We start from the raw sequence: 72089 nt of genomic DNA, 5'->3' as shown, positions 1-72089 counted from the left end.
AATGGACAAATTGGACAGAAGGGTCTATGTCTCTGCTGTACAACTCCTTCATCTCTCCTCATCATTGAACTCTGGAGGTTACATAGAACATAGAATAGTACATCACAGAACAGGCCCTTCAGCCCACAGTGTTGTGCCGACCATTGATCCTCATGTATGCACCCTCAAATTTCTGTGACCATATGCATGTCCAGCAGTCTCTTAAATGTCCCCAATGACCTTGCTTCCACAACTGCTGCTGGCAACGCATTCCATGCTCTCACAACTCTCTGTGTAAAGAACCCGCCTCCAACATCCCCTCTATACTTTCCTCCAACCAGCTTAAAACTACGACCCCTTGTGTTAGCCATTTCTGCCCTGGGAAATAGTCTCTGGCTATCAACTCTATCTATGCCTCTCATTATCTTGTATACCTCAATTAGGTCCCCTTTCCTCCTCCTTTTCTCCAATGAAAAAAGTCCGAGCTCAGTCAACCTCTCTTCATAAGATAAGCCCTCCAGTCCAGGCAGCATCCTGGTAAACCTCCTCTGAACCCTCTCCAAAGCATCCACATCTTTCCTATAATAGGGTGACCAGAACTGGACGCAGTATTCCAAGTGCGGCCAAACAAAAGTTTTATAGAGCTTCACCAAGATCTCACGACTCTTAAACTCAATCCCCCTGCTAATGAAAGCCAAAACACCATATGCTTTCTTAACAACCCTGTCCACTTGAGTGGCCATTTTAAGGGATCTATGTATCTGCAAACCAAGATCCTTCTGTTCCTCCAGACTGCCAAGAATCCTATCCTTAATCCTGTACTCAGCTTTCAAATTCGACCTTCCAAAATGCATCAACTCGCATTTATCCAGGTTGAACTCCATCTGTCACCTCTCAGTCCATCTCTGCATCCTGTCAATGTCCTGCTGCAGCCTACAACAGCCCTCTACACTGTCAACGACACCTCCGACCTTTGTGTCATCTGCAAACTTGCTGACCCATCCTTCAATCCCCTCATCCAAGTCATTAATTAAAATTACAAACAGTAGAGGTTGTGGTCACATTCTGGTTTACCTGTGCTAAACTCCTTCTACAGCTAATGGTGCAGCGCGCAGAATGGGTGCAGTTACTCTCACTGTACTAGCTCTAACTGGCTGTTGCGAGACTCACCCCGTTTACTCACCCAAGTACCTAAGCCTAGTGTGTGGATGTTGACATTATCAACAATTTGACTGTGGAAGGGGCATTATCAAGTTCAATTCAAACCTCATCCCAGAACAAAGGGTTTCGGTGAGTTCCTACACGTGACCCACCCCTACTCCTACTCCTCCTCTCCCAACACTCCAGGCTCCCTCACTCTCCCCTGGCAGCATTGTAACTATGTGGGCCCCCTGGAGTCTTGCCCACATCATGCCAGGATCCCTGAGACACATCACAAAAATTTCCTCAGTGATATTTCTGCACAAATCCGTTTGCACATCACCAGCGACACAGCATATTCCTGGCCATGCAGTAAGGATAGACTATCCAGCTTTGAGCTTCAGGAAATTATTTCAAGGAGATGTCAAGGATAAACTGAGGAAGATGGAAAGAGAGAAAGGAGGGTGAAGGGGTCGGGTAATGTGGCAAAGGTAGGTCAAGAGAGGAGATGGGCAGAACAGAGAGGGAGGGAATGGGGATTGGGCGTGGGGCCGAGTGAGAGACGGTATAGCGATAGGAATGATGAGGAAGTTGAAGAGAAGGGAGGGTCAAAGGAGAGAAGGAGAAGAGGAAGGGCGAAGGGAGGATGGGAAAAGGAAAAGGAGGAGTTGGACAGGAAGGAAGAAAAGGGTGATGGTGAAGAAGGGACAGGGAAAGGAGGAAGGGCCAGTGTGAGGAAGGAACATTTCTGACTTTCAGTTGAACACAAAATATCCTCTAAATCCAAATCAGTGATGTCACTCTGGGTAATGGGATCAGGCTGAGACAAATTTAACAAGCCCACAGGCTGTTTTCCATTGGGGGCACAGTAGCAGTGGGGTTATAGTGTTTCAGAGAGCTGAGTGTGAGCAACAAGTTAGGACACAACAGCAGCTGTTCTAGTATTTGTACTCGGAACAAAAAGAATGCTTCACATTTGGCATCACAGCTTCCTGTGTGTAGGAATGTGGCTGTGCATTTACACTGATGTACACACGTGTGTGTGTGCGTGTGTGTGTGTGGGGGGGCGGTGTGTGCATGTGTATGTGTGTGTGTGGAGGTGAGTGTGCTTGTGTGTGTGTCTATGTGTGTGTGTGGGGGGGTGTGTGCGTGTGCACGTGTGTGTGTGTGTGTGCATGCGTGTGCGTGCGTGTGTGTGTGTGCATGTGTGGGTGTGTGCGTGTGTGTGCGTGTGTACATGTGTGTGTGTGCGCGTGTGTGTGTGTGCGCGTGTGTGTGCCTGTGTGTGCATGTGTGTGCGTGTGTGTGCGTATATGTGTGTGTGTGTGGGGGGGTGTATGTGCGTGTGTGTATGTGTATGTGTGCGTGTGTGTGCGTGTGTGCATGTATGTGTGGGTGTGTGTGTGCGTATGTGTGTGTGTGCGTATGTGTGTGCGCGTGTGTGTGCGTGCGTGTGTGTGTGCGCGTGTGTGTGTGCATGTATGTGTGTGTGGGTGAGTGTGTGTGCGTGTGTGTGTATGTGTGCGTGTGTGCGTGTGTGTGTGTGCATGCGTGTGTGTGTGTGCATGTGTGTGTGTGTGTGCTTGTGTGTGTGTGCACACATTTGTGTGCATGTGTGTGTGCTTGTGTGTGCGTGTGCGTGTGTGCGTATGTGTGTGCGCGTGTGTGTGCGTGCGTGTGTGTGTGCGCGTGTGTGTGCGTGTATGTGTGTGTGGGTGAGTGTGTGTGCGTGTGTGCGTATGTGTGCGTGTGTGCGTGTGTGTGTGTGTGCGTGCGTGTGTGCATGCGTGCGTGTGTGTGCGCGTGTGCGTGTGTGTGTGCGTGTGTGTGCATGTGTGCGTATGTGTGCGTGTGAATGTGTGTGTGTGCTTGTGTGTGTGTGCACGTGTGTGTGCGTGTGTGTGCATGTGTGCACGCGTGTGTGCATGTATGTGTGTGTGTGTGTATGTGCTCGTGTGTGTGTGCGTGCGCGTGTGTGGGGGGTGTGTGTGTGTGTGTGTGTGCCCGTGTGTGCATGTGTGTGTGTGTGTGTGTGTGTGCGCGCGCGCGCGCACGTGTGTGTGTGTCTGTGTGTGTGCATGTGAGTGCGTGTGTGTGCATGTGTGTGCGTGTGTGTGCGTGTGTGTGCATGCTTGTGCGTGCGTGTGCGTGTGTGCGTGTGCGTGCGCATGTGTGTGCGTGTGTCTGCGTGCATGTGCGTGTGTGTGCGTGCATGTGTGTGCGTGCGTGTGTGTATGTGTGTGTGTGTGCACGTGCGTGCGTGTGCGTGTGTGTGTGTGTGCGTGTCTGTGCATGCGTGTGCATGCCTGTGTGTGTGTGTCTTTGCATGTGTGTGTGCACGTGTGTGCGCGTGTGCGTGTGTCTGCGTGCATATGCGTGTGTGTGCATGTGTGTGTGTGCGTGCGTGTGCGTGTGTGTGCGTGTTTGTGCATGCGTGTGCGTGTGTGCGTGTGTGTGTGTGCATGTGTGTGTGGGTGTGTGCGTGTGTGTGCGTGTGCGTGTGCGTGTGTGTGTGTGTGTGCGTGTGTGTGCACGTGTGTGCGCGTGTGTGTGTGTGTGTGTGGCGGGGGGAGGGTGTAAATGCCAAAGGCCGTGCCAACAAGTGTGAGCCCCAGTAAACGTCCAATTTTGCTGTTTGCCCAAACCCCAAGCTTCACACCCAGAAGCACAAATCCGCGCCCACCTCACACACCTGGGCCCCCTACAGCCTCCCTGCCCTCACTGCACTTTCAGGGCAACTCGTTTCCATCATGAGGTTTCTGTTTTAGCAACAGGAGGAGACTATTCAGCCACGGAAACCTGTCCTGACATCCGTTTATATCACAGCTGCTCGGTATTTTGACTCCATCTATTTGCCTTGATGCAATGTCACTTAATAACCTTAGCCAACATGAAGGGTTGGATCTCACTTTAGAAATCTGGGAGGACCCTGCCATTGATTTCCATTTGCCTTTGTATGTCACCTGACAGAGCCCCTGAAATATTTTGCTACAATATCAGATTGGCCTCGTTCTGGATCCTCTCCCATGTGCTGCCCCCTGCTGTGTAGATTAGGCGGATGGGTCTGGGTGGGATGCTCCGAGGGCTTGTTGGGCTGAAGGGCCTGTTTCCACACTGTAGGGATTCTGTGGTATGATTACCTCCCCAACTCTGGGCCGATGCAGGATCTGACAATACACAGGCCACTCTTCCTCCCTTCTCAAGGGACAGTCCCTCATGACGGGCAGTGAAGCTCCAACCACAGAGAGTGAGATCGAACAATTGTGCGACACTGTTCTACAATTAACTTTTTCTGAAATGACAACTGTTCAATTACAGCACAGAATCACACTATGTTACAGTACAGCGACTTCAGTTTTTCTGAACAGGTGATCTGAAAATATATACAACTTCTAGGGGAACACTGAGTGATAGAATATATGGCCCAGGGATGTATCAATATTGCTGGCTGGGCCTGCCTGTGAATGCCACGTTGAATTGTTGTACATTCCTCAGGTACACAGATCGACACAAACACAGGTGTACCCACAATTGTGTGAATTCACTGCGTACATGCTCTGACACACAATCTAAATACACTCAGGTATACACGTACTCACACACACAATTTCACAAAGGGGACGCACCCTGCACAAACACACTAAACCCTGCCCTCACCCAATCCCACACAGATACCTACACAGTTTTGGACGGCGGATTTCAACGCTAGCACCATCTCCTTGTTTTGATCATTTCCATGGCACTCTACCTCTCTCGGGTTGACTCTCCGCTTCGCCATCACCTGCCCATTCCAAGCTCTTTCATTGCCCTGGAAGATCGCAATGCTGTGAGGGGAGCCACTTTCCAGACCTGTCCCAGGGTGATAAATGATGATGTGACCTGGGTCGTCAGGCTGGACAGGCAGCTTGGACAAAAGGAATGTCGGCTGGACTGCTGACAATTTTCTTTGGTTAATGAAGCATTGAGAAGATCTAAACCTCTCTGACTGGATTCGACTTTGTGAGCGAGATGTTGGAGGAAGAAGAATTGGAAGGTGGGGGAGGGGAGTGAACCCAGGCCTGAAAATGCTTGAACTTGTTTGGCATTTTAAAGCCTTTGTCCAGTTCGAATTCCAAGCTTCGCCTCAGGAAACGCCATCTGTCACCCAACAATCACTTATTCTTGTGTCATGTTATTACTGGACCTTTCAAAAAATAGAAGAATTAGTAAGCAACAGCATAAAGCAGTTTTGAACCTGTTGAAGAATATCGGCCTTTTTGTGTTTAGAAAACAAGAAGCTCCTTTTTTTAAATTCATTTGTGGGAAGTGGGTGTTGCTGGCTGGGCTATCATTTATTGTCTGTCCCTAGTTGCCCCCTTGAGGGGGTGGTGGTGAGCTGTCTTCTTGAACTGCTGCAGTCCATGTGCTGCATGTTATCGTCAGATTCATTTCTTTGAGACTTTGTAGCAACCGATACAACTGAATGGCTCGCTTGGCCATTTCAGCGGGCAGGTGAGAGTCAATTGACAATGGTCATGGTCATCAATGGATTCTTAATAAATTTCAAATTCCACCATGAGCTAAGGCAGGACTCAAACCCGGGTCCCCAGCACATTAGCTGAGTTTCTGGATTAATAGCATAGCGATAATCGCACTCAGCCATCCCCTCTCCACTAAATCACCTCCTGGATTCCTTGAGTGTTGAGAGAATGCAGCCAAAAGTGATAATGACTGCTCCAATTTTACTTTTTAGTTGGTGCTGAATAAGCTGACATTAAAATAATAGCAGCAAAACTGTAGTAAAATGTCTCAAATTGATCCACAGTAGTATCAGCAAATTACGTGTTGTGGACAATACTGGTTAGCTCAGACTCCAAGCACTGTAACCAGTTTTATGCTCAATATTATAAGGAACCTATCGGGCAAGACTGAGGCTGTTCTCTCAAGATGTGACAGTGATATGACTAAGACTCCTCAAGATTATGGAAGGGTTTAAAAGGATAAACATGATGTAGATATATCTACTTGTGGGATAGGGCTGAACTAGGAATATAGATACAAGAGAATCCCTAATGAATCCAATAGGGAATTTGGGAGAAATGTCCTTACACAGAGAATGTGGAACTCACAACCTCAGGCAGTGCCTGAGATGAAGAGTTTAGACGCATTTTCAGGGAAAGTTCGTAAACAAAGGTGGGAGCGAAGTGCAAGAGATGTTCATTTAGAGAAAGGGGTGTGATGAGCAAGGGGTGGGAGGTTGAACCTGTTGGGATGACTGGCCTGGAAGAGCCACTATCCTGAAAGTACTTTGTGTGGTTTTGTAAAAACGTGATTGAACTACATCTAATGTTATTGGGTCATCATTATTCTTCTATCTGCTTCAGGTGGTAAGCATGGAGATATTCAGACAGCTTTGTCAAAGAGGTATGTTTTAAGGAGCGACTTAAAGGAGCAGAGATGGGAGGCAAGGTGAAAGAATAAGTGTCAGAGCCTAGGCCTGAGTATCATTACCACATGCGTGTTTGGGTGAGAGCTTGCTGGAATGGGCGATGGAACTCCTGAGCACAGCTCTTGAAGACCCTGTGGAAATGGTCTTTATTCTTCACCAGCTGGAGCCACGCTTGGATTGGACTCTGCAATGTTGATGAAGAATCTTTGGGCTGTGAGAGGAGACCAAGGCACCCAGAGGAAACTCGTGCAGAAACCCAGGAGAATGTCTGTAATGAGTTTGCACTGTCACCCATGGCTGGAATCGAGCCCAGGTCCCAGCTGTTGTGAGGCAGAATACTAACCACTGAGCAACTGTGCCAAGGGAAGACAAAGGCCCTAGTGGTGTCATTGCTGGTCTGTTAATCCGGAAACCCAGGTAATATTCTTGGGACCTGGATTCAAATCTCGCCTCGGCAGATGGTGGAATTTGAATTCCATAAATATCTGGAATTAAAAATGTAATGATGACTATGAATCCATTGCCAATTGTTGGAAAAACCCATCTGGTTCACTCATGCCCTCAGGGAAGGAAACTGTCATCCTTACTTGGTCTGGCCTATATGTGACTCCAGACCCACAGCAATGTGGTTGATTCATAACTGCCCTCTGGGGCAATTAGGGATGGGCAATAAATGCTGCCTGGCCAGCAACGCCCTCATCCTGTGAATGAGTAAAGGGAAAATTAATGAGGGTTACTTTATCATGAATTGGTGTGATCTCATTGTGGATAGAGATTCATCATAGTTCAAACAATCATACAAGACAGAAGAGGCCCTTTGGCCCATCAAGTCTGCACTGACAAAAGTCCTCTCCAGTCCTACCTTCCTGCCCTAAGCCCACAGCCTTGAATGTTATGACATTTCAAGTGCTCATCCAAGTATTTTTTTAAAGGTTATGAGGTTTTCAACCTTGTCTCCCTTCCCAGGCAGTGCATTCCAGACCCCTACCACCCTCTGGGTGAAAAATCTTTCCTCAAATCCTCTCTAATACCGTTCACCTTAAAATGTGTCCCCCTTGTTATTGGGGAACAGCTGGATAGAAAAGAATCCCTGTAGTGTAGAAAGAGGCCATTCACACCCACTGAGTCCACAGCGACTCTCTGAAGGGCATCCCAACAACCCTGTACCTTTGGCCCCACATTTCCAACAGCCATCACACCTAACCCACACATCTTTGGAACGTGGGAGGAAACCCACACAGACACAGGGAGAACATGTAAACTCCACACAGACACAGGGAGAACATGTAAACTCCACACAGACACAGGGACAACATGTAAACTCCACACAGACACAGGGAGAACGTGTAAACTCCACACAGACACAGGGAGAACATGTAAACTCCACACAGACACAGGGACAACATGTAAACTCCACACAGACACAGGGAGAACATGTAAACTCCACACAGACACAGGGACAACATGTAAACTCCACACAGACACAGGGAGAACATGTAAACTCCACACAGACACAGGGAGAACATGTAAACTCCACACAGACACAGGGACAACATGTAAACTCCACACAGACACAGGGAGAACATGTAAACTCCACACAGACACAGGGACAACATGTAAACTCCACACAGACACAGGGAGAACATGTAAACTCCACACAGACACAGGGAGAACATGTAAATTCCACACAGACACAGGGACAACATGTAAACTCCACACAGACACAGGGAGAACATGTAAACTCCACACAGACACAGGGACAACATGTAAACTCCACACAGATGGTCACCAGAGACTGGAATTGAACCTGGGTCACTGGTGCTGCGAGGCAGTCGTGTTAATGGCTGTGCCAGCCCTGGCTGCTTTCCATCCACCCTGTCCATGTCCCTTATAATTTTATCCACCTCTACCAGCCACCCCATCAGCCTCCTCTGCTCCAAAGAAAATAACCTGTGTTAATCCAGCCTCTCTCTCTCGTCGCTGAACTGTTCCATTGCAGGCAACATCTTGGTGAATGTCCTCTGCACACCCTTCAGGGTAATCACATCCTGCCTATAACAAGAAAACAAAAGGGGTGGGGAGCTTATAAAAACAAACTTGATTCCTGAGTCCTGGCTTCTTTGAGGTTTGTGCAGACAGGCAATGAAATGAGTACGATTTCGAGCTACTGGGAAATGTGCTAAGGCACAAACTTCAAACTCAAAGCTACCCGCACTGGACTGTGGCCAGGCTGGAACAAAGCCAGCTGTCTGAACCCTGTCCTGTTGCAGCTTGTCCTAGTGTTCCCTCAATATCTGGGACCTCACCATGTCAATGCTGACAGTGAGGATGATGACATTGGGATTACATCTGGAGTTTATGTACAGTTTTAGTCACCATATGTAAGAAAGGAAGGTTCAGTCATTGATTCCTGGGATAAGGACATTCTCCTGTGAGGACCGAGTTAGTAAATTGGGTTTGAGATTCTTCAGTTTAGACAAATTAGCGGTTGTCTTATTGAAACATGTAAGATTCAGAGAAGATTTGACATGGTTGATGCTAAGAGGTTGATTTTCAAGGTGGGATAGTCTAAAACTCCAGGACACAGTGTCAGGTTAAGGGGTCAATCTTTATTGGAAGAGATTTTTCTTGACTCAAAGTGTTGTGAATTATTAGAATTGTGTACAGCAGAGAGCTGTCAAGTGATCACTGTTGGGTACCTGCAAAGGTAAGATCATGAGATTTTTAAACCTGGTTGAACTAAGGGATATGGGGATTGGGCAAGAAAGTGGAGCTCAAAGGTCATCCATGAGTTTGTTAAATGGTTTGAGGGCTCTCATGGCCAACTTCTGCTCCTGACACTCAGGTTCCACGATTGAGAGAGAAACACAGAAAATGGAGGAGGAATGGGTTCTGTTGGTCAGGGTTAGGGTTAGTGACAGGGGCAGGGTTAGAATTAAGGTTAGGGTTCAGGGGCTTAGGGTTAAGGATGGGGTACGGTATGAGTTAGGGGCAACATTAGGATCAGGGCTAGGGTAAAGGTTGGGGTAAGTGTTAGTGTTAGGTTTAGGGTTAGGGTCAGGGTAAGGGCCAGGGTAGGGGTCAGGGTTCTGATTAGGGTTTTCGCTGTAAACTGTGAAATTGTGTTTTGTCAGTTGAGTTTACTGTTTCTCTCTGAGCACTGAGCCTCAGGTCTTGGATATTGAGCTTTCACAAGGGGATGTGGTAGTCAGTGATTTAAATTGCATTAACACTGTGGTTTTGTAAAATGCTGTAAAATTATAGTTATGAATTTTAATGTCAATGTTTTGTTAAGTTGTATACATGGTGTTTAACACTTTGGTTTATTTTTCAGAAATATCACAGTAATTTTTACTTTAGCATCATCTATCTTTCAATCTTTCTATTCATTTCTGCTCTTTCTGACTTCTAAATGAATTTATTTATCTCACTGTAAAACAGGCACCAACTATTTAATTCAGAACGTGTTCAAACATCATGTCATGCCAGTCCATTAGTGTCATGTGATTGAGTACCATGTGATCAAACATCACATGATTGAATCTCCACAATCTGGTACAAAGCAGAATTAGCAACCCCTGTTAAACACAGCCAAATCACCAAAGAAGATGGTCTGGGATAGAAGAAATCAGAGAAATACATTTTTTTTGTAAAAAATATACTTTATTCACAGAAGAAAATCTTTATGTACACATACAGTTAATGTAGCCATTCCAATCTATACTATCATTACTTACAGAGAATAAAATAAACTTTGACATTTATCATTCTCTATATTTACAATTAACTTCTTGACATTTAGCTGAAGCATTAGTGAAGGTCCAGTTACTGGATGGACCCTCATTGTGCTTTGGCAGAAAGATCTCAGACAATGATCTTTCCCTAGGTGCCCCAAGCTTTAGTGCATCCCTGAGCATATAGTCCTGGACCTTGGGATGTGCCAGTCTGCAACACTCAGTCAGGGTCAACTCTTTCAACTGGAAGACCAGCAAGTTTTGGGCAGACCAAAGAATGTTTTTCACCGAGTTATTGGTCCTCCAGGCACAGGTGATGTTTGTCTCGTTGTGCGTCTCAGGAAACAGACTGTACAGCACAGAATCCTGTGTGACAGAGCTGTTTGGGATGAACCTCGACAAAACCCACTGCATTTCTCTCCAGATTTACGTTGCATAGGCACATTCTAGAAGGAGGTGATTAACAGTCTTGTGCCCCCCGCAGCCACTTTGAGGGCAGCGTACAGTGGTGCAGAGAGTCCAGGCATGCATAAAGGATCTCACAGGCAGAGCCCTTCTCACCACCAGCCAAGCAATGTCCTGGCGCTTGTTGGAAAGCTCTGGTGATGAGGCGTTCTGCCAAATGACTTTGGCAGTCTGCACAGGGAACCAGTCGACAGGATCCACTCCCTCCTTTTCCCGAAGGGTCTTGAGGGTGCTCTGTGCTGACCACTGTCTGATGGACTTGTGGTCAAAGGTGTTTTCCTTCACTAATTTCTCCACGAAGGATGGGTGGTACAGATTGGTCCAACTGCTTGGAGCGTTCCGCGACAGCGAGGCCAAGCCCATCCTTCACAACACCGGGGACAGGTCGATCCTCAGTAAGTAGTGACATTTGGTGTTTGCGTACTGAGGATCTACTCACAGCTTGATGCAGCTGCACACAATGGTGGCCTTCAGGGTGAGGGCAGTATTCGGTATGTTTTCCCCCCACTTTATCCAGTTCTTTACACATAATGTCCCGACAGACCCGGTCCATCCTTGACCAGAAGATGGCCTGGGTGACTGCAGTTGCACAGTTTCGGGGAATAGGCCAGAACTGTGCCATGTACAACACGCTGAGAGTACCTCACACCCGATGACCAGGTTTTTTTTCCAGCAGTGGAGAGGAACTGGTGCTCCCATCTGCCTAGTTTCTGCCTCACTTCAGCAACACGCTCTTCCCAAGTTTTGGTGCATGCCCCAGCCCCTCTGAACCAAACACTCAGCACCTTCAGGTAGTCTGCCCTGACGGTGAGGGGAATGAAGGATCGGTTGGCCCACTTCCCAAAGAACATGGCTTCACTCTTGCCCCTATTGACTTTGGCACCTGAGGCCAGTTCGAACTGGTCACTGATACTCACAAGTCTGCTCACTGACTGCAGGTCTGAGCAGAAAGCGGTGACATCGTCCACATACAGGGATCCCCTGCTGCCTGGAATAGTCCACCCCCTCAGGTTCACATCCTTTCTGATGGGCTCAGCAAAGGGCTCTATACAGCACACAAACAAGGCAGGAGAGAGTGGGTAGCCATGCCTGATGCCAGATCTGATTGGGAAGCTTTCTGATTCCCACCCATTGATTGAGACTGCGTTAACAATGTTGGTGTAGAGCAGTCAGATCCGAAGCCCAGTTTGAAGAGAACATCTCTCATGTACGTAGGCCATCGTATCCCTGAGGAGCGTGAGGCTCTCAAAGATTGTCCTGCCCAGTACAGCCCAGGTTTGGTCATGGTGAATCACCGATCCCAGAGCAGACCTGACCCGGTTGGCTATCGCAAGTTACTGATCTAAGACCGTTTTTTACCAAGGGCTACACAAAAAGACCTTCTGAAATCAGAGAATGACACTTCCACACTATCATTTTTCAGATGTGTTTCCTTAAGAAAGTCACACATTCAGAGGTCAGCCTGAACATTTTTAATTTCATTACAATTTATTACTGCCTTTATAAGACTGGCTGGGATCCTAGATAACAAGGTGTGGAGCTGGATGAACACAGCAGGCCAAGCAGCATCAGAGGAGCAGGAAAGCTGATGTTTTGGGCCTTGACCCTTCTTCAGAAATCGGGGAGGGGAAGGGGGTTCTGAAATAAATAGAGAGAGAGGGGGAGACGGATAGAAGATGGATAGAGGAGAAGATAGGTGGAGAGGAAACAAACAAGCCAAAGAGGCAGGGATGGAGCCAGTAAAGGTGAGTGCAGGTGGGGAGGTAGGGAGGGGATAGGTCAGTCAATGGAGGACGGACAGGTCACGGGGGTGGGGTGAGGTTAATAGGTAGGAAATGGGGGTGCGGCTTGAGACGGGAGGCAGATGTCTGTGTTATATGTGTATGTGTATCATTCACAATAAGGGCCAGAGTGTTCTCAGGTGAATACAGCTGAAATCTGAAGCCACATCTCCATCCAACAACATCACCCCCAATGCGAGGTTTTGACTTATTTTTCATTAAATCACCACCTTCACCTGTTATTTCTCTCCCTTGATTCAAGCAACAATTCACCTTCCAGCATCTTGCCCAAGCAGCTGTTTTATGGTCATGATTGTTCATCCACAGTGAAAATCAGTGCCAGGCCTTCCAGCTGTTGCCCACATCCAGGAAACTACAGCCAATGGAGCTTCCTGGTTTTATTCAGAGGATGCACATGTTATTGGCAGGGCTGGCTCTTAGTGTACGCCCCATGATTGTCCTTGAGAACAACAGCTCAAGGAATTTTCTTTTATATAAAATCGTTTTTTTAATAAAAGTTTCTGAGGTGCTTGGCAAAACTGTTAAAACGCGAAGCATTGCTGTTGTGGAAAATGAACTAAAAGTAAAGAAGAAATGCTGCAAGTAGCCCCTCAGTGTAGAGAAACAGGTCACAATGGCATTTCACCAAAACTGAATAAATGTAACATTTAATATGGTGGATGACCGGAGCTTAGTCATAGCAGTAGGATTTAAAGAGCATCTTAAAGGAGGAAAGGCAGGTGGAAGAATGGAGAACCTTCCCAAAGCAATTTCATGTTTGGGATTCCCCTCGATATCACAAGCATCAATGGTGCAGCAACTAAAGTCAGGAATGTGGGACAGTTGGAATTAGAGGAGCACAGAGATCCCAAAGCTCTGTAAGTGAGGAGGTCATTACAGACACAGAATGGGGTCAGACCACATAGGGATTGAAAACAAGAATGAAGTGAGGTAAAAGGCCACCTGTTTAACCACGTGCAGTCCAGCCGGTTCGAGTACAGTGTTGTCACATTTTGAACCAAAAACAATGAAGGGATAGCAATAGATTTCCAAGTTATAACATTGTGGATACCTTTGACAGGAACTTTCAGATGGTGCCTACTCTTGTGTATGCAGAATGATTGAATCACAGCACACACAGAGTGACAACACGGAAGGTTGCTATAGTTCTCATTTTACCATTTTAAACTTCTACAACTTTTCTCTTCAGTTGTCCTACAAAAAAGATGAATCTTCAATTATTGGTTACTTCAGCCCAGTCCTGGAAGGTCAGGAAGTGTCCTGTCCAACTTAGGAATTTACAAAAAAATTGTTCTTCATCTGCTTGTATGTAGAAATGCAATATGTTGAAACAGGAATGTGTAGATAGTATTCACTTGAAAGTGCTGTGCAGAATAACACCAATAGATGAAGCTGGAAGAACAATTGAGAAAAACATGCAGAAATTGCTAATAAAATCAGGCATTGTTTCCTGCCAGACTGTCTCTGGCTGTTTCTCTAAGCTTCATGCTTAGCCAAGAATCCCATATGTTGTTAAACTGGATTTTAACTCTAATGCAGAAATGTTACACTTGCCAATGTCATGTCCAATCAGACTGAAATGGTCTCAGATACCTCTCTCAAGAGAAAAGTGCTCCAGAACAAGCTATGGCCCAAGTCAAGCTGATTCACTGCAGTTACAACATTGGCATCCAACTGACAACATGGAAAATTGCCCATGGGCAGCCTGTCCATAAAAAAGCAGGACCACTCCAATCTATTACATTCGCATTAGTTTACTTTCAACCAGGGTTGTTGACGGTGCTATCAAGTGGCATTTACAGAACTAAGCTGCCTTCTTAATTGGCACCACATTTATCACCTTCACTAACCAAACACTCCACCACAGTCACACAGTGACTACAGTCTGGACCATTGACAAGATACATGTAAGCAATTTGCCGAGGCTCCTTTGTCAGCACCTTCCAAACCTCTCTGCTGGTACAAAGGACAAGGATAACAGATGCAGGTCTCACACCAGCTAAGGAACAAATATATCACCGTTCCTTCAACGTCTGTGGGCCAAAATCCTGGGATTCCCTCCCCAACGACTCTGTGACTGTGACCTCCATCACGGTCCGGGAAGGCAGCTCACCACCACCCTCTCAAGGGCAATTAGGGATGGGCCAGAAATGCTGGCCCAGCCAGAGATGCCCACATCCCATCAGTGAATTAAAAAAAGAAAGCTTGGAATAAAAATGAAAAATGCTGGAACAATGTCGCAGATCTGGTCCGCATCTGTGGAGATAAAAAGAGAGTTAATGTTTCAAATTATGAGCTGTCATCATTGGGCTGGATTTGTATCTTAGAGACAGAGTTAGGGGTCTCTGTTCCTTGCTGTGCCCCAAACCTATATCCCACGGACAAACAGAATATCTGTGTATCTTTCACCGATGCCTCTGTCACTCTGTGAGAGCTGACACTGGTAATCATTTATTTTCTACAGGGGAAATTTTTTTTACACAAGAATTAACCCGCCTGATAATCAGCAAGAACATACAGCATTCCCTGAAGTCCAGCTGCATAAACAGATTAAACAACAATTTGCATACCACCTTCTATTCTCTTTTTACACTCACCTATTACCATTTGTCCTTTTAGACTAGAACAAGTATAGCCTGCGGGAAGTTTGACAAATGAATTTCCACAGCACTATTTTCAGGGTGTGGATGGGGCGACATTAACTGATAGCAAACATTGTAAACAGTTCATAACTCCTTTAACATTTCCCTGGTGGAAGTACAGAGCCTCCCACCCCCTGTTTTCCAGGTCTGGTGATTAATTTGGGCCATCACTCTTGTGTCAATGTACCTCCCCAGCTCACAGAGTCCCCTGTCCTTGCCACAGTGCTGATAACAAGCGGATGGAATAATGAGACATGTCATTTCACTTTTCATTCTGAAGGCAATCCCATTACATGAGTCAAGCTCCTGCCTGACAAGTCATGAATCAACCAGTCTTCTATGAAATTAAAATCAAATTATCAGCGCTGCTCACAGGATACCTGTAACTGTAGCAGGTAGACGCAAAATACAGAGATTGTTTATTTGTTAAATGAGGGAAGGAAGAGCATGGAGAGAGAATGAAGCGGAAGGCCCTCGGCATTTGAAACGATACCAGCCCCAGCACCTTCTTGAAATTTCAGTGTTTTAACCCCAAGTAAAAGTGAAGAGGTTTCCTGGGGCCACTGCTCGCTCCTTTCTCTCTCATGAGCACATGGGATGAAAATCCCAATGGAGCGCTGCTGAAGAGACAGAATAATCATATATCAGGGACAGCAAGGAGATTCATAAAGCTCAGGAAGAGACCATTCAGCCCATTGTGCCCAATACTGTCCAGTGACAACGCTGTTCAATCAGAACCCTTTCCCCTGCTCACTTCCCATTTCTCCAGCAAAGATGTCCTTTTTAACTGTTTGTCTAATTCTGTTTTGAAAGTTCTGATTGAATCTTCCACCCCTCCCCTTTCAGGCATCTTGTCCAGTCCGTAACAACTCACCGTTGTTACAAACTGTGTCCTCTTTGCCCACACCCTCAATCAGGTCCCACATGACATCTGTTCTCACTGAGACAGAAGCTGGTAATGTTCAACTCCCAGTGCACAAGATGAAGCTGAGAACATTAGGTAGACACCTTGGTGTAGTGCTGTGGGAGCGTCGCACTGTCGGAGGGTCAGTGCTGAGGGAGTGCCGCGCTGTCGGAGGGTCAGTGCTGAGGGAGCGTCGCACTGTCAGAGTGTCAGCGTTGTGGGAATGCTGCACCTTTGGAGGGTCAGTACTGAGGGAGCCAGGTAAACCTTTGCTGTGCTCCCTCGAGAGCAAGACCATCCTTCCTCAGAAAAGGGAGACCAAAACTGCACGCAATATTCTAGGTGTGGCCTCACCAAAGCCCTGTATAACTTGGGTAACATATCCCTGCTCCTGTACTGGAAACCTCTCGCAATGAAGGCCAACACACCGTTTACCTTCTTTATTGACTGCTGCACCTGCATGCTTACCTTCAACAACTGGTGCACAAGGACACTCAGGTCCCACTGCACACTCCCCTCTCCCAATTTACAGCCATTCAGGTAGTAATCTGCCTTTTTGTTTTTGCTTCCAAAGTGAATAACCTCACATTTATCCAAATTATACTGTATCTGCCATTGATTTGCCCACTCACCCAAACTGTCCAGATCATACTGAAGGATCTCCGCATCCTTGTCACAGTTCACCCTCCCACCCAACCTGGTATCATCACAAACTTGGAGATGTACATTTTGTTCTGCCATCATTAGTATATATTGTGAGTAGCTGGGGTCTTAGCACTGATCCCTGTGGCACCCCACTAGTTACTGCCTGTCAATGTGAAAAGGACCCATTCTGTGTTTCCTCTCTGCCAATCAGTTTCCTATCCATCTCAATACACTTACCTCAGTCCCATGCATTTTCATCTTGCACATTAATCTCTTATTTATCAAACACTTCCTTAAAGTTCAAATATATTACATTGACTGGCTGCCCCTTGTCAACTTTACTAGTTGCATGTTCATAGAATTCCAATAGATTTGTCAAACATGATTTCCCCTTCATGAATCCATGCTGATTCTGTCTGATCCCACCACTGATTACTAAATCCTTTGCTATAAAATCACTGAAAATGCACTCAAGAACTTTCCTGTGTACCGATGTTCGGCTTACCGATCTATAATTCCCTGTTTTCTCTCCACTTCCCTTTTTGAATATTGAATATTTCCTGTGTCCTGTAATCCCACTAACAGTCTTCCTCAAGTTTCAGCTTGTGGTCGGTGGCCCATCTACTGGTAGAGCACAGGGAAAGCCTTGATTTACATTTGGGACATCACAGAATGATACTGAACAAAGGCTATTTGACTCACCATGACTATTCTGGCTCTTTGAAAGCATTAACAAGTTATTGTGACTTTCCCATAAATGCCTGCACGTTTTTGCCTTTCCTGTATTTATCTAATTACCTTATGAAGCCATTGAATCTGCTTTCATCATTTTCAAGCAATGCTTTTCAGACAATGAGATGGCAAGAACTGCAGATGTTGGAGTCAGAGATAACACAGTGTGGAGCTGGAGGAGCACAGCAGGACAAGCAGCATCAGAGGAGCGGGAAATCTGACGTTTTGAGTCGGTAATGTTCCTGTGACAGTGCAGAACTCCCTCTGTTCTGACCCTCCAACAGTACAGCACTCCCCCTCTGACAGTGCCATTTTCTCTCAGCATTACCCAACAACCCTCCAGCCCACTTCACAGTGCAGTGTTCCCTTATGACAGACCCACCGACTCCAGCTGACACTCACCACTGACCTCAGCACTGACCCTCCGACAGTGCGGCACTCCCTTAGCACTGACCCTGTGACAGTGTGGCACTCCCTCAGCACTGACCCTGTGACAATGTGGCGCTCCCTCAGCGCTGACCCTCTGACAGTGCGGTGCTCCCTCAACGCTGATCCTCCGACAGTGCCCACTCCCTCAGCACTGACCCTCCCACAGTGCCCACTCCCACAGCGCTGACCCTCCGACAGTGTGGCGCTCCCTCAGCACTGACCCTCCGACAGTGCGACACTCCCTCAGCGCTGACCTTCCGACAGTGCGACACTCCCTCAGCGCTGACCCTCCGACAGTGTGGCGCTCCCTCAGCACTGACCCTCCGACAGTGCCCACTCCCTCAGCACTGACCCTCCGACAGTGCTGTTTATCCAATTACATGAAGACTAACCAGCTTTTGGTACTTCTGCAACTTCCTCTTCCTCATTTGAGATTCTATTGAACAACAGGGCTATCACAGCTGAACCTGGTGCTGTCCTGTGTCATGGGTCAGTGAACAGTACTCCCAATTACTCTTCCAGTTTCGAGACATCTTCCAGAGACTTCAGGTCAAACAAGACTGACACTCCTGGTGTCTCTAGATGAGGTGCAACACTGCTACGGCTGATGATCAAATTCCATGATAAATTGAAGCCCATTGTGAAAACACTTTGGCACTTGACAGAAAAAAAGGGATGGGGGTCCTGTGTATTTTTAATAAACATCTCCTGCACAAATTATCTGAGCATTACGAGCATTGCTCGGTGTTGGAGCTTGTTGTGTGAAAATGGTTTAATGTGTTTCTGAGCTACATAAGTGTTTTATAAATGCAGGTCTTTCATTCCTCCTGCTCCTCCTCTTGCTCCTGCTGCTAAAATTAATTGATGCACACTTTACTATTTCTTGCATTAACCCACCAGAGTTCGGGATGATTGATCCTGGGATCTTCCTGTGCTGTCAGATTCTGCATGTAGCCAAGCAGTGAGCGATCGCATTGGAGGTGAGTGTAGGGTTGAACAGTGTTTAAATAGCCCCAGCCACCTCCACACACCTCTGTGTCCATCCACCCACATTCCTCAGGAGTGAGTACTACTGCTTAGAATAACTTTTCGCAGTCTTAAAGCAAAATGATTCAGCCAGCAATCATAATTAATAAAATAAAAAGATATTCACAGCTCCCTGGGTTCAAAGTAGTAAAACTCACTCTGACATCCCTAACAATGAATGTTTCCCAGAAGTGTTATGCTGCCACAGTGCAACATTAAATTAAAAAGTAACCACTTGAATGGTTATACCTACTGCCTAATTATACAAGGTTCTGTGCTGTGCAGTAACATACCTGGAGAAATCACTCATTTGCATAAATCCAATCACCACACTCTCAAGACAGTAATCACCCTTAATAACTTCCCCCCGACAATCAATTTTCAATTAAATTAAAGTACTTGCTATCCTGAATATAAAGCACCCTGTTTTTGACCTCTGTGACAGTCTGTCAGGATTGGTTATTAAGCTAACAGATTTGGTGAATTGTAATTGCAGGAGTACATTAAACTTGGCAATGTGTGAAGTGGATATTTGGGTATCTTTGTGTCTCACTATCCAGAATCCTAACCCACACCAAGACTCATTCACCCAATGTCCTTGTATACACTGACTCACACAGTGAAGCATTGTCTGGATTTTAAAATTCTCCCTCTTGAGTTCAAATCCCGGTCTGGCCTCATTTATTTTCTCTGTAGTCAGTAGCTCTCTAGAATCTCGGTGCTCCTCTACTTCTGACTCCTTGTCCATCCCCAGTTTTCATGGAGAGTCCAGTGGCAAGTCAAGTTACCATGACCTCCACAGTTCCCAAGCTCAACTTCTCCCTCCTTCACCCAGTGTTTGTGGCCCTTCCCTGTCCACAAGTTCAGTTGAAGAGCTTGCTGGAACCATTTCAGAGGGCAGTGAACAATCAGCTACATTGTTGTAGGTCTGGAGTCATGTGTAGGCCTGACCAGGTTAAGGATGGGACATTACTGAATCAGACGGGTTTTTACAACAATTACTGGTGTTTTGGTCTTTTTTTCACGGCCATCATCACAAAGACATACTTTATGTTTCACATTTTATTTACTAAATTTGAATTCCACCCGTTGCCATAGTGAGATTTAGACCCATATCCCCAGAACATCAAAAAAAACAAAAGAACTGCAGATGCTGTAAATCAGGAACGAAGTTGCTGGAAAAGCTTAGCAGGTCTGACAGCATCTGTGAAGAAGAAATCAAAGTTAACATTTTGGGTTTGGTGACCCTTCCTCAGAACTGATGGTAGCTGGGAAATGTCGGTTTATATGATGTTTTCCCAGCCACCATCAGTTCTGGGGAAGGATCATGGGACCCGAAACGTTAACTCTGATTTTTTCTTCAAAGATGCTACCAAGCTTGCTGAACTTTTCCAGCAACTTCTGTTTTTTGTTCCCCAGAACATTAGCCTGGCCTCTGGTGGACTAATTTAGTGATTTTCTCACTGTGCCATCAACAGCCCTTAAAATGTATCTCTCTGACCAAATCCCTGTCCTAATATTTCTGTAAGGGGTTGGTGCCAATCTTCTCTCTGATAACACTCCTCTGAAATATTTGGAACATTTTACCACATTAGGACAACAGTAATGATCCCAGGGATGAAGGGCTTGTCAAATGAAGGATAGTTGAGGATTCTGGGTCAGTACTTGATAGAGTTTAGAAGGATGAGGGGGAGATCTGATTGAAACTTACAGAATACTGAGAGGCCTGGATAGAGCGGATGTGGAGAAGATGTTTCCACAAGTAGGAGAGACTAGGACCTGAGGGCACAACCTCAGGGTGAAAGGATGACCCTTGAGAACTGAGATGAGGAGGAATTTCTACAGCCAGAGGATAGTGAATCTATGGAACTCATTGCTACAGAGGGGTATAGAGTGAAGTCAATCAGTGTATTTAAGATAGAAACAGATAGATTCTTGATTAGTAAGGGGATCGAGTGTTTATGGGGAGAAGGCTGGATTAAGAAACATATCAGCCATGATAAAATCGTAGAGCAAATTTGATGGGCCAAATGGTCTAATTCTATTCCTACATCTTATCATTAAGCTGCCATATAAACGCAAGTTATCATTGTTTTTAAATTCCTTGATTTTCTTAGCCGTGCAACTGATTTTAGAAGAATGGGAGGTGATCTCATTGAAACATATAGGGCTCTACAGGGGCTTCACTGGGTAAATGCTAAGAGGATGGTTCCCCTAATGGGAGAGTCCAGGGCCAGAGGGTATAGTCTCAGAATAAAAGGCTGCCATTTTAAGCCTGAGATGATGGGGAACTTCTTCTGTCACCATTCTATGTGTGAAAAGGTTGCCCCTCAGGTCATTTATAAATTTGTCCCCTCTCAGCTTAAACCTTTACGCTCTATTGAGATTGAGATTGAGAGCCTCTGTGAGTCACTGCCACAAACAGATGGGTGGGGCAGAGTCCTTGTGTGTATTTAAGGGTCAGGTACGTAGGTTCTTGATCAGTCAGGGAACCAAGGGTATCAGGGAAAGTCAACGTCATAGAGATATACATCACAGAAACAGACTCTTTGGTCCAACTCTTCCATGCTGGCCAGATATCCTAAATTAATCTAGTCCCATTTGCCAGTATTTGGCCCATATCCCTCTAAACCCTTCCTATCCATGTACCCATCCAGATACGTTTTAAATGTAATTGTACCAGCCTCCACCACTTCCTCTGGCAGCTCATCCCATACACACACCACCCTCTGTGTGAAAGAGTTGCCCCTTGGGGCCCTTTTAAGTCTTCCCCCTCTCAGCTTAAAGCAATTCCCTCTATTTTGGACTCCCCCATCCTAGGAAAAAGACCTTGTCTATTTAACCTATCCATGCATCTTATGATTTTATAAACCTCTATAAAGGTCACCGCTCAGCCTCCAACGCTCCAGGGAAAATAGTCCCAAACTGCTTAGCCTCTCCCTGTAGCTCACTCCCTCCAAATCTGGCAAAATCCTTGTAGATCTTTTCTGAACTCTTCCAAGTTTCACAACAACCTTTCTATAGCAGGGAGACCAGATTTGCACAGTCTTCACATATCACTCCACACTGGCTTTCCCGCCACCTACAACTGGACCCCCACAATCAAATTTCCCATCCCACCCCTATCTGCCATTCGTAGCGACTGCTCACACCCGGCACCTTTCCCTGCAACCGCAGGAGGTGCTACACCTGCCCCTACACCTCCCCCCTCGCTCCATTTGAGGCACCGAACAAACTTTCCACATCAGACAGAGGTGAACGTGCACGTCCATCAATGTGATCTACTGTATCTGTTGTTGCCGATGTGGCCCCCACTACATCAGTGAGATGAAGTGCAGACTTGGGGACCGTTTCATGCAGCACCCATGTTCTGTTCACGAGAAATGACAAACCTTCCGATTGTCAACCATTTTAACTCCACCTCCGACTCCCTGGACGACATGTCCATCCTGCGCCCCCCCCCCCCCCCCCCAGTGTCACAGTGACACCACCCGCATACTGGAGGAGCAATACCTTATATTCCACCTTGGAAGCCAACAGCCCAATGGCCTCAACATAGAATTCACTAGTTTTAAATTCTCCCCACCCCCGGCCTCATCCCATGTCCAACCCTCCCTCTCATCCCCACCTCCTTGACCTGACACAATCTGTCCATCTTCTCTCTCACCTGTCCGCTCCTCCCACCTCACTGACCAATCCACACCACTGCCCACCTGCACTCACCTATCACCATCCCACCTACCTTCCCCAGCCCCAGCCTTCCTCGCTCTATTTCCCAACTCCCTTCTCCCTCCCCAGTCCTGGTGAAGGGTGTAAACCTGAAAGGTAATTTCCTGCTCCTCTTATGCTGCCTGACCTGCTGCGTTCCTCCAGCTCCGCACTGTACTGACTGGTTGTGAGGAATGTCAGTCAAATCAGCCATGATCGTGAATAGCACAGCAGACCCGAGGGGCTGAATGCCCTACTCCTGTTCCTATTGCTAATGGTCTTACGTATCTTAGCAACTGTACAAACATAGGAGGACTGGTGACAGCAAACTGTCTCATATAACACTTACTCTGTACCACATACTAATATAGGCAGCAGGCACCAGGAGGTGCAGAAATGGACAACTGTTGGGTGAACAATGGTGGTATAGAGATAGGGTTTGGTCATTGTGGAGGTGAGCTCCTGATGTAAGGTGTGGATCAGTCATAAGGTGACAGGGTCTCTGCCGGAAAGTTGGAATGAGAGTAGCTGAAGGAAGAGGTGCCCAGTCTGAATACAGCCTGAATCAATGGTATTTAATGCATTACCTCAAACTGCAGGTTGAACAGGATCTGAACAGACAAACCCACACTGGGACTAATAGAGAGAAGGAGTAATGGAATGAAAGCTCCAGCAATGTACCCAGCCAGCACTAGCAAACCTAATCCAACGTCAGTCCTGAGGGTGGGACATGTTGGTGAAACAGGGAGCTGCCAGAGGAAGTGGTGGAGGGGGGTACAATTACAACAGTTAGAAGGCATCTGGATGGGTACTTGAATAAGAAGGGTTTAGAAGGATATAGGCCAAATGCTGGCAAATGGGCCTAGGTCAGATTAGGAAACCTGGGCAGTGCAAATGAGTTGGGCTGAATGGTGTGTTTCTGTGCTGTATGACTCTATGAGAGAAAAGGAAAAAGGAAGAAAGATAAAATAGCAAGTTGGGCAATAGATGACAATCGTGACGAGGTTAGATACAACGACAGATTCCCAGAGAAGCTCAACAGGATGACAAGTTCCCTTTCACATTCCCATGACACTGCAGTTGCTGGAGTCAGAGGTAACACAGTATGGAGCTGGAGGAACACAGCAAGCCAGGCAGCATCACAGATGCAGGAAAGTTGACATTTCGGGTTAGAACCCTTCTTCAGACCCTTCATCTGAAGAGGGGCTTGACCTGAAACGTCAGTTTTCCTGCTCCTCTGATGCTGCCTGGCCTGCTGTGTTCCTCCAGCTCCACACTGTTTTAATACATGACACAAGTCTAGTTTAAGCCATTAACGGTCAAGATATGGGTGATCGACAACTCTGGTCAGGTGTATTTCTGAAGGTTTCATCATTTGAGCTCTTCCATCAAACCCTCTTCGACCATTGGTCCATCATTAGACCATGAGAAATATGTACAGCAGTACACCATTCAATCCTTTGAGCTGCTCCACCATTCAATAGGATCACAGCTGACCTGGCATTCTTGATGTCCACTTTCCTGCCTTTTTTTCCCACAGCCCTCCCTTCCTGCACATGATCAAGGATCATCCTTCACTGCCCTAAAACTGAGTGACTTGTTAGATCACTTGAGAGGCCAATGGAGTCAACCACATTTGATGCAACACACATTGGAAACAATGGCTCCTTTAGTACTACAGTAACCCATCACTCTGAGGAATGCGCAGGCAGCAGGAGGAAGTTTCCCAGAGATTTTCAGCAGGTTTTACACTGAGCATTAGAATTAATTATTACTGGTCCAATTCATCCATGCTCCAGCACAGTGGCTGCTACCCACACACCTTCAACAACAAATCCTTTTCGGTTCATGTCAAGTCCATAACCTTAACTCCACTTCTCTCTCTCTCTCTCTCTCTCCACAGATTTTGATCTGCTGCTTTTTCCAGAATTTTCTGTTATTTTAGCAATCAACTGGCAGAGGGAAGAATTCCAAATCCATGAACTCTCAGAGATTTATAATGGCCATAGCTGTAACCTCTGGATGAAATTCCAGGCATGGAACTCACAGCAAAACAAAGAGGATTTGACCAGTTGGTTCTTGCTGGCCACACATTCACACCATCACTTAGACTGCCCACATCCACTACCATCACCTTCTACAACCCCCACGCAGGTTGTCAAAACCCACACTCACACTTTTATTGCCTCTAAACTTGACTGTTCCCATTCTTTTCTGACAAATTCCCTCCCAGATAAATCCAAAATTCTGTTGCTTGCATCCTAACTTCAAACCAATTCACACTCACAACCTTTGTATCAGCTGACCCTACATCCAATGGAAGAATATTAGTTCCAGATCTGACAATGGATCAACATTGAAATTCTTATCCTTGGATGTTTTTAAATCCCATGCTTTCTTGCCCCTTACATAACCCCCTCAAGTTCCACAAGTCTTTGAAATCTCCACTCTTCTGATTCTGGTGTTGCTGATTTTTTAACCCATTAACAGCCTCTTATCACTACCTTTTCCCTGGTACCCTCCCCAATCCCCTCAATGTCTCTCTCTATCCAAGCTTTTGGTAAGCCTTGCTGAAAGCTTTGTCCAGACTGGCCGAGTGTCAGAATGTTTTTAATGGTAAGCAATAGGAAAATGCATTTGCAACTTTGAAGGCACTGTGTAAACACAGAAGTTGATGCTGCTCTTGTGTACCCTTCAGAATAGGAGATTGACAGTGATCATACCAAAGTTTTTGAGACTTTCAAAAGGGCTTGATAGGGTAGATGGAAATTACTTCCAACAGTGGGGAGTCCACAAGGGGTGTATTATTAACACTGGAGCTGTGCAGACGAGGGGCAACTTCAGGAAGTATACAGCAGGTCTCAAGATGAAATAGGAAACTGGTTACTTCCATCTTCAAACCGACTTTGTCCACTTTCCAGTACGTACCCTGTGCTTCAGAAGTATCCTGTATTTATAAAGTTCTACAGTTGTGTGGTGATCAAACTGCCCCCTTGTAGCCTCCAGCACTGCCCCCCTGGTGGAATTCAGCTCTCTTGCTAGATGTAACAGTTCTTGTTGTTGGCTATGTTCACACTTTAATGGAGGTGGTGTAAATACATCACATGCTAATTATCACAGGTCACTGAAATTCTAGTGTCAGCCTGTTTTCAAGCTGCAACACGCAAGACAGACAGTAACAGAAGCGTACTCTGGCCGGATTCACCACAGATACATAAATGATTGAGCACAGCATAGACAACTCCACCTGTGTCTGAGAACGTAATATCAATCGGGAAGGAGGGGCTCTTCATTTAAATAGTAATTTATTGTTAGGTTTAATAATTAGCGATGCTGTTAGTGAAAGACAGAGTACAGAACAAACAACTCTTCTAACCAAGAGTCTCTGAAATGACGCGCGTCTGAGTATGTCCATGTGCAGAGGTTCGCATGTGGGATCTGCACATTTGTAGAAATCATGCAGCAATGTACACTGATATCACAGCTGATGCAACTGGGGATTGAGGAACTGAGCTGTGGCCACGTTTTTGAACAGGAGTCACAGGCTGCCCCTCCCACTGTAAGCATCAATCAGTGACAGTCAACAAAGACTATAATTTAAAACTGAGTTAAACAGTTAGTCCTCACCAGGAGAAAAATGCAATTTATTCAGTAACAAGATGTTAACAAGTATACACCTGCTTGTATATCAGTAATACTCAAGGGCTTTAAAAATCTTTCCCTTCCATGTCTTCAAGAGGGGACACAGCGAGTTTCAGTCTTTAAACATCTCACAATTCTGAAAGTACATTGGTGATTGGAGATTAGGGTCTTCATTTCATTCATTTTTGTTTAAATCTTCAGTAAAATTTTCAGTCTTTGGTGTGAGCAGAACGTTCACAAGCAGGTACCGACGAATTCGGAGAGTGAGCAGGAACGTCCATGGGACCCAGGCACCAGGCAACTCACCATCAGACAATGACCCCCATCAGGTGCACCTGGCGGTTCCGGTACCGTTTGGAGATATCAGCCTCAATCTGAAGAGGATAACGGAGCAAAACATCTGAGAGCAAACCCACCCACACACAGTCAGACAGTGACATAGCCACAGGCTCACACCCACACAGTCAGACAGTGACATAGCCACAGGCTCACACCCACACACACAGTCAGACAGTGACATAGCCACAGGCTCACACCCACACACAGTCAGACAGTGATCCAGCCACAGGCTCTCTCTCACACACAGTCAGACAGTGATCCAGCCACAGACACACACACACACACACACACACACACACACAGTGAGATAGCGACAGGCTCACACACATACAGTCGGACAGTGATACAGTCTCAGACACACAGGATCTTTCACATGACAACACTCAATAGCAGTGAAAGAGAAACAACAGATAGACTTGCATTTCTACAGAACCTTAACACGGCCATCAGATATCCCACAGCCAATGACATAGGTCTGAGTAGCTGGTATTTTACTGTAGGAAACTGGCTGCCCATTTTAGCAGACTCCTACCAAAAGTAATAGGAGAATATGATAAAGCGCACAGCATCGATACCGTTGAGCAGGAGGTGAAAACTACAGGCTGCTCAGCTGTCCCCCTCCTGAGCCATGAAGGGCCGAGCCTATCTGTGGCTCCACGACCTGGCTGTGAGGAGAAACAGAGCCAACAGTCGATGGCGAATGAAGTTAACGCCAGGATGATGACTCCCATTTCCTGACACGTGTGAACCCACCACAGAAAGACACTCAGCCAGAACCGGGAACCTCTTTTACTGGAGGACTCGCCCAGCCCAATAAATGTCAACTCTATTTAAAGTAGCCATCACACCACTGAATATCTTAATGATACAATTTGATATTATGATGCTGATAGATAGATAAATACCAGAAATGACCTCACTGCTCTGTTTGCAAACATGAAGAGAATGTTTTACATAAACCTACAGAAAAAAAATCTGATTTCATCAGACAAACAGCTGCTCTGACAGGGCGGCGCTCCCTCAGCACTGCCCCGTAATGAGGAATCACTGTGCTGCTAAAGTTGAGACATTAAACTAAGCCCACGTTTGTCCTTTGAAATGGTAAGAATGACAGATACCCTGGTTCTAAAGGATGACAAACAGGGCAGGTCGCCCCAGCGTTCTTCAACCAAACCAACGTAACAATAGCCTGATAATTATTGGAATGTAGTTTCTGGGAGCTCGCTATGTACAAACTGAGTGCCGTGTTTTCTGCAATGGGAACAGTGACAGGACATCAGTGACTCCAAAAGACTCTCTGATGATGTGAATGTGGAAATCACTGATGGGAACAGAGACTGCAACAAACAATTTACATTTTTCGTGTGAACCTCACTCAGTGGAATTTCCAACAACACATGGGCTTGAGGAAGTCACTTACTAGCTTGCGAAGCTCTTTGGTTTGCTGGATTAGAAGGTCCAGTTTGGGTTCAAGGGCAGCTTGTTCCTCCAGAGATTGCTGTCGCTTCTTGACCATCAGATGCTGCTTTTCTCCCACGGTGCCTGCTTGTTTCAGCTTCTGTTGCAGGAGCTCAGTCACACGGTCTATGTATCTGCAGCAGTGAAGCAGCAGCACCATTAGATACACAACCCTCACAGTACGATCTCTCATCTCCTCCCCAACCTGTTGCCTCATACGTCTCCCACCCAGCTCTGGGGCTAGGGCAGGGAGTGCTGGTGGTGGGGGGTGGGGGCCCTCTCCTTCAGTGATGCCAGAGGAGCATCATCACTGACCTCTTTAACCCAGGCAGTTATCACAGTTATTAGTGTTAAACTGTTTAACGTGATAACAACGGGCTGAGCCATCGGAAAACCTAATACAATTTGGCAATATTTAGAACAGAGAACATAACAGCACAGTACAGGCCCTTCTGCCCTCGACGTTGTGCCGGCCTGTCATACCAATCTGAAGCCCATCTAACCTACACTATTCCATGTACATCCATATGCTTATCCAAGGACGACTTAAATGTACCTAAAGTTGGCAAATCTACTACCGTTGCAGGCAAAGCGTTCCATTCCCTCACTACTCTCCGAGTAAAGAAACTACCTCTGGCATCTGTCCTATATCTTTCGCCCCTCAATTTAAAGCTATGCACCCTCGTGCTCGCCATCACCATCCTAGGAAAAAGGCTCTCCCTATCCAACTCTCTGATTATTTTATATGTTTCAATTAAGTCACCACTCAACCTTCTTCTCTCTAATGAAAACAGCCTCAAGTCCCTCAGCCTTTCCTTGTAAGACCTTCCATCCACACCAGGCAACATCCTAGTAAATTTCCTCTGCACACTTTCCAAAGCTTCCACATCCTTCTTATAATGCAGTGACCAGAACTGTACACAATACTCCAAGTGCGGCCGCACCAGAGTTTTGTACAGCTTCACCATAACTTCTTGGTTCTGGAACTCGATCCCTCTATTAATAAAAGCTAAAACACTGTATGCCTTCTTAACAGCCCTGTCAACCTGGGTGGCAACTTTCAAGGATCTGTGTACATGGACACCGAGATCTCTCTGCTCATCTACACGACTAAGAATCTTACCATTAGCCCTGTACTTTGCCTTCTGGTTACTCCTACCAAAGTGCATCACCTCACACTTGTCTGCATTAAACTCCATTTGCCACCTCTCAGCCCAGCTCTGCAGCTTATCTATGTCTCTCTGCAACCGACAGCATCCTTCGTCACTATCCACAACTCCACTGACCTTAGTGTCATCTGCAAATTTACTAACCCATCCTTCTACGCCCTCATCCAGGTCATTTATAAAAATGACAAACAACAGTGGACCCAGCACCGACCCTTGTGATACAGTACAATATAAACTGGGGGAGAAGAAATGCTGGAGTTACACAAAGATTAAATCATTTACAAGATGGATTAATGGTGTAACAGCAGTTCAGTTTATTACAGCCTCAAGCTGATGTCGGGGATTTTATGGTACAGTGGTACCTCTGGACCAGAAGGTCCAGGTTCAAGTCCCACTGCTCCAAAAGTTTACAAAAACATGTTCAAACAGGTCGATTAAAAATACTTGAAGCCAATGTCGGACAGATTTCGGTGCATCCTGTGTCACAGATAGGAGGGCGATCTGGCTGTTGTTCTACCCCCATCACCCCAGGCACCTGGATCTGGCTTTCACTGCCAGCAACTTACTACCATTCCAGTTCAGATACATTTCGCACAGGGCACACAGGGTTAAAGAAACACACACCCCCACCCTAACAGCTAAACCATGGGACAGGCCGGGGAGTCATGTTCAACATTCAGAAGCAGCAATACAGATCCAACACAGAAATACAGATAGGTGTACAAGGTAATGAGAGGCATGGATAGAGTCGATAGCCAGAGACTTTTCCCCAGGGCAGGATTGACTGCCACGAGGGGTCATAGTTTTAAAGTGTTAGGAGGAAGGTATAGAGGAGACGTCAGAGGGAGGTTCTTCACCCAGAGAGTTGTGAGCGTTTGGAATAGTTTACCAGTGGTAGTCGTGGAAGCGGAGTCATTAGAGACATTTAAGCGACTGCTGGACATGCACATGGACAGCAGTGAATTGAGGGGAATGTAGGTTAGGTTATTTTATTTTTGGATTAGGATTATTCCATGGCACAACATCGTGGGCCGAAGGGCCTGTACTGTGCTGTACTTTTCTATATTCTAACTGAGTAACAGAACAGGCTCAAAGGGCTGAATGGCCTCTTCCTGTTCCTATGTAACACCACCTCTCCCTCCACCCTCCCAAAAGGGAGCAAACTAACATTGCCAACCATGAAATTCCGTCGATGAGCTATAACTAGCACCAAACCTGGGGGAGGCAAGGATCATGAAGAGATGCCGCATCTTTACATTGGTCAGTCTCTGGATGAGGTCCTTCACTAGCGTTGTCATGGCAACAACCTTGGTGACGTCCTGACCCTGGACAATAGCTGGGGCTGTCTGAAACTGGTTGATGGAGAGGATGTCTGCTTCCTCATTCATCTCCACAAGTCTCTGGCTCAAGAAATCCTGTAACTGGGATCAACAAAGCAAAAATACAATCAGGAAACAAACTGCCAAAGACAGGTGTCGACAGAAAAGCTCACTTATAAAAGTGGGAACAAATTGTCAATGGTGACTCGTGCAAATGCTGAATTGCAGAGATTGGAGGGGGCAGGTCTGTTCCTCTGACTTCTCCCCATGGATCAGGCTCCAGAATCAATAATCAATGGAGTAAGAGTATCGGATCAATATGTCTCAATAAGTTGATTGAAACGGCATCACTAGGCCACAGTACAAAGCCTGGAGTATCCCAGGCTTCAAAAAAGATTCCAGACTTTGCTATGATTCACTTGGCAGCAGGAGGGGCAAAGGGGAACAGAATGGAATCCCAACCCATTTTCAGCTCAAGGGCATTTTCCTGCATTATTCCCATGTTCCTTGATAACTACCCAATAACTGAACTGTTGCAGTCCTGTTGAGTAACCCACTGTTGACCAGATTATGAAAGGAGTCTGCACTGAATGTCAGAGGTGAACTGGCCCTAGACAGAGTATAGCCCTCCCCAGGCTTTAATTGGGTTATTCCTGCCTCACAGTTACATATTATTTCATATTGTCATGTATTAGAACAACTTAGAAGGACAAAGTTTTCATCAATCTCTCTTAAAATGTGTGAGGCTGTCTTTCAGATGATGATTGAAACTAAGGTCACTTCTGCACCAAAGATCCAATGGCAATATTACAAACATGAGCTAACTTTAGATTCCTCCACCAGTCAACATCCCAACAGAGAGGTTGTGTGCCCACTGCCACGTAGCTATTTATCAGATTGTGTCGTGTCCTGATTGGCTCCGGCACAACATCTTGAACATACCACATTCTGTGTAAAATGCTTTGAGATGTCTGGTGGACATGAAAGGCGCTACAGAAATTCAAGTCCTTCTTTCAATCAAATGGGAAAAACATTTGAAAAGAAAAATAAAACTCTAGTCATTTCAGGCTGATGTTCTGGACAAAAACAAATGCACCGATTGCTCACAGCTACAATGGCTGTGCAATCTACAAACATCCCTCACTTGCACCATTAACCAGCAGTGCCACAACAGCCAGAAAATGCATCAGCTGTAGAAGACCAAGCCCACATCATAAACACAGCTACCAGCTTCTCTCTGACAATAAAATGTGAGGCTGGATGAACACAGCAGGCCCAGCAGCTTCTCAGGAGCACAAAAGCTGACGTTTCGGGCCTAGACCCTTCATCAGAGCTGGGAGTAACTTCATCATCCTGAGATGCTGCTGGGCCTGCCGTGTTCATCCAGCCTCACATTTTATTGTCTTCGATTTTCCAGCATCTGCAGTTCCCATTATCACCGATACCAGCTTCTCTCTCTCTGGCCTGCACATTCCAGACGGGAAGTAGCTCCACTGGAATCTGCAGTCAGAATCAGGAAACCTAATAATCCAAGGGCTCTCAGTGAATCAGTCCTGAACAAGAGTCTAATCAGACTCAATGTTAACGCTGCTTTCTCTGCACACATGTTGCCAGACTTGCTGAGTTTCTCCAGCAGTTTAGAACGTAACAGCACAGTACAGGCCCCTCGGCCCTCGATGTTGTGCCGACCTGTCATACCAATCTGAAGCCCAACTAACCTACACTATTCCATGTACGCCCATATACTTGTCCAATGACAGCTTAAATGTACCTAAAGTTGGCAAATCTACTACCATTGCAGACAAAGCGTTCCATTCCCTTACTACTGAGTAAAAAAACTACCTCTGACTCTAAAGCTTCCACATCCAAAAGTGAAGGATCATGAGTGCATGTTATTTCATGGCTCATTGTAGGAAGGAAAGCTTCAACATGATTGTCAGCAAGCACTACATAGCCATCACTGTTGCTGAAAGATTCCCCAATTTGATACTAAGAACTTTAATGGCAGAAATGGAGGAATTCTGTGTCACATGACACTTTCTGGGCAGTGCTTCAACATTAGTTGAGAGAAGCATTGCATCACTGATCTCAAAGTCTGGGCCAACGACTTGAGATGCCATAGACTTTTTCTTTCCATAAAAATGCAACTGCACCTTCTGAGAATCTCAAGTGTTATCTACCTTGAGCTGAAATACACCAAATCAATCTTGTTCACAGCCAGGAGGAAAAAAGGGACTGCTGAAAAATTATGGCTCCCACTCTAGATTACCATCTAATGACTTCGGTTTAAAAAAAGTATCAGGGTATAGGGCGCAGAAACAAACATATGTGCTGCACTTTACGCTGCAACCAATTTGCCGGTGACTCCCCAAGCTTACATAAAGGGTGGACAAATGGCTGCTACACCAGATGGGCGCAAATATCTTCAAAATGAAAAAAAAAATTGAAAAACTGTTGAATGATCAGTGAAACAGACCATATTACATTACATCTTCACTAATAGCTAGAAAGGCTAACTCATTATTTTCCTGCATTTTTGATTGTGGACTGAAAAGACTGAAGGATTACAGTATTTGCTTTAAAAAAACCAAGTTACCTGGGAATCATTATAAGTGATGCTCATGCTGTTGGGAATCAGCTGGCAACAAGTAACTGATTGGTAATCAGTTGTTGATGACAAAGAGCTTCTGCCTGCAAAAATTTCTTGAATGACTCCCAGGTAGCGGAACAGTCTGTGAGAGAAGGTTTGGTCAAAAGCCATCAGACCATCTAAGGAAAGGGTTGCCCTTCTCTACAGTTTAAAAGTGTGAACCAGTCACCCTGTGTCACCTGAAAGCAGAAATACCTGGAAAAAGGAAAATAGATAGAGTAGAAAATGCTGACAGATAGAAGGATCACCTCAGTGATGCATGTGGACAGGAACTATTGAACTGCTTTCCCAGTCTTTCCACCAACCCATTAAATGTGTGCACCTGGGTGCATGTATTTGGGTGAGTTTTAATAATGAGTACTAACAAGCAGAGTCATAGATCAATGGTTCATAATTGTTTCTGTACATAAGAACTATTTATTGCAAATAAATTTGGTTGTTACTAATAGATTAATAAGGGGGGGGCAAATTAGGAAATGTGAAACTAGCCAAGAAAAGTCACTTCAGAACCTTTTTCAAAAGCAAGCTAAGCAAACAAAGTAAGCGTTGGTTGTGTAGAAAGGGAGTCTGGGGCATTCATATTGCAGGATAAAGAGATGCTAGATAAATTGGACAGAAATTGTTTGAAGAGAGGATACATGTACCAGAAATAGCTGTAAATCAAGAACTGAACGGGGAGCCAGGAAAAGAAAATTATAATCCCCAGAGAGACAGTAAACTGTTGGAATTGCGGGTTGTCAAGTTCCTGGGTCTTGATGAATTTCTTCGTAGCGTCTTAATAGTAGCTAGTGAGATTGTTCATGACTTTTAATTTTCCAAAGCTCATTAGATTTGGGCAAATTCTTTAAGATTAGAAAATTGCTAATATAACTTAGATTTTAAAAAATGGGGAGGAGGACAGAATGCAAGAAAGCAAGGCTAGTTATTTTAACGTCTGCCAGACAGACAACAAAAAAGTTAAAAGCTATTAATAAAAGTCATTTATGTTTTAATTTCAGATTTCCAGCACCTGCAGTAGTTTGCTTCAATAAGAAATTTTTTATTGGAATTAATGCTTCTGGTGGGGATGTGTTTGAAGGGTTAAGTGTACAGTCTCATCACTAGCAGCTCCATTGGAGATGTGAAGAGGAGGGGGAAATGGAGATGAACTGGGACAAGGATAGGTATGGTAACTTCACAAGAGCAATGACGTGTTTACTCAAGGGCATTACAGTGCAACTGCAGGTACTTTTTCATATACTGGAGCGTAGGAACAGGAAGAGGTCATTCTACCCCTCGTACCTCTTCTGGACTTCAATCAGATCATTATTGATCTGTACCAAACCCATCCCAGCTCCGTAACCCTTTCTAATAGAAAATGTGCTCGCTGGCACCACACTGTGGGCAGAATTTGCTCAAACACCTCTCCAGTGTTTAACGCTCAGAACATAGAACATTACAGCACAGTACAGGCCCTTCCGCCCTCGATGTTGTGCCGACCCATCATACTGATCTGAAGCCCATCTAACCCACACTATTCCATGTACATCCATAGGCTTATCCAATGACGACTTAAATGTACCTAAAGTTGGCGAATCTACTACCGTTGCAGGCAAAGCGTTCCATTCTCTTACTACTCTCCGAGTAAAGAAACTACCTCTGGCATCTGTCCTATATCTTTCACCCCTCAATTTAAAGCTATGCCCCCGCGTGCTCACTGTCACCATCCTAGGAAAAAGACTCTCCCTATCCACCCTATCTAACGCTCTGATTATTTTATATGTTTCAATTAAGTCACCTCTCAACCTTCTTCTCTCTAATGAAAACAGCCTCAAGTCCCTCAGCCTTTCCTCGTAAGACCTTCCCTCCATACCAGGCAACATCCTGGTAAATCTCCTCTGCACCCTTTCCAAAGCTTCCACATCCTTCTTATAATGCGGTGACCAGAACTGTACACAATACTCCAAGAGCAGCCTTTGCAGTGATACCTTTTAGTCATAGAGTCATACAGCAGGGAAACAGACCCTTTGGTTCTACTCGTCTATGTTGATCAAGTTTCCCAAACTGAGCCAGTTCCACTTACCTGCCCAGTCCTGAACACTGTGCAAAGATGTGCAGGTTAGGTGGACTGGGCATGGAAAATACAGGGGTACAGGGATAGGGCAGGGTGGTCAGCCTGGGTGGGATGCTCTTTGGAGAGTCAGTGTGGACTTGTTGGGCCAAATGGTCTGTTTCCACACTGAGGTAAATCTATTCTATGGATTGTATTTTGAGCATTTTTCTGATATTTATACTTCCAGCTGAAAATTACCTCCATGAGTTCATTAATGAACTGGTTCCTGGTTTCCAAGTTTTCCAGGATAGTTAGAGCATCATTCTCCTTTGCCACTCCATCACCTGAATCATAAAACATAAGTTTACCAGAGAAAATATTAGTTTTTAAATTTTTTAAAAATTGCAGAGTTGAATTTCAATATTACCCTTAATTATCTGAATCCAAATACTTCACTCAAAATGAATGATGTGCCCAACATAAAGTATTTATGTGCTTACTTTTCAGAATGATGTCTGGTAAGTGATGACAGGTCAGTTGTCTCATCAAGAAACCTTTTTTTGTCATAAAACACCCAAAGATCAGGAATTACGGAGGTGGATGAGATAGTGTGAAAGTCTTGATGTAAACTAAAGTCAGAGCCTGGTCAAAATTCCATGATCAACATTGCCACCTAGTGTCTTCTTATTTAAACTGCTATAGAACAATCCCCATCTTGTACTACTTTGCACTTATGTAGTGCCTTTCACATTCTCAGCACATCCCAGAGAACATCATGACCACACACTACAATGAGATAAACAAGCCGATGATCTGCACTGGGTATTGGCTGAGGGATAAATATTGATCAGGATACCAGAATCCTGCCTGCTTGACAGGGGCTTGGTTTAACACCTAATCTAAAAGGCAGCATCTCTGGCAGTGCAGCACTCCTTCAGTCCTACGGTGGGAGAGTCAGATGAGTTACAGAGACACTCGAAGCCGCAGCCCCTGATCTTCAGGCAACAATGCTGCTCACTGAGTGCCACCTGATTGAGAAAAATGAAGCCAGTCAAGACACAAACGCAGAAAATGCTGGAGAAACTCAGCATGTCTGACAGCATCTGGGCAGAGAGAAGAAGAGTTAATGTTTTCTGAGCAATATATCCTCAAAGATGTTTTGCAATCCACAAGATGACGTGACCAGTTTGTAACTGAATCCCCCTGCTCAACAAAAAAAAAATTACAGCACAGGATGTGTATCAGTTTTCCACAGGGCTTTTCCATTTACCGTATAGTTTGCTCTTGAATTGGATCTTCCAAAACGCATCACCTTGCATTTGCCTGGATTGAATTCCATCTGCCATTTCTCCACCTCTCCAATCTATTTATATTCTGCTGCATTCTCCGACAGTCCCCTTCACTATCTGCTTCGCCACCAATCTTAGTGTCATAATGTCAAACTTGCTAATCAGGCCATCCATACGTTCCTCCAGATCATTTCTGTAAATCACAAACAGCAGTGGTCCCAACACAGATTCCTGTGGAACACCACTGGTCACAGTTCTGCATTTTGAGAAATTCCCTTCCACGACAACTCTGTCTCCTGTTGCCTAGGTAGTTCTCTAACCATCTAGTTAGTATACCCTGGATCCCAAGCGACTTCACTTTCTCCATCAGCCTACCATGGGGAACCTTATCAAATGCCTTAATGGAGTCCATGTATATGACATCTACAGCCCTTCCCTCAATCAACTCTGTCATGTTCTCAAGGAATTCTATCAAGTTGGTAGGACATGACCTTCCCTGCACAAAACCATGCTGCCTATCACTAATAAGTCCATTTTCTTCCAAATGTAAACAGATCCTATCCCTCAGTATCTTCTCCAGCAGGTTCCCCACCACTAACATCAGGCTCACCGGTCTACAATTACTTGGGTTATCCTTGCTACCCTTCTTAAACAAGGGAACAACATTAGCAATTCTCCAGTCCTCGGGACATCACCCATGCTCGAGGACGCTGCAAAGATATCTGTTAAGGCCCCGGCTGTTTCCTGTCTCACTTCCCTCAGTAACCTGGGATAGATCCCATCCAGACCTGGGGACTTTCCACCCTAATGCCTTTTTAATACCCAACACATCCCCCCCACTCCTTATGCTGACTTGACCTAGAGTAATCAAACATCTATGTCTAACCTCAACATAGAACATAGGACAATACAATGACAATACAGCACAGAACAGGACCTTCGGTCCTCGATGTTGCGCCGACCTGTGAACTAATCTAAGCCCATCCCCCTACACTATCCCATCATCATCCATCCGTCATGTCCCTCTCCTCAGAGAATACTGATGCAAAGTACCCATTAAGAATCTCGCTTATTTTCTCTGACTACTTGCATAACTTCCCTCCTTTGTCCTTGAATGGGCCAACCCTTTCAGAGATACAACAGGACCAAGTACAAGATTACCTTCGGTCCCAGACTGCACTATGTCAATTTCCACGGCAGCACTTGTATCTTCTCCCCAGTCGATCGCATCAGCAGCTGGCTCCTTGTTGTTCACCTTGGAGAAAGTACAAAATAAAACATAATAAAAACAGCAGGAAGAAATATCAGGACAGGAGGGTCTGTGAGGAGCACAGTGAGAATGATTCACCTCATTGCTCTCTTCTACTGTGATTCCCCAATCGATATCACCTGACTGATCCACTCCAGACACCCCGTCATCTTCCCAGTCAATCTGAAACACAGATCAGAAAGCACGCGTTACTGAAAATGGCCAGATAATGCAACAAAAGTCAGCTTAGTTACTCATATTCCTTAACTAGTTCGGAAAGTTTGGAGCACATCCAAGGCAGTGTAAGGCAGGGTTTACTCAAGTGCATCTGATACTGCCAAGCTCCTGCCATTTGAGTGGACAGGAAAGTAGTAGATTCCAGCTCAATCCTGGTGATATTGGCAAACTACACTACAATTAGCACACAAGAGAAAAATCCTGTCCCAGGCAGGCAGCAGCACAGAGAGGAGCAGGGAGAGGAGGACCCTGTCCCAGGCAGGCAGCAGCACACAGAGGAGGACCCTGTCCCAGACAGGCAGCAGCACAGAGAGGAGCAGGGAGAGGAGGACCCTGTCCCAGGCAGGCAGCAGCACAGAGAGGAGCAGGGAGAGGAGGACCCTGTCCCAGACAGGCAGCAGCACAGAGAGGAGCAGGGAGAGGAGGACCCTGTCCCAGGCAGGCAGCAGCACAGAGAGGAGCAGGGAGAGGAGGACCCTGTCCCAGGCAGGCAGCAGCACAGAGAGGAGCAGGGAGAGGAGGACACTGTCCCAGGCAAGCAGCAGCACAGAGAGGAGCAGGGAGAGGAGGACCCTGTCCCAGGCAAGCAGCAGCACAGAGAGGAGCAGGGAGAGGAGGACCCTGTCCCAGGCAGGCAGCAGCACAGAGAGGAGCAGGGAGAGGAGGACCCTGTCCCAGGCAAGCAGCAGCACAGAGAGGAGCAGGGAGAGGAGGACCCTGTCCCAGACAGGCAGCAGCACAGAGAGGAGCAGGGAGAGGAGGACCCTGTCCCAGGCAGGCAGCAGCACAGAGAGGAGCAGGGAGAGGAGGACCCTGTCCCAGGCAGGCAGCAGCACAGAGAGGAGCAGGGAGAGGAGGACCCTGTCCCAGGCAGGCAGCAGCACAGAGAGGAGCAGGGAGAGGAGGACCCTGTCCCAGGCAGGCAGCAGCACAGAGAGGAGCAGGGAGAGGAGGACCCTGTCCCAGGCAAGCAGCAGCACAGAGAGGAGCAGGGAGAGGAGGACCCTGTCCCAGGCAAGCAGTCACAGACACAGTTAGATTCATTGGATCTGGTTAAAATTGGTTCTTGCCCTATTCCAAAGAAAGGAGCAAGCCATTTTATGAATATCTGGGAAGTGGTTAAGGTTTAGTCTGCTCTTAAATTTTAACATAGTAAGCATAATAGTGGTAAAGTTAATAAAATAAATAAAAAGCAATTTGAGTGAGTGAATAATGTAATTAAACAATTGAAACTAATCAGGAGCGGTAGTTCAGGTAATGTGTCAAGGCAGCAGTATGTGGGAACTCCTGGATAATGCGGTGACCCAGGTCAAACACATCAGCAGTGTCCGAGTCAATACAGCGTGGAGCTGGAGGAACACAGCAGGTCAGGGAGCAGAGGAGCAGGAAAGCTGACGTTTTGGGTTTACATCCTTCAACAAAACATCGACTTTCCTGCTCCTCTGATGCTGCCTAACCTGCTGTGTTCCTCCAGCTCCACACTGTTTGTCTGTGAGTCCAGCTGCAGCTCTTGCTTTCTCTGTAGTGTCTGTAGCAGCTTCGGCCCGAAGTTTGTGAACTGGAGGCTAAATTATAGACACTGACGCATTGAGGAGGAGAATAGTTACTCTAAATAAGGGAACGCATCAAACTTAAGAAAAATGCAGACAATCGTGCAAAATTTCCAACATTCAAGCAAGCTTCCATTGGTTTGTAAAATATAAAATGACTACTCAAGACGTAAGGGAGGTGCAAGGGTCAAGAAGGGTCTTTACAGTTGAGATGATGGTGCTGCAGGATGCTCAAAGCAGGCTCCTCCACTCCTTACGTTTATTTCCTATTTTCTGTCTCTTTTCTCCCCGTCTGGGTGTTCCCTCCTGAGGGTCAGCGGGCCGGAGGCTCGCAGCAGACCAGGAGCGGTCAGCAGGCCGGAGGCTCAGAGCGGGTATAGTCAGTGGACTGGGGGATTGGAGCAGAGGTTGTTGTTGGGCAGGAGAGCGGTATGGGCGGTCAGTGGCTTGCGAGATCGGTCATATCATGTGTTGAAACCCCCAGCTGCGGAGCTACTGCTGGCCCTTTACGGATAGACTGTAGTGCTTATCGTTTTAACTTTCTTCTTATTTTCTAACTTATACTGTGAGTAACTAAGTAGTGTAGCTTTTTTCCTTTTCTTTTTCCCTTTATTTCTGTGTTTTGTATCTAGGATTTGTACCTAAGCACTTTGTTCCTGAGGTAGCACTACACAGGGTAACATTGGAAACTTTTCACAGTACCTCTGTACTTCTGTATTTGAGCACACGTGACAATAAAGGATATTCTATTCTAGAAAACAAGGAACTGCAGACCAGTTGATGGCTTGGGAAGGTGTTAGAATCAATCATTAAAGAGATTATAGCTGCACTCTTAGGAAAAACTCAGTGTAACCAGGAAGTTTTGACACGCTTTCCTGAAAGGGAAACCACGTTAAAACAACTTATTGGTTTTTTTTTGAAAGAATGACATGTGCTGTGATAAATGAAGATCCTGTAGTCGTACTGTACTTGGATTTCTAGAAAGCATGTGATAAAGGGCCATATCAAAGATTACTGCAGAAAATCAGAGCTCATGTAGGGAATGCAGGGTAGTTTGACCTTACAGTAGGATAATAAGGTGGCACAACATCGTGGGCTGAAGGGCCTGTGCTGTACTGCTCTATGTTCTCATGGAGCACAGGCTAACATTTTAGTCTGGACAGAACTGACTGGCAGCAAGCAGAGAATGTGCCTTAACAGGTCTTTGTTTGATTAGCAGCATGTAACAAATGGAGTCCCACAGGGTTCTGTGCTGGGGCCTCAGGTTTTCAGAGTTTTTGTGAAGAACTATGGTAAGGGGAATGAAGGCAGGGTCGCTAAATGTGCAGGCGACACCAAGTAAGTGTTGGAAAGTATTTTGTGAAGAGGAGATAAGCAAGTCGCAGCCGGATATAGACGAGAGTTGAGAGAATGGGAAAAGCCTGGCTGATGGGATATAATGTGGGAAAATGCGAAGGTTTTCATTTTGATTTTTTTAAGAAAGCAGCATTTTATTGAAGTGGAAAAAGACTGCAGAATTTGAAGGTGCAGAGAGATTTAGGCATTCTGGTGCATGAATCATAACAAGTTAATAAGACAATACAGAACATAATCAGGGAGGCAAATTAGATGCTATTCTTCATCTTAAAAGGAATTCAACAAGAAAGTAAAGATGTTGCGACAGAGTATTGGTGAGACCATTTCTTTACTATTGCATGCAGATTTGATCTCCTTGTTCAAGGATGTAAATGCATTGCAGGCAGCTCAGAGGAGGTTTATCAGATTAGTCTCTGGAATTACTGGGATATGCTGAACAGGCCGGGCTTGTTTCTACTGGAGTTTAGATGAGTGGGAGTTGACTTGATTGAAGTGTATAAGATCCTCAATGATCTGGTCAAGACAGACATGTGGCTCAGTCCATAACTAGGGGCCACTGGTTTTACAATTAAGGGTTGCCCTTTTTGGAACAGAAATGAGAGTTTACTCTTCTCAGAGGATTGTGCAACTTTCGAACACTGTGTCTCAGAAGGGTTAGAGGTGGGCTATTGAGTATTTTTAAGACAGAGATGGATAGATTCTCGACAGGCAGAGGCTGGATGGGAATGTAGAATTCAAAACACAGACAAATTTTGTTGAACAGTGGAATAGGCTTGAGCTGAATGGTCTATTTCTCCCACTAATTTGTATCATGCTACATTCCAGCATCAACAGAACTAAGTCTTGAACAAAACTGGCTTGCACTGTTCTGAAAATTACGAGATCAGGCAGATTTAATGTCATGGGATGTGTATAAAGCACCAAAGTTTTGAGCTATTTCATATGCAAACTTTTAGAATGTGTTTTATAACTCTGGAACACTGTGTTAAAACAAAAAAAAATCTGGGCTATTAGTAAACAATTTATTGATTTGTGTTCCAATGTGTTTAAGTTACTTGTTTATGTCTCACTATCTGTACCTCAGGGAATGCTGCACTGGGCAGCTTACAGCGACCCCTGGAGTGGCCCCAATGTTAGTGCTAGTCCAAAGATCTGAGAGTTGGGAGAGTAGGCTCATTCCAATTACACTCACCGTGTCTGTGGGCTCTGTTGGCTGTTGTACCTCTACATTAACTGGCAGCTCAATGGCTGAAGGTGCCTGTCCAGTTCTCCACTCATAGACAGTTGTGTTTCCTTTCAGTTGAACGTGTTTCAGCAAGGGAGCAATGGGTTCGGAGACACTGTCAGCCAGAACGCACCAGAATTAGTCAGCAGCTAAACACAAGAGAGTACAGGTTGTGGAGAGAAGGCGAGTGAGGAGGGAATAGGGGAGATAAGCATGTGTGTGGACTTAATGGAGCAACCAGTCCTATCTTGCCCCTCAACTGACAAAGGGGAACTCCTGTTTAAACTACATTTTGAACAGCTTGACGTTGGCGCATTTAACAATACGTTGAAAAAGAGAGTGATTACTCACTTTGATGACACCGTATATACTGACTGTAAACAATTCAATTTATTTACTGGAACAAAAACAAAGTTGCCGGAAATGCTCAGCAGGTCTGGCAGCATCTGAGAAGGAAAAAAACAGAATTACTGTTTCAGGTCCAGTGACCCTTCCTCAGTTCCAACTTGCGAGACCAGCTCAACTTTTCTAGAAACTTTATTTTTGTTCCTGATTAACAGCATCTGCAGTTCTTCGGTTTTAAGTTATTTACTGGGTTTCCAGAAGGCAAGTACATTGCCTCCCCTTTCTCTCACTGCACTCTTTTCACTCTCGATAATCTCTGCATCCAGAGACAGCCCAGGTGTCTTATGCTGCAGATCCTGAGAAAATCTACCAGAAGTGCCTCAGCAGCCTGAGGTGACCTGCAGGATTATGTCAGATACATGACACAGAAATATGTCATAAGGCCGAACAAGTTTGTGCCTCTGCTCATCTTTCTTCATCTAACTTGATCACGATACTCCTTGATTGTCTAATTTTCCCCTCTATCCTGCTCATTTCAAACAGTCTCAATGATACTGAGCTCCATATTCTCAGCACCCTCTGAGAAGATCCTCACTGGAGGCTATTTTGACTTTTGGGGGAGCATGGTGGCTCAGTGGTTAGCACTGCTGCCTCACAGAGTCAGGGGCCCAGGATCGATTCCACCCTTGGGCGACTGCCTGTGTGGAGTTTGTATGTTCTCTCCGTGTCTGTGTGGGTTTCCTCTGGGTGCTCTGGTTTCCTCCCACATTCTGAAGATGTGCAGGACAGGTGGATTGGCCATGCTAAATTACTCACAGTGTTCAGGGATGGGTAGATCAGGGGGATGGGTCTGGGTGGGATGCTTTGAGGGTCGGTGTGGACTTGTTGGGCCGAAGGGCCTGTTTCCACTGCAGGGATTCTATGACCTGCAGCTGCATGATTCTGCCACAAGGTGGCAATCCTAAGTTGCTGAGTCCCCACTTCCCCTCAAGACAGCTGCAGTCCGAGGGTACAGTGTTAGAAAGGCACTGAGTTAGACCAGAACAAGGGGCCATAGTCTCAAAATTGCAACCACGCTGTTTATGGGTGATATTAGAAAGGACACCCAAGAGGTGGTGAAAATAGGGAAATCTATTCCCCCAAAAAATGCTCCGGGGGCCTGGAATCAATCCACCTCGTAAAGGTAAAGGGGAAGTACAGCGAGATCTAGGTGTTCTTGTACATCAGTCAATGAAAGCAAGCATGCAGGTACAGCAGGTAGTGAAGAAAGCTAATGGCATGCTGGCCTTCATAACAAGAGGAATTGAGTATAGGAGCAAAGAGGACCTTCTGCAGCTGTACAGGGACCTGGTGAGACTGCACCTGGAGTATTGTGTGCAGTTTTGGTCTCCAAATTTGAGGAAGGATATTGTTGCTATTGAGGGAGTGCAGCGTAGGTTCACAAGGTCAATTCCCAGAATGGCAGGACTATCATATGTTGAAAGATTGAAGCTTGGCAACTGGGCTTGTCTGCCTTCTGGAGACAGCACTCTCTCCGGGACTCCCTTGTCCGCTCCACACTCCCCTCCAACCCTACCACACCCGGCACCTTCCCCTGCAACCACAGGAAGTGCTACACTTGCCCCCACACCTCCTCCCTCACCCCCATCCCAGGCCCCAAGATGACTTTCCATATCAAGCAGATGTTCACCTGCACATCTGTCAATGTGGTATACTGCATCCGCTGTACCTGTTGTGGCTTCCTCTACATCAGGGAAACCAAGCAGAGGCTTGGGGACCACTTTTCAGAACATCTCTGCTCGGTTCGCAATAAACAGCTGCACCTCCCAGTCGCAAACCATTTTAACTCCCCCTCCCAATCCTTAGATGATGTCCATCCTGGGCCTCCTGCAGTGCCATAATGATGCCACACAAAGGCTGCAGGAACAGCAACTCATATTCCGCTTGGGAACCCTGCAGCCCAATGGTATCAATGTGGACTTCACAAGCTTCAAAATCTCCCCTTCCCCCACTGCATCCCAAAACCAGCCCAGCTCGTCCCCTCCTCCCACTGCATCACACAACCAGCCCAGCTCGTCCCCGCCTCCCTAACCTGTTCTTCCTCTCACCTATCCCCTCCTCCCACCTCAAGCCACACCTCCATTTCCCACCTACCAACCTCCTCCCGGCCCACTGACCTGTCCGTCCTCCCCGGACTGACCTATCCCCTCCCTACCTCCCCACCTGTACTCTCCTCTCTACCTATCTTCTCCTCTATCCATCTTCGGTCTGCCTCCTCCTCTCTCCCTATTTATTTCAGAACTCTCTCCCCATCCCCCTCTCTGATGAAGGGTCTAGGCCCGAAACGTCAGCTTTTGTGCTCCTGAGATGCTGCTTGGCCTGCTGTGTTCATCCAGCTTCACACTTTGTTGTCTTGGCTTGTATACACTTGAGTTTAGAAGGATGAGAGGGGATCTGATTGAGATATATAAGATTATTAAGGGATTGGACACTCTGGAGGCAGGAAGCATGTTTCCGCTGATGGGTGAGTCCAGAACCAGGGGGGACAGTATAAAAATAAGAGGTAGGCCATTTAGAACAGAGTTGAGGAGAAACTTCTTCACCCAGAGAGTGGTGGGTATATGGAATGCTCTGCCCCAGAAGGCAGCGGAGGCCAACTCTCTGGATAGTTTCAAGAAAGAGATGGATTGAGCTCTTAAAGATAGTGGAATCAAGGGTTATGGGGTAAGGCAGGAACAGGATACTGATTGTGGATGATCAGCCATGATCATAATGAATGGTGGCGCTGGCTTGAAGGGCCGAATGGCCTACTCCTGCACCTATTGTCTATGCCACCTCAGGTGTGACAGGTTTCACACCGCATACAAACAGTCCCATCTCCAAGGAAGGGGTCAAAAGCAGACTGAACTTTGTGGTTACAGAGTAATTCCTGTTAATTCATATTAAACAAAACTCAACAGGAATATTCCAGTTTGAGTGCTTCCCAGCACATCCTTACCTGCCACACACAAACTCCACACAGGCTTCGTATAGTTCCAGGGCATCAGTAAGGTCACTGGTCCTCTCAGCAATACCATCGAGGCCAGACGGGAGGTCATTGCAGAGGGATAGCAGCTCCTGTCGGACATCACTGCCCTGTTCAATGAGACAGAAACTTCAAATATTTATAGCCAGGGTAGATCGTTCCACTCACCTTGTGCTACATTTGGTAGGAAAGTTACTTTCTCACCTTTAAAGGCTGTTTAGGGGTGATATTAGGAAGGACACCCAAGAGGTGGTGAAAATAGGGAAATCTCTTCCCCCAAAAAAATGCTCCGGGGGCCTGGAATCAATCCACCTCGCCTGCACATCCTTGGACACAGCGATCTGGGGTACACCGCACATCTTAGAACAATTACAGCACAGAAAACAAAACTATTCAGCCAATCATGTCTGAGCCAGTAGAATAAACTAACTGCCCATTCTAGTACCACTCACCAACACCTGGGCTGTCAACTTGTAGGTGCAGATTCAGGTTCCGTTTAAACAAGTTTAGGGTTTCTCTAGCTACTACGATAGGCCCGAAACATCAGCTTTCCTGCTCCTCTGATGCTGTTTGGCCTGCTGTCTTCATCCAGCTCTACACCTTGTTATCTCAGATTCTCCAGCATCTGTAGCTCCTACCATCTCTGAAAAGATTTAAGATATCTTCCTTTTAAGACAGAGGTGAGAATTATTTTTCTCACAAAGTCACTGGCCTGTGAAATTCTCTCTGCAGCCAGCAATGGGGGCTGGTTCTTTGAACTTAACCAGGACTGAATTAGACAGAGTTCTGATAGACAGAGATCAAGAATGATGTTAAAGGCAGGAATGTGGATCAGTCAGTAGTATGCGTGCCAAATCTTTTTGTCTGTCTTAATGTGTGCTCATTTGGGAGCTATAAGGGGTATAGTTTAAGTTGTATAACAGTAAATCAGAAATCCTTTCTTTTCTCTCTGTATTGTTAAAATTAAGTATACAGAAATAATGACAGAACCTGGTGTCCTGAATAGCAGTCAGTCAAGCATATTGGTCATATTCCTGGTCTAAGTGGAATTGTATATGTTCGGTGATGATTTCTGGAACAGTCTGACTCCATCATCAGCACACACCTTCAAGTTAAGTGGCAACAGTGTCCTGTATTGGCTATCTTATTTAAGGAAGAGCGCAAATACAATGGAAGCAGTTTAGAGGTTTACCAGGTTAATACCTGGAATGGAACAGATTGTTTATAAAGGAACCTTTGGAGAGTCTGGGTCTGAATCCTCTAGCATTTAGAAAACCCTAAGAGGCAATTTGACTGAAACATAAAAGATCCTGAGGAGTCTTGACCAGCAGGATGTAAAGAGGCTGTTTCTTCCTGCGAGAGAGTCTGGAACTAAGGGGTCACTATTTTTTTTTTAAAAAGTCAGCTATTTGAATAGTTTTGTTTTTACAAATGGTTATGGGTCTTGGGAACTCTTCCTCAAAAGGTAGTGTAAGCCCAGTTGATTAAAATTTTTTTAAGGCAGGGGTAGACAAGTTCTTTTTCAGCGTAAGGCTGAAAGGTTTTAAATTGTAGGAGTGGTCAAGTGATCCACAACTATGCTGAATGGTGGAGCCAAGATGAGGGTCAGAGTGGTGCCCTCTGTTCCTAATTCTGTACTCAAATGTCTAATTTTATGTTAAATGCAAGAAAATTACAGCACAGGAACAGGTCCTTTGGCCCTCGAACCAGATCCTGTCGCCTATTTTCCAAGGATCTGTATCCGTCTGCTCCCTGCCCATTCATGTATCTGTCTAGATACATCTTCAATGACACTATCGTACCTGCCTCACCATCTCCACTGGCAACGCGTCCCAGGCACCCACCACCCTCTGCAGATTGCCCTTAAATTTTTCCCCTCTCACCTTGAAATTGTGACCCCAAGTAATCAAGTCCCCCACTCTGGGAAAAAGCTTCTGGCTATCCACCCTGTCTATACCCCTCATGATTTTGTAGACCTCTATCAGTTCCCCCCTCAACTTCCATCTTTCTAATGTAAATGATCCTAATCTATTCAACCTCTCTTCATAGCTAGCACCCTCCATACCAGGCAACATCCTGGTGAACCTCCTCTGCACCCTCTCCAAAGCATCCACATCCTTTTGGTAATGTGGCGACCAGAACTGTACACAGTACTCCAAATGTGGCCGAACCAAAGTCCTATACAACTGCAACATGACCTGCCAACTCTTGTACTCAGTACCCCTTCCGATGAATGAAAGCATGCCGTATGCCTTCTTGACCAACCCATTGACCTGCGATGCCACCTTCAGGGTACAATGGACCTGAACACCCAGATCTCTCTGAGCATCAATTTTCCACAGGGCTTTTCCATTCACTGTACAGTTTGCTCTTGAATCGGATCTTCCGAAATGCATCACCTCACATTTGCCTGGATTGAACTCCATCTGCCATTTCTGCACTGAACTCTCCAATCTATATTCTACTGCATTCTCCAACAGTCCCCTTCACTGTCTGCCACTCCACCAATCTTAGTGTCATCAGCAAACTTGCTAATCAGACTATCTATACCTTCCTCCAGATCATTTACATATATCACAAACAACAGTGGTACCAGCACAGATCCCTGTGGACCACCACTGGTTGCAGTTCTCCATTTTGAGGAACTCCCTTCCATTACAATTCTGTCTCCTCTTGCCCAGCCAGTTCTGTATCCAGCTAGCTAGTACCCCCTGGATCCCATGCGACTTTACTTTCTCCATCAGCATACTATGGGGAACTCTGTCAAACGCCTTACTGAAGCTCATATGTATGACATCCACAGCCCTTCCTCACCTATCAACTTTGTCGCTTCCTTGAAGAATTCTATCAAGTTGGTAAGACATGATCTTCCCTGCACAAAACCATGCTGCCTATCACTAATAAGACCATTTTCTTCCAAATGTAAACAGATCCTATCCCTCAGTATCTTCTCCAGCAGGTTCCCCACCACTAACATCAGGCTCACCGGTCTACAATTACCTCGATTATCTTTGCTGCCCTTCTTAAACAAGAGAACAACATTAGCAATTCTCCAGTCCTTGGGACATCACCCGTGCTCATAGATGCTGCAAAGATATCTGTTAAGGCCCCAGCTATTTCCTCTCTCACTTCCCTCAGTAACCTGGGATAGATCTCATCCAGACCTGAGGACCTGTCCACCCTAATGCCTTTTCGAATACCCAACACATCCCCCCCTCCTTAGTCCAACTTGACCTAGAGTAAACAAACATCTATCCCTAACTTCAACATCCGTCATGTCCCTCTCCTCGGTGAATACCGACGCAAAGTACTCATTAAGAATTTCACTCATTTTCTCTGACTCCTCACATAACTTCCCTCCTTTGTCCTTGAGTGAGCCAACCCTTTCTCTAGCTACCCTCTTGCTGCTTATGTACGAATGAAAGGCTTTGGGATATTCCTTAAACCTGTTTGCTAAAGATATTTTATGACCCTTTTAGCCCTCTTAATTCCTCATTTCAGATTGGTCCTACTTTCCTGATATTCTTCCAAAGCTTCGTCTGCTTTCAGTCTCCGACACCTTATGTGTGCTTCCGTTTTCTTCTTTGCTCGTCTCACAATTTCACCTGTCATCCAATGTTCCCCAATCTTACCCTTCCTGTCCCTCATTTACACAGGGACTGTCTATCCTGCACTCTCATCAACCTTTCTTTAAAAGCCCTCACAAATATCAAATGTGGATTTACCCTCAAACAGCTGCCCCCATTCGACATTCCCCCGCTTCTGACGAATTTTGATATAGTTGGCCTTCCCCCAATTTAGCACTCTTTCTTTAAGACCACTCTCATCTTAGTCCATCAGTGTTCTAAAACTTATGGAATTGTGTTCATTGTTCCCAAAGTAATCCCCTATTGAAACTTCAACCACCTGGCCAGGCTCATTCCCCAACACCAGTCCAGTATGGCCCCTTCCCAAGTTGGACTACATACATACTGCTCTAGAAAACCCTCCTAGATGGTTCTTACAAATTCTGCTCCATCTAAACCCCTAAGACTAAGTGAATCCCAGTCAATGTTGGGAAAATTAAAATCTCCCAACACCACCACCCTGTTTCTCCTACACCTTTCCATTATCTGTTTACATATTTGTGCCTCTATCTCACGCTCGCTGTTGGGAGGCCTTTAGTACAGCCCCAACATTGTTACTGCATCCTTCCTATTTCTGAGTTCTACCCGTATTGCCTCACTGCTCGAGTCCTCCACAGTGCCCTTCTTCAGCACAGCTGTTTGACCAGTAATGCAACTCCTCCACCCCTTTTACCTCCCTCTCTATCCCGCGTGAAGCATCGATATCCTGGGATATTTAGTTGCCAATCTTGCCCTTCCCTCAACCAAGTCTCGGTAATAGCTATAACATCATACTCCCAGGTACTAATCCAAGCCCTAAATTAATCTGCCTTACATAGAACATAACAGCACAGTACAGGCCCTTTGGCCCTCGATGTTGTGGCGACCTGTCATACCGATCTGAAGCCCATCTAACCTACACTATTCCATGTATGTCCATATGCTTGTCCAATGACGTAAATGTACCTAAAGTTGGCGAATCTACTACCGTTGCAGGCAAAGCGTTCCATTCCCTTACTACTCCCTGAGTAAAGAAACTACCTCTGACATCTGTCCTATATCTTTCTCCCCTCAATTTAAAGCTATGCCCCCTCGTGCTCACCGTCACCATCCTAGGAAAAAGGCTCTCCCTATCCACCCTATCTAACCCTCTGATTATTTTACATGTTTCAATTAAGTCACCTCTCAACCTTCTTCTCTCTAATGAAAACAGCCTCAAGTCCCTCAGCTTTTCCTTGTAAGACCTTCCCTCCATACCAGGCAACATCCTAGTAAATCTCCTCTGCACACTTTCCAAAGCTTCCACATCCTTCTTATAATGCGGTGACCAGAACTGTACACAATACTCCAAGTGCGGCTGCACCAGAGTTTTGTACAGCTTCACCATAACCTCATGGTTCCGGAACTCGTTCCCCCTACTAATAAAAGCTAACACACTGTATGCCTTTTTAAACAGCCCTGTCAACCTGGGTGGCAACTTTCAAGGATCTGTGTACATGGACACTGAGATCTTTCTGCTCATCTACACTACTAAGAATCTTACCATTGGCCCTGTACTTTACCTTCCGGTTACTCCTACCAAAGTGCATCACCTCACACTTGTCTGCATTAAACTCCATTTGCCACCTCTCAGCCCAGCTCTGCAGTTTATCTGTCTCTCTGCAACCTACAGCATCCTTCGTCACTATCCACAACTCCACCGACCTTATTGTCGTCTGCAAATTTACTAACCCATCCTCCTCTGCCCTCATCCAGGTCATTTATAAAAATGACAAACAGCAGTGGACCCAACACCGACCCTTGCGGTACACCACTAGTAATTGGTCTCCACGATGAACATTTCCCATCAACTACCACCGTCTGTCTTCTTTCAGCAAGCCAATTTCCGATCCAAACTGCTATATCTCCCACAATTCCATTCCTCCGCATTTTGTACAATAGCCTATTGTGGGGAACCTTATCGAACGCCTTGCTGAAATCCATATACACCACATCAACCGGTTTACTCTCATCTACCTGTTTGGTCACCTTCTCAAGAACTCAATAAGGTTTGAGAGGCACGACCTTCCCTTCACAAAACCGTGCTGACTATCCTGAATCAATTTATTCTTTTCTAGATGATTATAAATCCTATCCCTTATACCTTTTCCAACACTTTACCAACAACTGAGGTAAGGCTCACTGGTCTATAATTACCAGGGTTGTCTCTACTCCCCTTCTTGAACAGGGGAACCACATTTGCTATCCTCCAGTCATCTGGCACTATTTGTGTAGACAATGACGGGTCAAAGATCAATGCCAAAGGCTTGGCAATCTCCTCCCTGGCTTCCCAGAGGATCCAGGGATAAATCCCATCTGGCCCAGGGGACTTATCTATCTTCACCCTCTGAAGCATTTCTAATACCTCTTCCTTGTGAACCTCAATCCCACCTAGTCTAGTATCCTGTATCTCAGTATTGTCGACAACATTGTCGTTTTCTACAGTGAATACTGTTGAAAAATATTCATTTAGTGCTTCCCCTATCTCCTCTGACTCCACACACAACTTACTACTACTATCCTTGATTGGGCCTAATCTTACTTTCGTCATTCTTTTATTCCTTAAATACCTATAGAAAGCCTTAGGGTTTACCCTGATCCTATCCGCCAACAACTTCTCATGTCTCCTCCTGGCTCTGAGCTCTCTCTTTAGGTCTTTCCTGGCTACCTTGTAGCCCTCAAGCGCCTTAACTGAGCCTTCACATCTCATCCTAACATAAGCCGCCTTCTACCTCTTGACCAGAGATTCCACCTCCTTTGTAAACCACGGCTCCTGCACTCTACAGCTTCCTCCCTGCCTGACAGATACATACTTATCTGGGACACACAGGAGCTTTTCCTTGAATAAGCTCCACATTTCTAATGTGCCCATCCCCTGCAGTTTCCTTCCCCATCCTATGCTCCCTAAATCTTGCCTAATCTCATCGTAATTGACTTTCCCCCAGCTATAACTCTTGCCCAGTGGTATACACCTATCCCTTTCCATCACTAAAGTAAACATAACAGATTGTGATCGCTATCACCAAAGTGCTCACCTACTTCCAAATCTAACACCTGGCCAGGCTCATTCCCCAGTACCAAATCTAATGTGGCTTCGCCCCTTGTTGGCCTATCTACATACTGTGTCAGGAAGCCCTCCCGCACACTCTGGACAAAAACTGACCCATCTATAGTACTTGAACTATAGTGTTCCCAGTCAATATTTGGAAAGTTGAGGTCCCCCATGACAACTACCCTGTCTCTCTCACTCCTATCGAGAATCATCTTTGCTATCCTTTCCTCTACATCTCTGGAACTATTTGGAGGCCTATAGAAAATTCCCAACAGGGTGACCTCTCCTTTCCTGTTTCTAACCTCAGCCCATACTACTTCAGTTGAGGAGTCCCCAAACATCCTTTCTGCAACTGCAATACTGTCCTTGTCCAACAATGGCACACCTCCGCCCCTTTTACCATCTTCTCTGTTCTTACTGAAACATCTAAATCCCGGAACCTGCAACAACCATTCCTGTCCCTGCTCTATCCATGTCTCCGAAATGGCCACAACATCGAAGTCCCAGGTACTAACCCATGCGGCAAGTTCACCCACCTTATTCCGGATGCTCCTGGCATTGAAGTAGACACACTTCAAACCAACTTCTTGCTTGCCGGTGCCATCTTGCTTCCCTGAAACTTTATTTCGGACCACCCTACTCTCAACCTTTTCTATAGTCAAACTACAATTTTGGTGCCCATCCCCCTGCTGAATTAGTTTAAACCCACCCGAATAGACTTAGCAAATTTCCCCCCCAGGATATCAGTACCCCTCTGGTTCAGGTGAAGTCCATCTTGCTTGTAGAGGTCCCAACTACCCTAGAAAGAGCCCCAATTATTCAAGAATCCAAAACCCTCCCTCCTGCACCATCCCTGTAGCCACGTGTTCAACTCCTCTCTCTCCCTATTCCTCGCCTCACTAGCACGTGGCATGGGCAACAAACCAGAGACAACAACTCTGTTCGTCCTAGCTCTCAGCTTCCATCCCAGCTCCCTGAATTTCTGCCTTAAATCCCCATCTCTCTTCCTACCTAAGTCGTGGTCCACATTGGCACCAACGACATGGGGCTGCTCCCCCTCCCCCTTAAGAATCCCAAAAACACGATCAGAGACATCACGGACCCTGGCACCTGGGAGGCAACACACCAACTGTGAGTCTCTCTCGTCCCCACAGAACCTCCTATCTGTCCCCCTAACTACGGACTCCCCAACGACTAATGCTCTGCTCCTCTTCCCCCTTCCCTTCTGAGCAGCAGGGACAGACTCTGTGCCAGAGACCTGTGCCCCACTGCTTTCCCCTGGTAAGTCGACCCCCCAACAGTATCCAAAACAGTATACTTATTGTTGAGGGGAATGGCCACAGGGGATCCCTGCACTGCCTGCCGGTTCCCTTTCCATCCCCTGACCGTAACCCATCTGCCTTTTTCCTGTACTTGAGGAGTGACTACCTCCCTGTAACTCCTCTCAATAACCCCCTCTGCCTCCCGAATGATCCGAAGTTCATCCAGCTCCAGCTCCAGTTCCCTTACGCGGTTTTCAAGGAGCTGGAGTTGGGTGCACTTCCCGCAGATGTAGTCAGCAGGGACACTAGTGGTGACCCTTACCTCCCACATTCTGCAGGAGGAACATTCAACTGCCCTGACCTCCACTCCCATTATTCTTATCTACTACACTTCTCACATTAAAACAAATGCACCTCAGACCACCTCTCCCCCTGTGTTCATCATCTGCTCTCTGCCTCCTCTTCCCTTTAGTCACACTGACTTCATTATCAAGCTCCTTACAGGCTTTAGTTACTACCTCCTTACTGTCCTCTAACTCCTCATTTGGTTCCCATCCTCCTGCCACATTAGTTTAAACCCTCCCCAACAGCGTTAGCAAAAGCACCCCCTAGGACATTGGTTGCAGTCTTGCCCAGGTGTAGACCGTCTGATTTTTAATAGCCCCACCTCCCCCAGAACCAGTCTCAATGTCCCAATAATCTGAACACCTCCCTCCTGCACAATCTCTCAAGCCACTCATTTCTCCTGCCTATTCCTTCATGTCTATTCTGATTAGCAAGTGGCACTCGTAGCAATCCTGAGATTACCATCTCCGAGTCCTACTTTTTAACTTGGCTCCTAACTCCCTAAATTCTGCTTGTAGGACCTCATCCTGTTTATTACCTGTATCACTGGTGCCTACATGCACCATGACAGCTGGCTGTTCACCCTCTCCCTTCCGAATGTCCTGCAGTTGATCGGAGACATCCCTGACCCGTGCACCTGGGAGGCAACATACCATTCGGGAGTCTCATTTTTGACCGCAGAACCACCTATCCACTCCCCTTACAATTGAATCCCCAATGACAATCGCCCTTCTACTCCTTTACCCACCCTCCTGTACATCAGAGTGAGCCACGGTGCCATGAACCTGGGTACTGCTGCCTTCCCCTGGTGAGCCATCTCTCCAACAGTATCCAAAACGGTATACCTGTTTTGGAGGGAGATGACCGCAGGGGACACCCGCACTGACTTCCTACTTTTTCTCTGCCTTTTGGTCACCCATTCCCTTTCTCCCTCCACAATCCTAATCTGCGGTGTGACCAATTTGCTGTATGTGCTGTCCTACTATAATATCAAATACTAGAGAAATGAAATGAAAATTTTTTAACAAATCACTCTACTTAGCAGCACACGATAAAAAAGCCTTACCTTATCAACACACCACAGTCTTTTATTTTTGGTCAGAGGAGGACGGTGGGTGGGAGACACTTGTAGTTTAGCCATTGCCCAAATATACCAGTTCACTCACCTTCCGAGAGAGCAATTCGACCGCTCCCACTCAGCTCCACTGCTAAAATGCAGAACTTACCGTCCCATCAGTCCCCGGGCCTCACTCTCACTGCTCCTGCTACTGCTGCAATAATGAAGTGGTACTGGGGATGTGGGGCTTGGAGTCTGGAGATAGAGCCAGGGAGTTTGATGGTATAAATAAGCCTTTTGGACAGTTAGCACAAACATGATGCGCTGAATTAATAACTTTGTTCTTTGATTTTTTTTGACGTGCTCCTTTTGCCAGTGCTGGGCTGGAGCACAACTCTCAAAATATGGCCCAGAATAGGACTCAAAGATCCAAACATGTGGCTACCTCATACCAAAACAACACTGACTTTCAGCCGGAGATTGATAACACATACAAAACTCAATTGATTTAGCTTGGGTGAGCAACAAGTGTCTCTTGGTTGGTTTCATGAATGCTATGTAGCCCTGTGTGGATCTCAGGACTCCACAATACTGAACTGAAAGTTCATCAAGCCAGAACGTTCCATATTCCACCCAACAGGACCTCTCTCCAGAGGCAGCTGCAGTTACTGCACAGGTTGATAAGCTGACAGAGATTACTTAAATGAAAAGGTTCGCAATCACAACCAAAGAATGTAAAAACTAGGAGCTGTTGGCCACGTGGTGCCCTGAGCCTATTGCTATGTTCAATTACATAATGGACCTTGTACCACCTTCACTATCTCCAGATTCTTCCATTCACCTCGTATCCAGTCTTAGTCTTAATTATATTTAACGATAAATTATCCACAGCCTCTGGGGTAGGGAATTCCGGAGATTAGCAACCCCTGAGTAATGATCTTTCTCCTCAGCTCAGTTCTATTATATCCCATATGATTGTTTGTAAATGACTGATATCTTCTCCCATGGCTGTCTCTCCTAGTCCCTGGCTGGGGAGAAACAGTATTTTTTTGTGGAAAGCTCATGGAGTTCCTCAATTGCAGACATCTGTAAGCCATGCTGAGCAATGACAGGAATAAGTCCTAGACCCACTCCACACACTGTCTGCAGCAAGATACGGTCTGCAGACGTTATGGGGAAAGAGAAAGGCAGGGCTGACATTTCTCCCATGCTTTGCCTGATGGCAGGACTTTTCAAAGTGCTTCTTTGAAGAGCATGTGTGAGAGTTTCCTTCTTCTAAGTTAACAGTAGGTTAAGCAAAGCCAGAATTCTATGCCGCAACCCAGCCTCAAAGTGAATGCACTATAACACACTTCAAAATGGCTGAGCATCTATATTTTCCAACATAAAGGAACACAGACCCAGTTCTAAATAATGGTGATAACAGAATTTAAACATTAATTTTTGTTTCTCTCTCCACAGATGCTGCCCGATTTGCTGAGTTTCTCCAGCATTCTCTGTACTTACACCTACACATTCTCTTCTCCTAAAATCTGGTTAATTGTTTTGCTAGAATTATACAAGAGAACAGATACAGGCTGACACACCGTTATTCCAAACTGCTTGCAGGAAATGAAAAACTTCTCCCGTAAAGTGGCTGCGTTGTTGATATAGTCCAGTTCCTTGCGGCTGTACTCCTGCTGCAGCTGTTGGCACTTACTAATCTGCTTCTTCAAAGATGGAATTTCATAATTTACATTTCGCACGAGTAAACTTGAGAGTTCAGCTGTTATTTAAAAAAATACAGAAAGCACACCTATGAGAATGCTTATTCTATGTAAGGGGCAACTTTATAAACACACAATGGAAAAAAAAACTGTGAGGAAAGACTGACTCAAAAAATAATAAGACTAATGGGTGACTTGAGAAGTCTTTAAAAGTTTATACTTCAGATGATTGATTGGGTCGACATAGAGATATTTCCAATTGTGGAGAAACCCAATACTCAAGGGCATAATTAAGGTGTAAATACTGTTTCTTTTTACATTTCTGTATTTTTGATTTTGGAACGGAATGAAAAATTCATTGTTTTAAAACCATGGATTGGAAGATTTTTCTGAAAGCAGAGAACACACACTCATTGTGAGCACTGTTTACACAGCTGCTGTGGGTCAGCTGCAGCCAACAGTGTATAAAAATGGGAATACAGCCAGCAACAAGTTGCCAAATGTTTTGAGGGCTAGCGACCAGTCGTCAATGAGTAAGAACCTTCCGCCTCCCAACAAAGTAATTGCCTCTCAGGTACTGGATCAGCTGGGGGCTGTGAAAAAGACAGCGAGAAGTCACCAGACCTCCACCAGCTTAGCAGCTCTCTGTTCTCTGCAGTAAAAACAACTTTATTACACACCAACGGTTCATGATTGTTCACCTACAGCCAGAGATTATTTATCTGTAATAAAGTTAGTCTTATCAAGTACACCAATGTGCTCTGTGCTTTCCATCAACCAATGTTTAAAAGTCAGTACATTGGGAATTCTGCTTTTTTTTTGTGATGACTTCAGGAATAGCATGGCTGATTAATAACTGGGGAGGCACAGCCGCTCAGTGGTTATCACTGATGCCTCACGACACCGGGGACCCGAGTTCGATACCAGCCTTGGGTGACTGTCTGTTTGGTGTTTGCACATTCTCCCCATGTCTGTCACAGCTCAAAGATGTGTAGGTTAGGTGGACTGGCTATGCTGTGTTACCTATAGTATCCAGGGAAGAGCAGGTTAGGTGGGTTAGCCATGGGAAATGCAGGCTTACAGGAACGGGGCATGAGTCTAGATGAGATGCCCTTCCAAGGGTCAGTGAGGACTAAATGTGCTGAATGGCCTGCCCCCACTTGGGGGATTCTATGATACCCAGTGAGGGGTGACAACAATACATCCCATCAAAGGAGAAAAGTTCCTTAACTCAGAGAGATGAGAGTGTGGAACTTGTTATGACGATAAGCTGCTGAGATGAGTAGTAAAGGTACGTTTAAGGGGCTGCTAGACACATGCTTCAAGAAGAAAGGATTTTTTTTTCCTATTCATTTCATGGGATGTGGGTGTCGCTGTTTCTTGCCCATGCCTAGTTGCTCTTGAGAAGGTGGGGGTGAGCTGCCTTCTTGAAACACTGCAGTCCTCCCGCTGTGGGTTGACCCACAATGCTATTAGGAAGAGAATTCCAGAATTTTGACCCAGCAACTGTGAAGGAACGGTGATATATTTTCAAGTCAGGATGGTAAGTGGATTGGGGGGGGGGGGGGCACTTGGAGGTGGTGGTGTTCCCAGATATCTGCTGCCCTTGTCCTTCTAGATGGAAGTGGTCACGAGTTTCGAAGGGTCAGTCTGAGGATCTTTGGTGAATTTCTGCAGCGCATCTTGTAGATGGTACACACTGGTGCCACTGAGTGTCGGTGGTGGAGGGAGTGGGATGTTTGTGGATGTGGTGCCAATCAAGCGGCTGCTGTGTCCTGGATGGTGTCGAGCTTCTTCAGTGATGTTGGGGTTTGTACTTATCCAGGCAAGTGGGGAGTATCCCATCCCACTCCTGACTGTGCACACCTGCCATGGTGGGATTCAAACTCATGTCAGGCTTTGAGGGGATATGATGAGACAGAAGGTCACAAGTAGCATAAACAGACAGGCTTTGAGGGGATATGATGAGACAGAAGGTCACAAGTAGCAAAACAGTGGCTGGATGATCTGTTTCATTGCTGTAGGCGCTGCACTGTACTAATTTTACAGCATGAGGGCATTGATCAAATGCTTCACTGTGGTTTGAGGCAGATCCTCATCAAAAATACTCATTGCCCCAAAAAGCACTTCTGAAAACAGTGGAGTTGATTGGAGTTTTAAGTTTGTTCTAAGCTATGCATGTGAACAGCGATCTTGAATGTACTATGTACAAAGTAAAATAACAAAACAACTAGGAAACTCACTGGCATGCCCAAGGCCTCTGTTGCTGTGGTGAAGAAGCCACACTTTGCATCTCCCATCATTTCAAGAGCCCAAACCCATTTCCATTTGGCAAAGCAGGCTACTGAGACCAAGAACAACAGATTGGGGTGAGGGCAGTTCCTAGCAATTGCAAGTTTCTTTTAAACATTTGTTCACAGGATGTAAGCTTCCCTGACTAGGGCAGCATTTATTGTGCATCCTTAACTACCTCGCGGGCAATTAAGCATCAATCACATTGCTATGGCAGTCATATACAGGCCAGATCAGGTCAGGAGGGCAGATTTCCTTCGCTAAAGAACATCAGATGGGTGTCTATGACATTCGACAACTGTAATACAGTCAAAATTCATATCTTTATTTCATTCCAGATTTTTACTGAATTTAAATTTCATCATCTGCCATGGTGGGATTCAAACTCATGTCCCAGGTCATTAGCCTGAGGGTCTGAATAACTAGTCCCGCTACACTACCACTACTGTGCTATCTCCCTCGAGTTGAGCGTGCATGGGAGAGTTTGCAATAGCAGAGCTGCCAGGGCACAAGTGCCTCAGATTATTCCCGAGATGTAACCTGCTCCTATGGAACCACAGAAATAATCTGACGCTTGGCCAACTTTCTCCAATTTACAGAGATGGTCAGGTACCACTGGTCCTGACCAAAACAGTCCAATTTATATCTTAGATTAGACCCATCCCAGATTTCCATATTAGAGGGGGCCAATTGTCCACATTTATAACAAAAACTTCTCAGGCAAAATGGTCACAGATTAATCACAATCACCTAGCAGTGTAGGTGCTACAGTTACATAGAAACTTTCATTACAAACTGGAACAAAGGGAGTTATACTGGATGAAATATTTTTAACTTTTTATGTGCACTGGAATATGTTTCAGATTATCTGGTGAATGTCTTGGTTGAGGGTATAATTGGATGTGCTACTATTCCTTCTTCCTTTGATAGTGCTGTGGAAGCCTTAACATCCCCAGTTTAAGGTCTCATTTAAAAGCACAGTACCTCAGACGCGGCACACCTCAGCACTGCACTGGAGTGATGACTGAATTTATGGATTGAAGTTACGGTTTTAACTTCTTCAGCCAGACAGTGGTGAATCGAGGAAATCACTGCCTCATTACAAACTGGAACAAAGGGAGTTATATTGGATGATTAATCTGTGACCATTTTGCCTGAGAAGTTTTTGTTATAAATGTGGACAATTGGCCCCCTCTAATATGGAAATCTGGGATGGGTCTAATCTAAGATATAAATTGGACTGTTTTGTTCAGGACCAGTGGTATCTGACCATCTCCATAAACTGGAGAAAGTACCCACTGAGCCCCAAGCAGACATCTAAGCGTCAAGACTGCCCTGGCTTTAAATGTGTAGAATGTAAAGCACCTGCAAACCAGCTTCCTTACCGAGATAGACGTTGTCTTTTTCATACAAACACACTATCTCCTGCCAGTCCTGTAGCAACAAAAAGACACAGAAAACAGCTAACTTTGACTTTGTCAAAATCGAGCAAACCTGAAGAAACTGCCCGTGAAATTTCAAATAATTTTACCTTCATTCGCTGAGAGGAGTAACCACCAAAAATATTCTTCGTAGAAGCTTCTGTCCTTCTGAGAATTTCTATAATTCTCAAGCAATGGAAATAATGGATATCTACAGGAGAGGGAAAATTTAACATTACACTGAAGAGGAATGTCACACCAACACAAACTCACAACAGCCTGATTTTTATCAGATGCTCCTGGGTCCACCGAATACTCTCAATCGTACAGAAGACGCAGGGCACAGCTGTGAGGCCTGTTACAGCACCATGCAGACTCCAACAACTTGCATTTCTATAGTGCTTCTATAGTAGTAACACGAGATACCTCATGTGTTGTAACACAAAATTTAACAAAACACAGAATGGGATATTCAGATAGGTGAACAAAATATTAGCCAAAACAGGCTTTTAGGTAGCAACCTAATAAAGTAGAGGGGTTCAGGGAGGAGTTTCAGAGCTTATGGCACAGGCAGCTGAAGGCATGACCACCAAATGGTAAAGCGATTAAATTGGGAATGTTCAAAAGACTGCATTTACAAATGTCAGAATTGTAATGCAGGGGGAGGTTATAGAGATAGGGACTGGTGAGATCAAAGAACAAGCTGAAAGGAGGTTGAGAATTTTTAAATCAAAGTGTCAGAGGTTCCTATGAGCTAGGGGATGGTGGGTGAACAGAATTAAACTCAAAAATATTGATCTAATTAAGGGGGACATTAGACATGCACACGAGGAAGAAAGCAATAGAAAAATGCTCTGACAGGACGAAACAAAGTCAAATAGGAAAATTCATATGGTACAACAATACTGGCACAGACTCGTGGGGAAGTATGACCTGTTTCTGTGCTGATTAATGAGCACTATCTCACTATTACAAAGTTAACCATTAATTGTATTTACACACACACAGACTACTGGGATGACACGTGGCAGAAATGGCACTGACATGATCCTGACAGGAGCTGTTTGATTTCCTCATTCTCCGGCATATCCTGGATTGCATTGTTGATTTTCTCCCGAATTACCAACACCGCATTCTGCCATTTCAGCTTGCAATGCCGTCTATCCACCAACCAATCTAAGGAAGGCAAGAAACAAAATACTTGTAAAGTACACTCGCCAGACATTCAGGAAACATTATTTCAGAAATTTCAATATTCCCTTTCACTTGTTGTGCACATTGATATACTCATTTGCCTTCTGGACTGGGCTACACATGGTTCCATGATGAGATACCCTACAAAACCCAGGCTAACAGTCCTGTTTAACATTGAGGGTGTGTGTCATTATCAGTGTCAAAGACGCCCTCTTTTGTATGAGGCTTCAGCCTGAAATCGCATTGAAATAATGCACCTGAGAGGACAAAGAAAAGCAGCAATGTTTTCCCTGCAGGCCTGGCCAATATTTAAACCTCAGTCAATGCTGCTAAAATGCAGATGTTGTTTGTGGGAGCTTGCTACGGAATAATTGGCTGCTGTGTTTCCTGTATCATCCCAGTGACTACACTTCAAAACATACTTCACTGGCTGTAATGCAATTATACAATGTCCTGAGGTTATGAAAGGTGCTATGTATGTGCATTCCAAACTGTACAGGATGCTCCTTTGAACTGACTATAGGGCTTCAGCAATGTGCAGGTTGGGATTGACCTTCATCCAGTCCCACATCAACCCCACCAACGTTATCCTAACCTTCATTCAAAACCCACAGTGAAAGCTGACAGTAATCAGGGAGCAGGGAAGGTAAAATCACTGGGTCGGTGCATTAGGCAGTAGCTCATTCCAACGACATTTAAAAACTGAAACATAATACCTATCACATATACTTTTAAAACATGATCATGTTATTGCCAACCTTTTAGGATTTTTCAAAAGAACTGTTCTATCAGGATTACTGACATTTAAACTCATTGCAAAGCCCTGTCCCAGGAATTCTAAACATTAAAAATTGAACATCGCAGCAAACTGAGATCAGAGATAATGGGAACTGCAGATGCTGGAGATTCCGAGATAACAAAAGTGAGGTGCTGAATGAACACAGTAGGCCAAGCAGCATCTTAGGAGCACAAAAGCTGACATTTCAGGCCTAGACCCTTCATCAGAAAAATGAAGAAGGGTCTAGGTCCGAAACATCAGCTTTTGTGCTCCTAAGATGCTGCTTGGCCTGCTGTGTTCATCCAGCTCCACACTTTGTTATCGCAGTAAACTGACTGTATTATACTAGGGATAGTAGGAATTGCTGACGCTGGAGTCTGGGATAACAAGGTGCGGAGCTGGAGGAACGCAGCAGGCCAGACAGCACCAAAGAAGCAGGAAAGCTGATTTCAGGTCTGGGCCCTTCTTCAGACAAATGTACCAGCTCTTCCTTCCTATTCACTGCTGCATTCCAATCCTGCACCTCACCGCAGAGAGACTGTCAACTTTTCGGGGAACACCTTTCCCACAGGGGGAAACGTGAGAGCCAAATTGTGCATGGCAAATACACCAAAGGAATGTCGGTGCTGCATTTTGTGGTAGCTGAGACACTGAAGAAATAGCCTTCCATTTTTTTCCTCTCTCTCACACACTTCTGTAAACCCAAAATCTTGCTTGAACCCTGAAGACCTTCAGACCTTGAGACAAGATGCAACTTCAGATTCAGGACAGCTGGTGCCTCAGGAAGAGTATCCTCAGCTGACTCTGGGCAATTGCTACACACAGTTCAAAACATTCTCTGAAGTTTCAGACTACTTGACTACGGCTTGCATTAAGACTCATATCCACTTGGCTTCTAAAGTTCAAATCAGCAGCAAAGTGTATTCAAGTAAATTTAAGATCAGTCATAAGAGACCCGGGAAGAATGAGGAGAATTTTAATTTTGAATAACTTGTGATCTGGAATACACTGTCTGCAAGGCTGATACAATAATAACTTCCAAATAGAACTGAATACATGAATGTTTGCAGAAATGTGGAAAATTGCAGGGGCTGAAGCTAATTTCAGAGAGCTAGCACGCACACACGTTGGGTCAAATCGTCTCCTGTGCTGTATAGCTCATTGGAAAATGATTCACCACTACAGACAATTACCCAAGAGCTTGCTGGTCTGTATATCGATTGGCCATCTCCTTTGGTCCTGTAAGGAAAATATTTCAAACATTGAATGAAAATTTGAACAATGTGGGTCTATAGTTGGCAGCAAGGAGAGACGAAAGGGGATGGGATAAAGGGGAAAGGAAAGGGAGGTGGGGATAGAGGCAAAAGGGGGATTGAACAGACAGGGAATGGGGGGGAGGGGTGGTGGGGAGGGGTGGTGGGGAGGGGGGAGGGGGGGAGAGAGGGGAGGGGGGTGGGGGGGAGAGGGGAGGGGAGGGGAGGGGAGGGGGGTGGGGTGGAGAGGGGAGGGGTGGAGGGGGGGTGGTGGGGAGAGGGGGGAGGGGGGAGAGGGGTGGGGGGGAGGGGAGGGGGGGGAGAGGGGAGGGGGGAGAGAGAGGGGAGGGGGGTGGGGGGGAAGAGGGGGAGGGGGGGAGAGGGAGGGGAGGGGGGGAGAGGGAGGGGAGGGGGGTGGGGGGGAGAGGGGAGGGGAGGGGAGGGGGGTGGGGTGGAGAGGGGAGGGGTGGAGGGGGGGTGGTGGGGAGAGGGGGGAGAGGGGTGGGGGGGAGGGGAGGGGGGGGAGAGGGGAGGGGGGGGAGAGAGAGGGGAGGGGGGTGGGGGGGAGAGGGGAGGGGTGGAGGGGGGGTGGTGGGGAGAGGGGGGAGGGGGGAGAGGGGTGGGGGGGAGGGGAGGGGGGGGAGAGGGGAGGGGGGAGAGAGGGGGGTGGGGGGGAAGAGGGGGAGGGGGGGAGAGGGAGGGGAGGGGGGGAGAGGGAGGGGAGGGGGGAGGGGGGGGAGAGGGGGGGGGGGAGAGGGGGGGGTGGGGGAAAGAGGGGAGTCGGGGGGGGAGGGAGGGACACTGACAGAGTGGGATCTGTAAGACGGGTCGAGGACTGAGGTGCAGGGAGGGGGCGGTGCGCGAGGTAACAGACTGGGAAGGGGAGTGGGGGGTAGAGGGTGAGGGTTGGTTAGTCTGCCCCCGCCCCTCACTCACCTCCATCCCGCTCGGGCCCTACCCCCTCACCAAACCTGCAGCGGCACCCAATCAAAACGCGGGCTGGAACGGGCCAATCGCATGTCATCCGAAGTACCAACCAATCAGATGTGGCCTTGTTGCACAATGTGGACCATTCAGATATGAGGAGGTCGGCCGCGTTGTGCATTATCGGACCAATCCGAAGTCGTACATTCACGAAGAGCCAATTATATGCCAGATAGGTTGTAATGTCCAATCACAGAGGGCGCAATCAACATTAAATGGTGGAAAGCGCATAAGCTTAACCAATGGTTAACGTTTGCGTAGCTGGACCAATCCCGGGAGAGAATGATTTTATTTTTTGTTTGTCGTGCGGTCGGTCGCACGGAGAGTGGGATGGGCGGGTAGTTAAACCAAACAGGTTGGAGGTTGTAGTGATAACAAAGTGTGAAGCTGGATGAACACAGCAGCATCTCAGGAGCACAAAAGCTGACGTTTCGGGCCTAGACCCTTCATGAGAGAGGGGGATGGGGAGAGGGAACTGGAATAAATAGGGAGAGAGGGGGAGGCGGACCGAAGATGGAGAGTAAAGAAGATAGGTGGAGAGAGTATAGGTGGGGAGGTAGGGAGGGGATAGGTCAGTCCAGGGAAGACGGACAGGTCAAGGAGGTGGGATGAGGTTAGTAGGTAGCTGGGGGTGCGGCTTGGGGTGGGAGGAAGGGATGGGTGAGAGGAAGAACCGGTTAGGGAGGCAGAGACAGGCTGGACTGGTTTTGGGATGCAGTGGGTGGGGGGGAAGAGCTGGGCTGGTTGTGTGGGGCAGTGGGGGGAGGGGATGAACTGGACTGGTTTAGGGATGCAGTGGGGGAAGGGGAGATTTTGAAACTGGTGAAGTCCACATTGATACCATATGGCTGCAGGGTTCCCAGGCGGAATATGAGTTGCTGTTCCTGCAACCTTCGGGTGGCATCATTGTGGCAGTGCAGGAGGCCCATGATGGACATGTCATCAAGAGAATGGGAGGGGGAGTGGAAATGGTTTGTGACTGGGAGGTGCAGTTGTTTGTTGCGAACTGAGCGGAGGTGTTCTGCAAAGCGGTCCCCAAGCCTCCGCTTGGTTTCCCCAATGTAGAGAAAGCCGCACCGGGTACAGTGGATGCAGTATATCACATTGGCAGATGTGCAGGTGAACCTCTGCTTAATGTGGAATGTCATCTTGGGGCCTGGTATAGGGGTGAGGGAGGAGGTGTGGGGGCAAGTGTAGCATTTCCTGCGGTTGCAGGGGAAGGTGCCGGCTGTGGTGGGGTTGGATGGGAGTGTGGAGCGAACAAGGGAGTCACGGAGAGAGTGGTCTCTCCGGAAAGCAGACAGGGGAGGGGATGGAAAAATGTCTTGGGTGGTGGGGTCGGATTGTAGATGGCGGAAGTGTTGGAGGATGATGCGTTGTATCTGGAGGTTGGTAGGGTGGTGTGTGAGAACGAGGGGGATCGTCTTTGGGCGGTTGTGGCGGGGGCGGGGTGTGAGGGATGTGTTGCGGGAAATGCGGGAGACGCGGTCAAGGGCGTTCTCGATCACTGTGGGGGGAAAGTTGCGGTCCTTGAAGAACTTGGACATCTGGGATTTGCGGCAGTGGAATGTCTTATCGTGGGAGCAGATGCGGCGGAGGCGGAGGAATTGTGAATAGGGGATGGAATTTTTGCAGGAGGGTGGGTGGGAGGAGGTGTATTCTAGGTAGCTGTGGGAGTCGGTGGGCTTGAAATGGACATCAGTTACGAGCTGGTTGCCTGAGATGGAGACTGAGAGGTCCAGGAAGGTGAGGGATGTGCTGGAGATGGCCCAGGTGAACTGAAGGTTGGGGTGGAAGGTGTTGGTGAAGTGGATGAACTGTTCGAGCTCCTCTGGGGAGCAAGAGGCGGCGCCGATACAGTCATCAATGTACCGGAGGAAGAGGTGGGGTTTGGGGCCTGTGTAGGTGCGGAAGAGGGACTGTTCCACGTAACCTACAAAGAGGCAGGAATAGCTGGGGCCCATGCGGGTACCCATGGCCACCCCCTTAGTCTGTAGGAAGTGGGAGGAGTCAAAAGAGAAGTTGTTGAGGGTGAGGACGAGTTCGACTAGGCGGATGAGGGTGTCGGTGGAGGGGGACTGGTCGGGCCTGCGGGACAGGAAGAAGCGGAGGGCCTTGAGGCTGTCTGCATGTGGCATACAGGTGTATAGGGACTGGACGTCCATGGTGAAAATGAGCTGTTGGGGGCCAGGGAATTGGAAGTCCTGGAGGTGGTGGAGGGCATGGGTGGTGTCACAGACGTAGGTAGGGAGTACCTGGACCAAAGGGGAGAAAATGGAGTCCAGATAGGTGGAGATGAGTTCGGTGGGGCAGGAACAGGCTGAGAACAATGGGCTGACCAGGGCAGGCAGGTTTGTGGATTTTGGAAGGAGATAGAAAGGGGCCGTGCGGGTTTGGGGAACAATGAGGTTGGAGGCTGTGGGTGGGAGGTCCTCTGAGGTGATGAGGAATGGTGTTGGAGATGATGGTTTGGTGCTTGGGGGTGGGGTCATGATCAAGGGGACGGTAGGAGGTGGTGTCGGAGAGTTGGCGTTTGGCCTCGGCGATGTAGAGGTCAGTGCGCCATACTACCACTGCACCTCCCTTGTCAGCAGGTTTGATGATGAGGTTGGGGTTGGAGCGGAGGGGCTGCCCATTCTGCGGGGGAGAGGTTGGAGTGGGTGAGATGGGTGGAGAGGTTGAGGCGGTTGATGTCTCGATGGCAGTCGGAGATGAAGAGGTCGAGGGAGCGTAGGAGGCCTGGGAGTGGTGTCCAGGAGGAGGACTTGTGTTGGAAGCGGGTGAAGGGGTCAGTGGAAGGAGGGTTGGGTTCCCAGTTGAAGAAGTAGGCATGGAGGTGAAGACGGCGGAAAAACTGCTCTATGTCCGACCGTGACTGGTATTCGTTGATGTGTGGTTGTAGGGGGACGTGTGGTTGATGTGTGTTCTGTGGGCTAAAGGGCCTGTTCTGTGCTGTACTGTTCTATGTTCTATGTTCTAAATCCAATATTGATCTTGCTTTTGTACAGCCACATTCCTGTGTGCCTCACTCTGTCAAAACATCTTACAATCTGTTTCTCCTTGTTTGTTATGATCTACCTGTACTGCATGCAAAACAAAGCTTTTCATTGTAGTTAGGTACATGTGACAACAATAAATCAAATCAAATCAAAGATTAAACTATATAAAGAATTAGGTGGGGACCATTCCTGTAACCTGAATGATCAGACAGCCTTTTACAAATATCCCTCCATTGATGACCCAATTAAATATTTGCAACAGTGATAATGGGAACTGCAGATGCTGGAGACTCCAATAAAATGTGAGGCTGGATGAACACAGCAGGCCAAGCAGCATCTCAGGAGCACAAAAGCTGACGTTTCGGGCCTAGACCCTTCATCAGAGAGGGGGATGGGGAGAGGGAACTGGAATAAATAGGGAGAGAGGGGGAGGCAGACCGAAGATGGAGACAAAAGAAGATAGGTGGAGAGGGTGTAGGTGGGGAGGTAGGGAGGGGATAGGTCAGTCCAGGGAAGACGGACAGGTCAAGGAGGTGAGATGAGGTTAGTAGGTAGATGGGGGTGCGGCTTGGGATGGAAGGAAGGGATGGGTGAGAGGAAGAACAGGTTAGGGAGGCAGAGACAGGTTGGACTGGTTTCGGGATGCAGTGGGTGGAGGGGAAGAGATGGGCTGGTTGTGTGGTGCAGTGGGGGGAGGGGACGAACTGGGCTGGTTTAGGGATGCGGTGGGGGAAGGGGAGATTTTGAAACTGGTGAAGTCCACATTGATACCATTAGGCTGCAGGGTTCCCAGGGGAATATGAGTTGCTGTTCCTGCAGCCTTCGGGTGGCATCATTGTGGCACTGCAGGAGGCCCATGATGGACATGTCATCTAGAGAATGGGAGGGGGAGTGGAAATGGTTTGTGACTGGGAGGTGCAGTTGTTTGTTGCGAACTGAGCGGAGGTGTTCTGCAAAGCGGTCCCCAAGCCTCCGCTTGGGTTCCCCAATGTAGAGGAAGCCACACCGGGTACAGTGGATGCAGTATACAACATTGGCAGATGTGCAGGTGAGCCTCTGCTTAATGTGGAAAGTCATCTTGGGGTCTGGGATGGGGGTGAGGGAGGAGGTCTTGGGGCAAGTGTAGCATTTCCTGCGGTTGCAGGGGAAGGTGCCAGGTGTGGTGGGGTTGGAGGGGAGTGTGGAGCGAACAAGGGAGTCACGGAGAGAGTGGTCTCTCCGGAAGGCAGACAGGGGTGGGGATGGAAAAATGTCTTGGGTGGTGGGGTCGGATTGTAGATGGCGGAAGTGTCGGAGGATCGGATTGTAGATGGCCCTGGTTCTCACACACCACCCCACCAACCTCCGGGCACAACGCATCATCCTCCATCTACCCCCATCTACCTACTAACCTCATCCCACCTCCTTGACCTGTCCGTCTTCCCTGGACTGACCTATCCCCTCCCTACCTCCCCACCTACACTCTCCTCTCCACCTATCTTCTTTACTCTCCATCTTCGGTCCGCCTCCCCCTCTCTCCCTATTTATTTCAGAACCCTCTCCCCATCCCCCTCTCTGATGAAGGGTCTAGGCCCGAAACGTCAGCTTTTGTGCTCCTGAGATGCTGCTTGGCCTGCTGTGTTCATCCAGCCTCACATTTTATTATCTTAAATATTTGCAACAATGTGTATGGAGGTGAGATGATACTATGGCTTAAGAGGTGTATTTTGTCCTTTTTGTAATGAAGAGTGAGTGAGACAGAGATACCCAGTGGTCTGCTCAAAGCCAATAAAGTAAACAGCTTGTGAGACCTTGGGGACTTTTTAAAAGTTGGAACATTAGGAGCAGCCTGAATGGGTGGGCTCAAGGTCCCACAGAACCAGGATTTTTAGTTTTAACTGTTGGGGTCTTGAAGCTGGATGTGGGACTGTTTATCATTTCTCTGATACAGCTAAAAGCTGGTGTTCTCTTCCTGTTGCTAGAATTGCATGTGAGACACTCCATTTAGTGAATATGCCTTTGCCAGGGTTGTGTTTACAGGATAGTAGGAACTGCCGATACTGGAGAATCCGACATAACAAGGTGTAGAGCTGAATGGACACAGCAGGCCAAGCAGCATCAGAGGAGCAGGAAAGCTGATGTTTCGGGTCTGGACCCTGAACGTCGGCTTTTCTGCTCCTCTGATGCTGCTTGGTCTGCTATCTTCATCCAGCTCTACACCTTGTTATCTCTGTGTTTAAGGCATGTTATGATACTGAAACAGTCAATTAGTTGTAGTTAGTATATGTTATTTTGTTAAGCATTTCAATGGAGTTACAGTAAAGCCAATTCTTTTGTTTTTATTTTGTCTGTAATTTAACTGGCGTAAAAACAAAGCATGTTTTGTTTGAAAGATAACAAAGTGTGGGGCTGGATGAACACAGCAGGCCAAGCAGCATCTTAGGAGCACAAAAAAACGTCAGCCTTTGTGCTCCTGAGATGCTGCTTGGCCTGCTGTGTTCATCCAGCTTCACACTTTGTTATCTTGGATTCTCCAGCATCTACAGTTCCCATTATCTCTGATCATGTTTTGTTTAAAACTGAGTACTTAGACCAACCAAATTGCATCTGGAATACAACACCTCACAGGTACCTTTAAAATAAGAAAAGGTTAGGGTCTGGTCTATATTCTTGATGTATTTTGAGGAAGTTTGGTCTGGTCCAATAACAGACACCACAGAGAAGATTTACTTTAACAAACTCAGCATCAATGAGCAGGTTATTATCGAGTAAATACCATCTGATAGCTCTGTCAGTTACCCCTCCCATCACCTTACTGTTGATAGAGAATAGACTGATGGGGCAGTAATTGGATGGGTTGGATTTGGGGTTTTTTTGTATCTAAGACGTATCTGAGCAATTTTGCACATTACTGGGTAGATACTAGTGATCTAACTATACTGTAACAGCCTGGCCAGGAGCCCAGCTAGTTGTGCAGCACAAGCCTTTATTACTGTGGCCAGACTATAGCCAGAGCCTGTGCAGTATCTAATGCCTTCAGCCTTTCCTTTATAACATGGGGTGAATCGAACTGGCTGAAGTCTGGTATCTGTGATGCTGGGGACTTCAGGAGGAGGCCGAGATGGATCATCCAAATGACGCTTCTGGTTAAAGATGCTTTAGCTTTATCTTGTTCCCAGATCTGCTGATTCCCCCCCCCCCCCATATCATTACCCAGCTGTATCATGCACATGTCTGGACATGAGATGAAGACAGCGGATTGTGGTCAGCATGATATCCTCCGTAGGCGGTCAGCAGCAATTCACATTTACTTTGTGAATTTAATGCTGGGGTATACCTATTGACAGAAGGTATTCATGCCTCATCCTCCCATTATAAGGAGGCCAATAAAATATTCCCTGTTTGTAATTGCTGTAAGCCTTTCTCAGCTGGAAGGTCATCGTCCTGAAGAGGACGTTCACTTTGCTGCCTCTGCCTGGACTTGGCGAGTAGTGGGGGCAAATACTGAATAGGGCTCACAAAAAGTGCAGTTTGTCAGAAATTGCTAACTGTATTTCTCATTCTCCTGATTAGGTTCACACAAAGCAATGTGACTCCCTAATGGAGAGGAAGAAAATGAGTTTCTAATCTGGTACGTGGAATGAAGTTTTATTAATTGCACTTCTGGGGGAGAAGAAAGAAGTGGACTGTCCTCCTGCTACAGATGGAATCAGTGTGGAAATATGTTATCTTCACAGTATCCAGCAGGGGTTACTCCAATCACTATCACCATAAACCTTACCGGAGAAACGTAGCAACAGTATGAGAACTGGTCAGATATTTTAAAAAGTTTTTCTGTAAAATATTTTCTGTGCAATTATACGGGGTGGAATCCTGAACTTCTGGAAGTAGTATGGCCGTGTTGAGGGAAGGGGATTTTAATTGGGCAAGAGGCTGGGACTTCGGTTTCCAATGGAGAAAGAGAAGATTGCAATAAAAACCAAATACACTGCAAATGCTGGAAATCAAAAACACAATTGCTAGAAAAGCTCAGCACGTCCGGTAGCATCTGTGTAAGGAAATCAGAGTTAATGTTTTGGGTTCAGTGACCGTTTTTCAGAACTGATGGTAGCTCGGAAGAAGTTGTTTTTTGTGCGGAAGATAGAGAGGAGCAGGGAGGTGGTGTGAGGGGAGATAGAGCACATAGAGAGAAAAGCATGGTTGGACAGACAAAGGAGAGAATAATGGTTAGCCTTGGGGATTGAACAGCTATTAGAACGTGGAACGTAGAACATAGAACAGTACAGCAGAGTGCAGGCCCTTCGGCCCTCGATGTTGTGCCGAACGTTTACCCTAAACCCAAGGTCTATCTAACCTCCACCCCTACTTTATATGATCATCCATATGCCTATCTAATAGCCACTTGAATGCCCCTTATGAGGCTGACTCCACTACCCTCTCCGGCAATGCACTCCACGCCCCGATCACTCTCTGAGTAAAGAACCTATCTCTGACATCTCCCCAATATCTACCTCCACTCACTTTAAAACTATGTCCCTCATAATAGCTACCTCCACCCGAGGAAAAAGTCTATGGCTGTCCACTCTATCTACACCTCTGCCCAT

At 46.4% G+C, this 72089-nt stretch overlaps 1 protein-coding gene across 1 annotated transcript; it reads right to left on the bottom strand.

The window, feature by feature from the left end:
* Positions 1 to 26260: 26260 nt before the first annotated feature.
* On the bottom strand, positions 26261 to 64549 carry cdk5rap3 (CDK5 regulatory subunit associated protein 3). The gene is made up of 14 exons (XM_059638732.1): positions 64460 to 64549; positions 63464 to 63509; positions 61343 to 61474; positions 60409 to 60509; positions 60263 to 60311; positions 56466 to 56644; positions 45493 to 45629; positions 42117 to 42264; positions 37881 to 37964; positions 37694 to 37787; positions 35502 to 35587; positions 30458 to 30663; positions 28036 to 28207; positions 26261 to 26650 (listed from the first exon to the last, which is right to left on the bottom strand). The coding sequence occupies exons 1-14, from the start codon at positions 64463 to 64465 to the stop codon at positions 26585 to 26587; spliced, it is 1506 nt and encodes a 501-aa protein (XP_059494715.1). The 5' UTR covers positions 64466 to 64549; the 3' UTR covers positions 26261 to 26584.
* Positions 64550 to 72089: the final 7540 nt, after the last annotated feature.

Source organism: Stegostoma tigrinum, chromosome 31 (genome assembly GCF_030684315.1).
Source record: "Stegostoma tigrinum isolate sSteTig4 chromosome 31, sSteTig4.hap1, whole genome shotgun sequence".
Taxonomy (NCBI): domain Eukaryota; kingdom Metazoa; phylum Chordata; class Chondrichthyes; order Orectolobiformes; family Stegostomatidae; genus Stegostoma; species Stegostoma tigrinum.
This window is presented reverse-complemented; position numbering and strand designations above follow the sequence as displayed.

Coding starts and splice junctions, on each gene's coding strand:
- cdk5rap3 (XM_059638732.1), bottom strand. Junction 60,312..60,408: donor ACTCCTCTCAGCGAATGAAG/GTAAAATTATTT, acceptor TTGTTGCTACAG/GACTGGCAGGAGATAGTGTG. Junction 26,651..28,035: donor CCAAAGAGCTTCGCAAGCTA/GTAAGTGACTTC, acceptor TATCCTCTTCAG/ATTGAGGCTGATATCTCCAA.